Source organism: Taudactylus pleione, unplaced genomic scaffold (genome assembly GCF_031769625.1).
Source record: "Taudactylus pleione unplaced genomic scaffold, aTauple2 ptg000531l, whole genome shotgun sequence".
NCBI lineage: Eukaryota > Metazoa > Chordata > Amphibia > Anura > Myobatrachidae > Taudactylus > Taudactylus pleione.
This window is the reverse complement of record NW_028284933.1, coordinates 1,908,818-1,980,906: the sequence shown is the minus strand read 5'-3', so window position 1 is coordinate 1,980,906 and position 72,089 is coordinate 1,908,818.

Here is a 72,089-nt window from a genome sequence, read left to right as displayed (position 1 = left end):
AGTGTTCCTGTTCATATCTCTAAAATAAAACATACTGAACTAAGCTTTTCTTGATAGAACAGAGTTGATGTCTCTATCTGAATGAACAAATCATTTTACATTAAGTCGAAAGTTTTTGACAGAAGAGAAACTTTACATTTGGAACGGAAACATGTTAAGTAGCATGTACCTTATTTGTGATGACTGAATGGTACTTTGCCTTCAGTAGTTGCTTTACATAAATCATGCAGAGCTCCCAAGGGGATGTCACCACACACAGTATGTTCCACCAGTTCTGCAGACTTTCTCTGTCATCTATCATGCTCCTGCACAGGGTATAAAAATTACATTGTTATGAAAAGTCTGAGTTCCTTGACCCATACAGAATATAGGACAGAAATGGTAATATCAAAATATAATAGGTAATTGTTAATGTCACCAGTAACATTATGAAAAGTATGGTAACTGCATATTTTTTTTAAATTATAGGGTATTTTTACATTAAGGGTATTTTACAAAAAAATCAGTACAAAATCAGGATTTAGGGAACACTTGAAACACTGAGGGGTTTATTTATCAAGCAGTGAAAAGTGTGGAGAAGTGGACCAGTGAATAAGTTGCCCATAGCAACCAATCAGCACTTACCTATTATTTTATAGCATAGGCAAATGAAGGGGGGGGGGTTCTAGAAGTCTGGAAACCCCCCTCCCTACCCCACATCATGACCACAATAGAAATAGTAATATAATACAGGTTGAGTCTCCCATATCCAAAATGCTTGGGACCAAGGGTATTTTGAATATCGGAATATTCCGTATTTTGGAATATTTGCATAAAATAATGAAATATCTTGGAAATGGGACCCAAATCTAAACACAGTATGATTTTATGTTGTATATACACCTTATACACATAGCCTTAAGGTCATTTTATACTATATTTTTAATAATTTTGTGCATCAAAAAAAGTTTGTGTACATGCATGAAATTCACTTGTTTCATATATACCTTATACACACAGCCAGAAGGTTATTTTATACTATATTTTTAATAATTTGTGCTTTAAACTAGGGGTGAGCGGGTTCGGATTTCTGAAATCCGAACCCCCCCGAGCCCCCCCGATCCGAGTCCGATCCGAGTCAGGCTCGACTTTTCCCGCCTGACTCGGATCTGAAATCGAGGCAAAACGTCATCATCCCACCTTCCGAGTCTCGCGGGTTTTGGATCCTATATAAGGTACCCGCGTCAGCGCCATTTTCTCACTCGGCTGTGGACAGTGAAGAGGGAGGGTGGGAGTTAGGGCTGGCTGGGCTGTGTAGTGTAGTGTAGTGTAGTGCTGCTGTTGTCCACTACTTCAAAGTCCATAGGGGCTGGCTGTGTTGTGCTGTGCTGCTGTTGATAATAGGGGCTGTGTCCACTACTTCAAAGTCCATAGGTGCTGGCTGGACTGTGTTGTGCAGTCAGTTCTCCATAGGGGCTGTGTCCACTCCAAAGTCCTGTGCAGTGTCCCAGTCCAAAAGGGGTGCTGTAGTGTTGTCCAGGGGGTGCTCTGTCCATCAGGGGTGCTCCCCCCAAGTGCTAAAAAAATAATATATTTTCTGTGTTTGTGAATTGTGTGCGCAGTAGCCGCACGTGCATCAACAAAGTAGTGCCAAGCGTGCGCCTGTGTCATAAGTAAAGGGCCAGCAGGCTTGACCGTTAAAGGGTGCTGTAACCCCCAAAGTACACTCCAGTCCAAACCAAAAAAAAAATTATTTTCTGTGTTTGTGAATTGTGTGCGCAGTAGCCGCACGTGCATCAACAAAGTAGTGCCAAGCGTGCGCCTGTGTGATAAGTAAAGGGCCGGCTGGCTTGACTGTTAAAGGGTGCTGTAACCCCCAAAGTACACTCCAGTCCAAACCAAAAAAAAATATATTTTCTGTGTTTGTGAATTGTGTGCGCAGTAGCCGCACGTGCATCAACAAAGTAGTGCCAAGCGTGCGCCTGTGTCATAAGTAAAGGGCTGGCTGGCTTGACCGTTAAAAGTTGCTGTAACCCCCAAAGTACACTCCAGTCCAAACCAAAAAAAAAAATATTTTCTGTGTTTGTGAATTGTGTGCGCAGTAGCCGCACGTGCATCAACAAAGTAGTGCCAAGCGTGCGCCTGTGTCATAAGTAAAGGGCCGGCTGGCTTGACCATTAAAGGGTGCTGTAACCCCCAAAGTACACTCCAGTCCAAACCAAAAAAATATATATTTTCTGTGTTTGTGAATTGTGTGCGCAGTTGACGCACGTACATCAACAAAGTAGTGCCAAGCGTGCGCCTGTGTCATAAGTAAAGGGCTGGCTGGCTTGACCGTTAAAGGTTGCTGTAACCCCCAAAGTACACTCCAGTCCAAACCAAAAAAAAAAATATTTTCTGTGTTTGTGAATTGTGTGCGCAGTAGCCGCACGTGCATCAACAAAGTAGTGCCAAGCGTGCGCCTGTGTCATAAGTAAAGGGCCGGCTGGCTTGACCATTAAAGGGTGCTGTAACCCCCAAAGTACACTCCAGTCCAAACCAAAAAAATATATATTTTCTGTGTTTGTGAATTGTGTGCGCAGTTGACGCACGTACATCAACAAAGTAGTGCCAAGCGTGCGCCTGTGTCATAAGTAAAGGGCCGGCTGGCTTGACCGTTAAAGGGTGCTGTAAACCCCAAAGTACACTCCAGTCCAAACCAAAGAAAAATTATTTTCTGTGTTTGTGAATTGTGTGCGCAGTAGCCGCACGTGCATCAACAAAGTAGTGCCAAGTGTGCGCCTGTGTCATAAGTAAAGGGCCAGCTGGCTTGACCTTTAAAGGGTGCTGTAACCCCCAAAGTACACTCCAGTCCAAACCAAAAAAAAAATTATTTTCTGTGTTTGTGAATTGTGTGCGCAGTAGCCGCACGTGCATCAACAAAGTAGTGCCAAGCGTGCGCCTGTGTCATAAGTAAAGGGCCGGCTGGCTTGACCGTTAAAGGGTGCTGTAACCCCCAAAGTACACTCCAGTCCAAACCAAAAAAAAAATTATTTTCTGTGTTTGTGAATTGTGTGCGCAGTTGCCGCACTTGCATAAACAAAGTAGTGCCAAGCGTGCGCCTGTGTCATAAGTAAAGGGGCGGCTGGCTTGACCGTTAAAGGGTGCTGTAACCCCCAAAGTACACTCCAGTCCAAACCAAAAAATAAATTATTTTCTGTGTTTGTGAATTGTGTGCGCAGTAGCAGCACGTGCATAAACAAAGTAGTGCCAAGCGTGCGCCTGTGTCATAAGTAAAGGGCCGGCTGGCTTGACCGTTAAAGGGTGCTGTAACCCCCAAAGTACACTCCGGTCCAAACCAAAAAAAAAATTATTTTCTGTGTTTGTGAATTGTGTGCGCTGTTGATGCACGTGCATCAACAAAGTAGTGCCAAGAGTGCGCCTGTGTCATAAGTAAAGGGCTGACTGGCTTGACCGTTAAAGGGTGCTGTAACCCCCAAAGTACACTCCAGTCAAAACCAAAAAAAAATTATTTTCTGTGTTTGTGAATTGTGTGCGTAGTAGCAGCACGTGCATCAACAAAGTAGTGCCAAGCGTGCGCCTGTGTCATAAGTAAAGGGCCGGCTGGCTTGACCGTTAAAGGGTGCTGTAACCCCCAAAGTACACTCCAGTCCAAACCAAAAAAAAAATTATTTTCTGTGTTTGTGAATTGTGTGCGCAGTAGCCGCACGTGCATCAACAAAGTAGTGCCAAGCGTGCGCCTGTGTCATAAGTAAAGGGCCAGCTGGCTTGACCATTAAAGGGTGCTGTAACCCCCAAAGTACACTGCAGTCCAAACCAAAAAAAAAATATTTTCTGTGTTTGTGAATTGTGTGCGCAGTAGCGCACGTGCATCAACAACATAGTGCCAAGCGTGCGCCTGTGTCATAAGTAAAGGGCCGGCTGGCTTGACCATTAAAGGGTGCTGTAACCCCCAAAGTACACTCCAGTCCAAACCAAAAAAAAAATTATTTTCTGTGTTTGTGAATTGTGTGCGCAGTAGCCGCACGTGCATCAACAAAGTAGTGCCAAGCGTGCGCCTGTGTCATAAGTAAAGGGCCGGCTGGCTTGACCGTTAAAGGGTGCTGTAACCCCCAAAATACTCTCTAGTCCAAACCAAAAAAAAAATTATTTTCTGTGTTTGTGAATTGTGTGCGATGTTGACGCACGTGCATCATCAAAGTAGTGCCAAGCGTGCGCCTGTGTCATAAGTAAAGGGCCGGCTGGCTTGACCATTAAAGGGTGCTGTAACCCCCAAAGTACACTCCAGTCCAAACCAAAAAAAAATTATTTTCTGTGTTTGTGAATTGTGTGCGCAGTAGCCGCACGTGCATCAACAAAGTAGTGCCAAGCGTGCGCCTGTGTCATAAGTAAAGGGCCAGCTGGCTTGACCGTTAAAGGGTGCTGTAACCCCCAAAGTACACTCCAGTCCAAACCAAAAAAAAATTATTTTCTGTGTTTGTGAATTGTGTGCGCAGTTGCAGCACGTGCATCAACAAAGTAGTGCCAAGCGTGTGCCTGTGTCATAAGTAAAGGGCCGGCTGGCTTGACCGTTAAAGGGTGCTGTAACCCCCAAAGTACACTCCAGTCCAAACCAAAAAAAAAAGTATTTTCTGTGTTTGTGAATTGTGTGCGCAGTAGCCGCACGTGCATCAACAAAGTAGTGCCAAGCATGCGCCTGTGTCATAAGTAAAGGGCCGGCTGGCTTGACCGTTAAAGGGTGCTGTAACCCCCAAAGTACACTGCAGTCCAAACCAAAAAAAAAAATATTTTCTGTGTTTGTGAATTGTGTGCGCAGTAGCCGCACGTGCATCAACAAAGTAGTGCCAAGCGTGCGCCTGTGTCATAAGTAAAGGGCCGGCTGGCTTGACCGTTAAAGGGTGCTGTAACCCCCAAAGTACACTCCAGTCCAAACCAAAAAAAAAATTATTTTCTGTGTTTGTGAATTGTGTGCGCAGTAGCAGTACGTGCATCAACAAAGTAGTGCCAAGCGTGCGCCTGTGTCATAAGTAAAGTGCCGGCTGGCTTGACTGTTAAAGGGTGCTGTAACCCCCAAAGTAAACTCCAGTCCAAACCAAAAAAAAAATTATTTTCTGTGTTTGTGAATTGTGTGCGCAGTATCCGCACGTGCATCAACAAAGTAGTGCCAAGCGTGCGCCTGTGTCATAAGTAAAGGGCCGGCTGGCTTGACCGTTAAAGGGTGCTGTAACCCCCAAAGTACACTCCAGTCCAAACCAAAAAAAAAATTATTTTCTGTGTTTGTGAATTGTGTGCGCAGTAGCCACACGTGCATCAACAAAGTAGTGCCAAGCGTGCGCCTGTGTCATAAGTAAAGGTCCGGCTGGCTTGACTGTTAAAGGGTGCTGTAACCCCCAAAGTACACTCCAGTCCAAACCAAAAAAATTATATTTTTTGTGTGTTTGTGAATTGTGTGCGCAGTAGCTGCACGTGCATAAACAAAGTAGTGCCAAGGGTGCGCCAGTGTCATAAGTAAAGGGCCTGCTGGCTTGACCGTTAAAGGGTGCTGTAACCCCCAAAGTACACTCCAGTCCAAACCAAAAAAAAAATTATTTTCTGTGTTTGTGAACTGTATGCGCAGTAGCCGCACGTGCATCAACAAAGGAGCAGCGCCAAGCGTGCGCCTGTGTCCAATAAGTAAAGAGCCGGCTGGCTCATTTCTTAAAGGCTGGTGTAACCCACAAAGTGCACTACTCTCCAGCAAAAATAAAGAAATATTTTCTGTGTTTAGCCGCACGTATCTATCAAATCGATATAACATAAATGGAGGACCAAACTTTCTCCGATAAAAATAAAATAGAGAAAGATCAAGAACCACTTCCTCCTAGTGCTGAAGCTGCTGCCACTAGTCATGACATAGACGATAACATGCCATCAACGTCGTCTGTCAAGGCCGATGCCCAATGTCATAAAAGAGGGCACATACAATCCCAAATGACAAAGTTCAGGAAAATGACCTTGAAAAAAACATTTAAATCAGCTGAAGAGAAACGTAAACTTGCCAATATGCCATTTACGACACGGAGTGGCAAGGAACGGCTAAGGTCGATCCCTAGTATGTTCATGACTAGTGGTTCAGCTTCACATGACGATGGAAGCCCTCCTCCCACTAAAAAAATCAAAAGAGTTAAGCTGGCAAAAGCACAGTGAAGATCTGTGCTTTCTAAGAAGATATCACAAATCCCCAAGGAGAGTCCAAGTGTGGTGGCGGTTGCGATGCCTGACCTTCCCAGCACTGGACGGGAAGAGGTGGCTCTTTCCACCATTTGCACGCCCCCTGCAAGTGCTGAAAGGAGCACCCACAGTCCACTTGCTGATATGCAAATTGAAGATGTCATTGTTGAAGTACAACAGGATGAGGATACTGGTGTAGCTGGCGCTGAGGAGGAAGTTGGCGAGGAGGATTCTGATGGTGATGTGGTTTGTTTAAATCAGGCTCCGGGGGAGACAGTTGTTGTCCGTGGGATGAAAAAGCCCATCACGGTCATGCCTGGGCAGAAGACCAAACATTCCACCTCTTTGGTCTGGCAATATTTCTATCCAAATCCGGACAGCAACTGTCTTGCCATATGTACCTTATGTAAAGGTTAAATAAGTAGGGGTAGGGACGTTAACCACCTAGGAACATCCTCCCTTATACGGCACCTGCAGCGCGTTCATAATAAGTTACTGTCAAGTTCAGAAACTTTGGCTAAGACCGTAAGCAGTCCAGGGACACCTAAATCCCATTGTCCTGTTGTATCCAAGCGCCTGCAAACCACACCGTCAACTCCCTCCTCGTCAATTTCCTCCTTAGTCAGGATCGGAAGTAGTCCTGCAGGCCATGTCACTGGCATGACTGACTCTCCTATCCCGGATTCCTCCGGAGGATCCTGCATTGCTACGCCTCCTGCTGCCGCTGCTGCTGTTGCTGCTGCTGGGAGTCGTTCATCATCCCAGAGAGGAAGTAGGAACACCACTACTTTTACTAAACAATTGACCCTCCCACAGTCCTTAGCGAGGAGGATGAAGTACGACAGCAGTCATCCTGAAGCAAAACGTATAACTGAGGCCTTGACTGCTAAGTTGGTGTTAGACGTGCGTCCGGTATCCGCCATTAGTGCAGTGGGATTTAGACAATTGCTGGAGGTAGTGTGTCCCCGGTTCCAAATCCCGTCTAGATTCCACTTCACTAGGCAGGCGATACCGAGACTGTACAGAAACGTCAGAAAATGTGTCCTCAGTGTCCTGAAAAATGCCGTTGTACCCAATGTCCACTTAACCACGGACATGTGGACATGTGGAACAGGGCAGACTAAGGACAATATGACTGTGACAGCCCACTGGGTAGATGTATCACCTTACGCAGCAACAGCAGCAGCGTCACCAGTCGCAGCATCTCAGAAACGCCAGCTCGTTCCAAGGCAGGCTATGCTGTGTATCACCGGTTTCAGTAAGAGGCACACCGCCGACAACCTCTTAGAGAAACTGAGGGAAATCATCGCCCAGTGGCTTACCCCACTTAGACTCTCCTGGGGATTTGTGATATCTGACAACGCCACCAATATTGTGCGGGCATTACATCTGGGCAAATTCCAGCACGTCCCATGTTTTGCTCACACAATAAACTTGGTGGTGCAGAATTTTCTGAAAAGCGACAGGGGCGTGCAGGAGACGCTTTGGGTGGCCCGAAAAATTTCAGGCCACTTTCGCCATTCAGCGACTGCGTGCCGAAGACTGGAGCGCCAGCAAACACTCTTGAACCTGCTCCGCCATCACCTGAAGCAAGAGGTTGTGATGCGGTGGAACTCAACCCTCTATATGCTTCAGAGGATGGAGGAGCAGCAAAAGGCCATTCAAGCCTATACATCCACCTATGACATAGGCAAAGGAGGGGGTATGCACCTGACTCAAGCACAGTGGAGAATGATTTCCGTGTTGTGCAAGGTTCTCCAGCCCTTCGAACTTGCCACACGTGAAGTCAGTTCAGACACTGCCAGCTTGAGTCAGGTCATTCCCCTCATCAGGCTTTTGCAGAAGCAGCTGGAGAAAGTGAAGGAGGAGCTAAGACGGAGCGATTCCGCTCGGCATGTGGGACTTGTGGATGAAGCCCTTCATTCGCTTTGCCAGGATTCCAGGGTGGCCAATCTGTTGAAATCAGACCACTACATTTTGGCCACCGTGCTCGATCCTAGGTTTAAAGCCTATGTGGTGTCTCTCTTTCTGGCCGACACAAGCCTGCAGAGGTGCAAAGACCTGCTGGTGAACACACTGTCAGCTGAAGCGGAACGTGACACGTCAACAGCTCCTTCTTCATTTTCTCCCGCAACTGAGGCTGCCAGGAAAAAATGTAGGTATCCTAAGCAACCCGCTGGCGGTGATGCAGGGCAGGCAGGACCAAGTTTGGACATCTGGTCTGGACTGAAGGACCTGGCAACAATTTCTGACATGTCTACTGTCACTGCCTATGATACTGTCACCATTGACAGAATGGTGGAGGATTACATCGGTGACAGCATCCAAGTAGGCATGTCAGACAGTCCATACCTGTACTGGCAGGAAAAAGAGGCAATTTGGAGGCCCCTGTTCAAACTGGCTCTATTTTACCTGAGTTGCCCCCCCTCCAGTGTGTACTCCGAAAGAGTGTTTAGTACAGCCGGGAACCTTGTCAGCGAAAGGCGTAGGAGGTTGCTTCCACAGAATGTGGAGAAGATGATGTTCATCAAAATTATTAGCTCTTCCAGGGAGACCAGCCTCCAGAACGTACAGAGGGACCTGTGGTGGTGGATTCAAGTGGGGACGAGTTAATACTTTGTGAGGATGAGGATGTACACACTGAAGAGGGTGAGGAATCGGTGGATGAGGAGGATGAGGATGACATCTTGCCTCCGTAGAGCCAGTTTGTGCAGGGACACATTAATTGCCAGATTGTTTTGTGGGGGCCCAAACGAACCAATCATTTCAGCCACAGTTGTGTGGCAGACCCTGGAGCTGAAATGATTGGTTTGTTAAAGTGTGCATGTCCTGTTTATACAACATAAGGGTGGGTGAGAGGGCCCAAGGACAATTCCATCTTGCACCTCTTTTTTTTCTTTGCACTATGTACAGTTTGGGGCCTAGTTTTTCAAACTGCCATCCTGTCTGCCACTGCAGTATCACGCCTAGATGGGTCACGTGTTTGTGCCGCCCACTCATGTCGCTTAGCATAGTCATCCAGCTACCTCGGTGCAACCTTTTGGACATAAAAACACTATTGTGAGGTGTGAGGTGTTCAGAATAGACTGGAAATGAGTGGAAATTAAGGTTATTGAGGTTAATAATAGCATAGGGGCAGAAAAACCTACAAATTCTGTGATTTTAGCTGTTTTTATGCTTTTTGAAAAAAAAATACAGATCCAAAACACAAAACCCAGAACCCAAAACACGGAAGGGTGGTTTTGGCAAAACCAATCCAGATCCAAAACACGAAGAAAGATCCAGATCCAAAACCTAAACACAAAACACGAAAAGTGGCCGGTGCACACCCCTACTTTAAACAAAGTTTGTGTACATTGAACCATCAGAAATCAAAGGTTTCACTTTCTCAGTCATGCTAAAAATATTCCGTATTTCGGAAATTCCGTATTTCGGAATATTTGGATATGGGAGATTCAACCTGTAGAATGTTCTAGTGCTGCATGTTCTTCTCAGTATCACAAATTAAATAATTAGACCATCTGTGGATCTTTTAACATGTGTCAGCCAGTAATAAATACACCTGTGCACCAACTAGGAAATCTGGAACCTATTGTTATGTTAATGTCATCTAGTCATAAGGTAGTCTTTCCACGTGAGGCCATGCCCCTTATTGTGAGACCACATCCCTTACAGTGAGGCCACACCCCTTTTTTACGGCACTCGATTATTTGGAAACCCCACTTTCAAAATCCTGCGTTTGACACTGTATAGACTGTACTTGATAAATGCTAATTCAGAGCTGATTGGTTGCTATGGGCAACTTCTCCACTGGTTCACTCCTCCACACTTTTCACTGCTTGATAAATAGACCCCATAATCATTAACATACTGTGAAGTAAATTACATATTTTTTGTTGTTACTTCCACTATAGTGCCTCCTCTCTATGTGCTGGCTGCTGCCATGTCGGGGCAGGGGCAGAAACTTCTTACCTGTGAAGCTGATTGCTGTTGTTCTTCCATATTGGGAATGGGTTGGTATGTAGTACATCAGTAGATCAGAGACTAGGCAAAGTGAAGGTCAGGGGTAGATCTAACAGTGCACCAGACGGAAGCTTGATACCTGTGAAGCTGACTGCTGCTGTTCCTCCATGTTGGTAATGGTCTTGTTGTACATAAGTGGACCAGAGATTAGGCAAAGTGAAGGTCAGGGGTAGATCTAACAGTGCACCAGACGGAAGCTTCCTACCTGTGAAGCTGACTGCTGCTGTTCCTCCATGTTGGTAATGGTCTTGTTGTACATAAGTGGACCAGAGATTAGGCAAAGTGAAGGTTAGGGGTAGATCTAACAGTGCACCAGACGGAAGCTTGATACCTGTGAAGCTGACTGCTGCTGTTCCTCCATGTTGGTAATGGTCTTGTTGTACATAAGTGGACCAGAGATTAGGCAAAGTAAAAGTCAGAAGTAGATCTAACAGTGCACCAGACGGAAGCTTGTTACCTGTGAAGCTGACTGCTGCTGTTCCTCCATGTTGGTAATGGTCTTGTTGTACATAAGTGGACCAGAGATTAGGCAAAGTAAAGGTCAGAAGTAGATCTAACAGTGCACCAGACGGAAGCTTGTTACCTGTGAAGCTGACTGCTGCTGTTCCTCCATGTTGGTAATGGTATTGTTGTACATAAGTGGACCAGAGATTAGGCAAAGTAAAGTTCAGGAGTAGATCTAACAGGGCAAGTGAGAAATGATTTTGTGGTGAGGTTTGATAGCTATGAAGAGGCGGTGTGGTAGAGTGAAGTATATGTGTGAAAGAAGTTAATCATCTGGGTTTCAGGAGGTGACTCTGCCCCTCGTCTCACAGGTTGTAGTCTTCTTGCTTATTAAATGCCTGAGGGGTCTATTTACTAAACAGTGTTAGGAGACAGAGTGAAAAGTGATAAGAAAGGGATAAGGTGCCAGCCAATCAGCTCCCAACTGTCATCTCACAGGCTGTGTTTTAAAAATGACAGTTGGGAGCTGATTGGCTGGCACCTTATCACTTTCTTATCACTTTTCACTCTGTCTCCTAACACTGCTTAGTAAATAGACCCTTTAGTTTCAGTATGTAGATGGCTAGTGTAGATGAAGTATGCCTGCTTTATGCCATCTCATTGCAAAACCTGAATAGATGTTCCTTAATGCTGTGTTTTGCCATTGGGCCTGATTCAGAGATGGACTCTAATGCGATTGCAGCTGCAATTTTGTACTCAATGCAGCTGCAAAAATATGCTATTGTTTGCACAGATCACCCAAGTATAAAGATGCCCACTGCTGCCTTCTAACCTGCGTGCGATGACTCATACCTGCATAAATATCGGTAACATCGATGCACATCGGCGTCCATCTTACACTTGCAGAAGGTCTGACCTGCCACAGCCTAGGGCGCTCTTCTGACATGCAGAGCTGCATATCGACTCGCAGTGGCTGTGTAATGGCGTTTAAATGGACAGGCACATCTGCATTTCTCAGACTACCCCCCTATTACCACCCGCAAACGCTGACAACCTGTCACTCACTCTGCGATGGATTCCTTTGCGCATCTGTAATCGATATGCGATCACTGCACACGCGGAGTGCAGCTTATACGCATGCGCGATTGCAAACAATTGCTTGATTGTGTGCGTAATCGCCTTTGCATCCGTCTCTCAATCAGGCCCATAGTCATCAAATAAAACTCCTGTTTTGCACTTTAAATAATAACTTCAGACCATGCTGGGAATCAAATAACTACAAGTAAGTTAGAAGTAGGGATGTGCACCTGATCATTTTTGCCAGATTTGGATTTGGTTCTAATTCATCGTCCAGCTTTGAATTTGGATTTATCAAACTGCGGTGAATGGATTTGGATTTGGATTTGGATTTTTTACAAAAATTGACAAAAAAAGCTAAAATCACATAAATTGTAGAGAATTACTAGAGTATTATTAACCTCGATAACATAAATTTCCTGTCAATTTAGACCAACTCACAGCTTATAATATTGTTTTCACCATTATTGGCCAAAGGCTGCAGTGAGCTGACTGGTTACTAAGCGACAGAGCAGCGACACGGACACCACGGTTTAAAGCACATCTATGAAACATTGCCACAGAGCAGTGGCAGAAATAAAAGGTAGTGCAAGATGGAATTGTCCTTTGGCCTCCCACACACCCAGTGGGGTACGGCCAGCAGAATCACAGTACTTGTTTACAAAGCTTGCTACAGCCCAAGAAGTCACAGTGCACAATCTTATTCACATTTCACCACACATAGGAGCTCATTCAGAGCCACTTGCAAGCGCTGTGCGCTCGCAAGTGGGCCGATGTTTGCACAGTGCGCATGCGCCATGGCCGGCGTGCACGAGCCCCGCTTAGTGACTGAAGTTCAGTCTCTATGGGGCTCGCAACAAGATGGGGCGGCTGTCGATGGTGAGTGACCATCCAGTAGCAGTGCCCCCAGTATTATGCCCCCATTAGCAGTGCCCCCAGTAGTATGCCCCCCAGTAGCAGTGCCCCCCAGTAGTATGTCCCCCAGTAGTATGCCCCCGCATTAGCAGTGCCCCCAGTAGTATGCCCCCATTAATAGTGTGCCCCCATTAGCAGTGCCCCCATTAGTAGTGGTGCCCCAAGTAGTATGACCCCAGGAGCGCCCCCTTACACACACACACACAAATAAAAAAGAAAAAAAAACTTACCTGAATCCCCGCTCCTGCCGCCGTCCACTCTGCTCTATTACGCGCTGCGAAGGGAGCCAGAAGACGGAGCTCATGAGTGAGCTTCAACTGGCTCCCTCCATGCAGCAGCCAATTAGAGTCTGTGTGACTCTCATTGGCTGCTATAACAAACACACAGCTGCCGCTGGCGGCTGTGTGTTTGATCTGTGTAGGGCAGACCGCTATCACTGCATTCTGCCCTACACTAGTAACCGCGAGAATCCGATATCAGGATAACACCGTTCGGCCTCGAAGGGGGATCCGAGTCAGGCGGGGAACACCCGAACAGCGTTCGGTTGGACTCGAATCCTCAATGTTCGAATCAGTTCAGATTCTGTGGAAATCTCTAGTTAGAAGTGGTATTATTAAAAAGCTAGAATCTTGTTTGTAAGAATTTGTTTTTGTCAATATGGAGCTGTCACAAAGCGGCAGCTGCCAGTTTTCCCCAGCTGCGCTTTGTCTCACCTGTCCTGCAGGTTAGGGATATCCAGATTTGCCTGAGAGATATATTCAGCATACAAGCTGCCAGGGACAGATTGGGAACTAAATGTGGCCCTGGAAAAATTTCATGTGGGCGACACCAAATCAACTGTAGGTGGGACCAACATCAAAATAGGCGGGATTAGTGCATCACTGTACAGTACCTGGAGACATTGGTTATAAAAGAGGTGAGGGCATGAAAAGAGATAAATTCTTTTATGGGCACTCTTATTTGTATAATGTCAGATACAGAAAAATAACTGTGAATACCCTAAAGCATATATTCTATTAAGAATGAACTTTTATTAGTCATAGATAAAATACTGAGCAGTATAATGTTAAATGGTGACTTTAAGGTCCCCATGATTGTCTCACATATCTAGGGAAAACAATAGATACAACATCAAGTTATAATGTAGTCAGGGGTGTAATTTGCTGTTATCTTCAGCGGGATAAATCCCGGTGGGCTGATTGGTCTGTGGGGCCGCTTGTTATCTGTGGACTCACCGCCCAAATCACATTGCAGGCTGTCCCTGATTTGTTTTTGCATGACAGGCAGATTTCTTTTTAAGTCCCCACCCAGGGGAGGGTGCTCCACTGCTGCTTCCTATGCAAGACACCACGAAGGAGGAGGCAGCAAGTAAGTCATGGGGGGCGCCATGCCTGCCAGCCAGCCTGCCCAGGCACAACTCTGTCCCCTCCCCAGGCTGTGGAGTTAAACTGTAATTAAGTTCACAACCTGGAGAGGGAACAGAAGTGGAGACAATCGGGGCTGGATGGCTACCTGGGAGACTCAGGTTAATTCAACTAGAGGGGAAGCCAGGAGAGGAGACAAATGGGGCTGGGGGGCTATTCTTTATTTTAAAGCCTAGCTGATAATCTGTCTGTGAGGAGGGGGGCTATTCTGTGCTATGGGAAGATGACTTGGGTGTGGGGGAGATGGGCTATTCTGTGGTAAAGGGAGATGATCTGTGTGTGAAAAAGAGGGGCTATTCTGTGCCAGGGCAGGAGGACAATACTGGGGAAATGCAGAATGATGGCGCTGGGGAAACAAAGAACAATGGTGCTGGGAGATGCAGAATAATGGCACTGGGGAAGCACAGGATGATGGCACTGGGGAGACACAGGATGATGGCACCTAGCCGATGAAGATGGTACTAATTGACCAAACACATTTATTAATATAAAATTGTTTGATATGGGAAACTCCCATTTTTGTCCTGCCCCTAAACTTCTGTTACTGTATTATCTGGTTGAATCTTTGTTGCATATTGATGACATTGGCTTATTGCTATGCAAACAGGCGGCATCCAGACCATGTGCATTAATAGTGAATACTGACTGAAGACACTGTCAGTCCAGGGAGAATCAATTTCTTCAGAGGTTCCCCGCTGCAGAGAAATCATATACTGTATGAAAATACTCATTCATTGGCTTGCTGTGCTTATTCACTGGAGAGAGGAACTGGAGTTAAGGCTATCAGCTCCTGGAGCAGTGGACATGCCCCCAGCATGAGAAAATGGGGGATTGGCTTGCGGGCATGGCATTTCACATTAGGCCACACCCCTTGCTACTAGGCCCCACCCACTTTACTGGCTGCGGCGTGCATGCACATAGGGCCTCTTCCACACTTTTTCCAGGGCAACTTTAAATTCCCAATCCGCCCCTGAATGTAGTCATAGGGCCGTATGCAATTTGGCTGCGAAAAGTCTTTGTAAAAAAACGGGGATAACTTTTCACCATGTTTTACATGGCGAAAAAAAAAAGCAAAATTGGGATTTTGGGGTGCAGGCTAAAAAAAAATAGCCTGCACCCCTAGGATTGACCAATAAAAAAGATCTGTGTAAGAAAAAAAAAAAATCGATACACCCCCAAAAATAATGTTTAATTTTGGGGTGTAAAAATAAATAAATAGGGAACACAGGGCCTGATTCAGAGCCGGACACTATTTGTGCTCGCTCGTTCAGAAAAAGGGGACGGCTATTTAAATTGAGCGCTCGCTCTTTGCGGTCTGTTGACGCCTCTATTTCTGAGCGAGTGAACGAAACATGTGCTCGCTATTATGTAAAGACGCCCTCTGGCCGTTCGCATCATACGTAATCTCTGCTATTTATTAGATTAAATCAAGTACATCGAAAGGCGTCTGAACTGGTCGCAGTGCTTGTGGTTGGATTTTCCTACCGCAAATCATGCGAACAGTTCAGGCTAAGAGACAACCAACTGACGTGGCCGATGACGCTGCTTTGTTATTTATGCACCCCCTTAAAACGCCCGTTTTGACCATTTGGCACGCCGGCGTTCGGATCTCCACTCCCCGTTCTCAAGCACCTTCCCCTGTTACCACCCATAAATGCCTCATTCTGTCACTCAAATTAGCAGGCCCTCGCTGTTTTGCGAGTGCACGATATCCGACCGCAAGGACTGGTTGGCGCATGCGCATTACGACCAATACGCATGCGCAGATGTGCAAACATCGCTCGGAGCAAACGAGCAGCCGCTTACGAGCGGCTCTGAATCAGGCCCACAGTTCAAAAATAGCAAAATTGATTCCAGAGGGGTTCCCATAAATGCGGTAGGTGTCAATCACTGACAGTCTGCTACCTGTCTGTGAGCGGGATCACATACCCATTCTGCACAGACATTAGGAATTGTGACATTGTAACTTCCAGCGCAGTTTCCATCACCAGCGCTCCTGTCAACAGCTGCTCCAGTTCGTTTGTGGTGTCCAGCATTACGGTTCCATCCGAGTGTCTAGTTTTCTGGTTTAATCCTGGTTCAGCTTTTCCGGGTCAATCTCTGTGTCCAGTGCCAGACTATACCTCGCCAATCTACTCCTCTCGACTGCATGAGGAAGAGTTATATCAAACCCAATGTAATAATTCACATATATTTTAACCCCTTTTTCCAGCACTCCTTAATTAGTCTTACACACCTATACTTTACACTGCACTGTCACTCTTTTTCCATTTTTCGTGTGATGCCCTGGGGGGGTCCTGGGCTGGACGTTTTTCAGGGTGCACTGCACCCCGAATGTGAACCCCTTAGTATTAGGGACTGCTAGTGACAGAGAAGCCGTGACGTGGCCTAGCAGCTTCCCATGTATTTGCAAATGCATGCAACTAATATCTCTGATTTCTAAGACCAAATAGTTTTCATATATTGTTACAGGTACTATTCAGTGTGCTGAGGAACAATAGGGGGTTAAACCCCCCTCCTTTTTCTACTTAGTATGACCCCTCCCTTTCATGCACCTGATTAGTGCTGCTAGATTGATTGAGCAGCTGCCAGTTTTTGTTTGTTTGGTATGAGTGGCATGAAGGAGCCAGCATTAGTAGGGCATGCTGCTTCTAGTAGTGCTAGTTGGAGTTCCCAGGGGTGACTCCCAGGTAAGCTGGCTCTCAATGTGGATGCATTTATGTATGTGCCTTTATCAGGAGGCCTTACATTTGACAAAATTTATATGTGCCTTTATCATGAGGCCTTATAATTGGTATATTTTGCATTTGGGGTGAGCGTTCGGGCGTAAGGACCCCGGGGCTGGTCTGGCTGGGCCCCCTCATGGCATCACCACTTAATACACATAGTTGCTTTTTACATTACATATTATGTTTGTATTTTTTACATGTAATAATTCACATATATTTTAACCCCTTTTTCCAACACTCATTAATTAGTCTTACACAGCTATACTTTACAATGCACTGTCACTCTTTTTCCATTTTTCGTGTGATTCCCTGGGGGTGTCCTGGGCTGGATGTTTTTCAGGGTGCACTGCGCCCCGGATGCGAACCCCTTAGTGTTAGGGACTGCTAGTGACAGAGAAGCAGTGACGTGGCCTAACAGCTTCCCATGTATTTGCAAAAGCATGCAACTAATATCTCTGATTTCTTTGACCATACTATGACCATATAGTTTTCATATATTGTTGCAGGTACTATACAGTGTGCTGAGGAACAATAGGGGGTTAAACCCCCCTCCTTTTTCTACTTAGTATGACCCCTCCCTTTCATTCACCTGATTAGTGCTGCTAGATTGATTGAGCAGCTGCCATTTTTTGTATGTTTGGTATGAGTGGCATGAAGGAGCCAGCATTAGTAGGGCATGCTGGTTCTAGTAGTGTTAGTTGGAGTTCCCAGGGGTGACTCCCAGGTAAGCTGGCTCTCAATGTGGATGCATTTATGTATGTGCCTTTATCAGGAGGCCTTACATTTGGCAAAATTTATATGTGCCTTTATCATGAGGCCTTATAATTGGTATATTTTACATTTGGGGTGAGCGTTCTCGCGCAAGGACCCCGGGGCTGGTCTGGCTGGGCCCCCTCATGGCATCACCACTTAATACACATAGTTGCTTTTTACATTACATATTATGTTTGTATTTTTTACATGTAATAATTCACATATATTTTAACCCCTTTTTCCAACACTCATTAATTAGTCTTACACACCTATACTTTACACTGCACTGTCACTCTTTTTCCATTTTTCGTGTGATGCCCTGGGGGTGTCCTGGGCTGGACGTTTTTCGGGGTGCACTGTGCCCTGGATGTGAACCCCTTAGTGTTAGGGACTGCTAGTGACAGAGAAGCCGTGACGTGGCCTAGCAGCTTCCCATGTATTTGCAAATGCATGCAACTAATATATCTGATTTCTATGACCATATAGTTTTCATATATTGTTGCAGGTACTATTCAGTGTGCTGAAGAACAATAGGGGGTTAAACCCCCCTCCTTTTTCTACCAGGTCTGATATAGTGCAGGATACAGTTTTTGTTGGATACAGTGCGGGCCGGATACAGTGCGGGATACAGTGTGGATTGAATACAGTACAAGTTGGATACAGTGCGGTATACAGTGTGGGTTGGATGCAGTGCCGGTCAGATACAGTGCGGGTTGTATACAGTACAGGATGGATACAGTGCAGGTTGGTTACAGTGCGGGATACAGTGCGGGTCTGATATAGTGCAGGATACAGTGCGGGTTGTATACAGTGCAGATTCAGAGACAGACGCTAATGCAGTTTTCACGCATATTGAGTGATTGTTTGCCATTGGGCATGCGTATGCACCGCATTGCACGTGCACTGTGATAGCATTGCGATCACGCATGCACAGAGAAATTCATCTCTAAGTGAGTAACAGACTGCCAATATTTGGGGGTGATAATGGGTGGTGGTCTAAGAAATACAGACGTGCCTGTCGCCATTACATGGGCATGCCTAAGGTAGCCACTGCGAGTCCATATGCAGCTTTGCGTGTCAGAAGAGCTCCTAAAGCTGCGGCAAAGGTACTGTAAGATGGCCGCCAATGTGCATCGATGTTACCAATGTTTACGTAGGTATGCGTAGTCACACGCAGGTGAGAAGGCAGCAGTGGGCAATTTTATGCTCAGGTGATCTTTGCTAACATTAGCATATTTTTGCAAATGCGTTGCATATGGAAATGCAGTTGTGATCGCATTAGCGTCCATCTCTGAATCAAGTCCGCAGTGCGGTATACATTGTGGGTTGGAGGCAGTGCAGGTCGGATACATTGTGGGATACAGTGCGGGTCTGACATAGTGCAAGATATAGTGTGGGTTGGATACAGTGCAGGTTGGATTCAGGGCCTGATTCAGAGCCGGCTCCGTCGTGTGCATGCGCGAGACCCGGATAGCGATGGGCAAACCATCGCTCCGGGTTTCGTGCCAAAGGGGGCCGTGCTGTCGATGTTGAGTGGGTGGGCTGGGGGCGTAGCTTCCCCATGGGAACGCCTACCGTCTGGGGCCGGCCCCACTGACATCACAAGTGATGTCAGTGGGAGTGCTTTCGGCTCTGTTTGAGCCAAAAGCACTCTTGGGATTGTGGCAACGAGACCCTACCACAAGGGTCTCGTCACAAGCCTGATGGTCGTGATGTCTTGATCATCATGGCCGCTCACATAGCTGTGGGTGGTCACCCACAGCTATGCGAGCGGCCAGGAGGCCGTTCTGCAAAACCAGAGGGCCGGCCCTGATTCAGAGCGAGTGCACTGTCAGAGCATCCAGCTCTGAATCAGGCCCTCAGTGTGGTATACAGTGTGGGTTGGATAGAGTGCAGGTTGGATACACTGTGGGTTGGATAGAGTCCAGGTTGGATACAGTGTGGGTTGGGTAGAGTGCAGGTTGGATACAGTGTGGGTTGGATACAGTGCAGGTTACAGTGCAGGTCGTATACAATGTGTGTTGGATATATCAATAGTGCACTTACTGTGACAGTGGAGTTGGCAGTGTGGGGATGGCAGCAGTGTCCTCAGTGCGAGAATGCCAGTAGAATCCTCGGTGCACAGGTGCTGGTGGTGTCAGCAGTGTGGGAGTGTCAGTAGTGTCCTCAGTGTGGGAGTGCCAGCATTGTCGGCAGTGCAGGGGGGCTGATGGTGTCCTCAGTGTGGAGATGGCAGTGGGGGGGTGTTGACAGTGTCCTCAGTGCAGCGTGCTGGCAGTGTCAGTAGAGCGGGGGTGTCAGCAGTGTCCTCAGTGCAGAGGTGTTGGCAGTGTCAGCATTGCAGGGGTGCCAGCGGTGTACTCAATGTGGGGATTCCGGCAGTGTTGGCAGTGTGGGGGTGCTGATGGTGGTGTCCTCAGTACAGGGTTACAGTGGTGTCGGCAGAGCGGGGTGCAGGGTGCCAGTGGTGTTAGAGTGGAAGATGGGCGGTATCTAATCTTCCCTTTTGCCCATTGAAGTCTATTGGCAAACACTTTTTGGCTGAGAACCATGATAGATGGCTCTCTCAGCTAATAAGCATTAAGCTCATGAAATTGTGCTGACCCCTGTGTTATGGTTTTCGTTTAGGTTTTGGGTTGGTTTTGCCAAAACCTCCCCTCCATGTTTTGTTTTTCGTTTATGGTTTTGGATCTGGATTTTTTCTTAAAATAATCATATAAACAGCTAAAATCACTTAAAATGGTCTTTTCTTGATCCTACAGTATTATTAACCTCAATAACATTTATTTGCACTCATTTCCAGTAAATTTTGACCACCTCACAGCTCACTATATTGTTTTCATCCAATTTAGGCCCAAAATTTGCACCAAGCTAGCTGGCTGACTAAGCTAAGTGGCAGCAGAGGGCAGCAGAAAACATGGCAGTTCAACTTCCAACATGAAACATCAGGAAACAAATGTTGTTATTATTCAAGAAAGGCCTGAGGGAGTTGGAGTATGTATGTAGTTGAAGGCAGGGACAGGAAGAGTTTGGTAGTAAATTAAATTATTTTTTTTGATTCTGAAGTAAATTTATGATGGGGACAGGGAGGGGAGGGGGCATTTACAAATTTTTTTTTACTCATTTACATCAGTCCTTGCCCCAGAAGAATCCTTGAGCACCATGCCTGGTGCTGGGAGTGGATTTTATCATCCCAGAAGGGGACCAGTAAGGCTTCTAGTAATGCATTCCACATGAAAAAAACATTTCCCACCCTGTACAGGGACAAAAAAAAAATAGTTAGTTAGTGGCCTCAAAGTACCACTTAACAAGCACAGATATGTGGACAAGCGTAAGATCTATGATTTAAGGCATGGGTAGCCAACCCTTGTCCTCGAGAGCTACCAACAGAGCATATTTTCCAGGTTTCCTCACAGAATCACAAGTGTAATAATTAACTCCACCTGTGGATCTTTCCAAATATGTTACTGAGTAATGAATACACCCGCGCACCAGCTAGGTGGTCTGGAAAACGGGAACTGTTAGTAGCACTCAAGGACCGAGGTTGGCTACCCTTGATTTAAGACCTTATTTCGTGATGGTTTTTCATCCCAGAAGGGGACCAGAAAAAGTGATTTCCAAAAACAATTGACTATTAAATAATCCTTTGCAAACCTTCCGAAAAAGCATTTCCCAACCTGTACAGGGAAAACTTAGTTAGTGGACTTCAGTTCAGACTGCCACTGTTTCCACTGTACATTTAACCAGAGCAAATATTGTGGACAAGCGGAACAGAGTAGCAAATGCAGCATTTAAAATGTAAGTTTTAAGTCTTAAGATGTGTCTTTCTTGAGAATTCTTGAGTGCCATGCCTGATGCTGGGAGTGGATTTTCATCCCAGAAGGGATGAAAAATTTTTTTTTCTTCCCAACGGACACAGATCTGAAGAGATGTCAATGACTACTGACATGAAAAAGAGGCAATTTGGAGGCCCTTACGCAAAACTGCCTTTGCTTTACTTGAGCTGCCCACCTTCCAGCGTGTACTCAGAAAGAGTTTTCAGTAAACCCGGAACCTTGTCATTTGTCGACCTGAGACTACTTTCCCAAAATGTGGAAAAGATGATATCCATCAAAATGAACTACAAATTCTACGAGAGACCTTTACTGTCAATTACATGCAAAAATTATAGGCACCTGTAATGGTGGATTCCAATGGGTACAAATTAATATTGTGTGAAGAAGATTATGTATACATCAGCCCAGATTATACCATCTCCCAAGCCTATATCGTCATCCCATCCTGTGTTGTGTATAAATTACAGCTGCCCTTCCTGTTAGATTGGGGATTCATTGTCCACTTTAGTGGATGTGAGCTCCATTTTAGTCCATATCATCACCACACCCCCTACACATATATTTTTTGGGTGGCACTTGGGAGGGAGAACCCCTGAATGAGGCACCAGCCTCTTGATAAATGACACAGGCAGCACCCCTGACACACACACAAAAAAAACACTTTGATTGATTCATTCATTCATTATTTTTTGGGGGGCACTTGGGAGGGAGAGCCCCCGAACGAGGCACCAGCCTCTTGATAAATGACACAGGCAGCACAGCACCCCTGTGCACCTACATTGCTGATAAGTATGGCTAATCTGCACACACACACAGCAAATATTGTTGGGTGAAGAGCACCCCTGAAAGATGCAGCAGCCCCTTGATAAATGACTCAGACAGCACCCCTGTGCACCTACATTGCAGATAAGTGTGTCTAATGCCCACACACACAGAATGTAAGAGTTGTTTTTTTTTTCACACGGGGGGTGAGGAGCACCCCTTAACAAGACAGCAGCCCCTTGATAAATGACACAGGCAGCACCCCTGACACACACACAAAAAAAAACACTTTGATTCATTCATTCATTATTTTTTGGGGGGCACTTGGGAGGGAGAGCCCCCGAACGAGGCACCAGCCTCTTGATAAATGACACAGGCAGCACAGCACCCCTGTGCACCTACATTGCTGATAAGTGTGGCTAACGCACACACAAAAAATAGTTTTTATTTTTTTCACACAGGGGGTGAAGATAACACGCACACACAAAAAATTGTTTTTATTTTTTTCATACTGGGGGGGAAGCACCCCTGGATGAGACAGCCGCTCCTTGATAAATGAGACACAGGCAGCACAGCACTCCTGCTCACCTACGTTGCTGATAAGTGTGGCTAACATGCACACACAAAAAATTGTTTTTATATTTTTCACACTAGGGGTGTGGCTAACACGCACACACAAAAAATTGTGTTTTATTTTTTTCACACTGGGGGGGTGAAGCACCCCTAAATGAGGCAGCAGGCCCTTGATAAATTATACAGGCAGCACAGAACCCCTGTGCACCTACCTTTCTGATAAGTGTGGCTAATGTGCACACACACACACACACAGAAAAAAAAAATTCACACTGGGGGTGAAGAGCACCCCTGATGGAGAGAGCATCCCCTGGACAACACAGCGGCACAGTCAGCCAGCCCCTATGGACAACAGCCAGCCAGTATGGACAGGACAACAGCCAGCCAGCCCCTATATGGACAACAGCCAGCCCCTATGGACAACAGCCAGCCAGCCCCTATGGACAGGACAACAGCCAGCCCCTATGGACAACAGCCCGACCCTATGGACAACAGCCAGCCCCTTTGGAGTGGACAGGACAACAGCAAGCCAGCCCCTATGGACAACAGCCAGCCAGTATGGACAGGACAACAGCCAGCCAGCCCCTATATAGACAACAGCCAGCCCCTATGGACAACAGCCAGCCAGCCCCTATGGACAGGACAACAGCCAGCCCCTATGGACAACAGCCCGACCCTATGGACAACAGCCAGCCCCTATGGAGTGGACAGGACAACAGCAAGCCAGCCCCTATATATGGACAACAGCCAGCCCCGCACCCTATGGACATAACCAGCCAGCCCCTGAATGACAATGACAACCGTAGCCATCCACTGTGCACAGTGTCCGCAACAGCACATTAACAGCCCCCTCTCTCTTCACTGTCCACAGCCAGAATGAAAAGTGGTGGCGATTGTGGGACCTTTTATACAATCCTTACAATCCGCAACTTTTAGACAAGTATAATAGTAGATGTATCCTGCATTGCATAATTATGCCAGTTTTTATTTAGTAATAAAAGAGTAAATTGATGGTGGATAACCTGAATGTCATGTTTCAGCATACTTTGTTAAACAGTAAATCATTTTAGTTAAATATTTCAAAATGGATTTTTTTTTTAAATATTTAAAGAAAAATAGAACCAGCACAGCATTTTGCACACATGTCATAACTACTTGAATTATATAATAAATACCACCAACTGAACCAACAGCAAACATATAAGATAGATATACAGTGTTTTGACGCCCTTATAAATAAACAAATTAGACTTGGTCACAATGATATATATTTGCAGTGATCAATTATTGTAAATATGTTTGCCTATTTTCAAGTTCTTCGAACATCAGTGCGCTCTGAAACATATGAGTAACAATGTGCAGTAATAAGAGACACAACAGGAAACCCATTAAGGCTCAGCAGGGAGTAAAACTGACATAAACACATGCTGTATAATTATAATGTTAACTGAAAGATTCTATAATCAAATAGATTTTCTGTGTAGTTTTCCAAAAACAAAGACATTAACGGCTTCAAGTCTGGGCAATTAAATGTTTTGGAGAGAACAGAAACGTAAACGAATCAGCCAGTTTAGCGTATACATCCTTTATTTAAAATAACGCTTTTTAAAAAATGTTAAAGCACCATAGTAGCTGACTGTAACTGTATTGCTGGACTGGAATAATGAGATCCACCAGGTAAATTCAGGCAAGCAAAATAAAATACAGTACAATATATCTTTCTAGCATCTAGGTCAGTGTTGGTTAACCTTGACACTCCAGCTGTTATGGAACTACATAACCCAGCATGCACTGCTACAGTTTTGCTATTAGGGCATGCTAAAACTGTGGCAGGGCATGCTGGGATATATAGTTCCACAACAGCTGGAGTGTCAAGGTTAGCCAACACTGATCTAGGTTGTGACAGTGGCCAGAGGTGGCGCTGCAGCGCAGGCCACGATTCAAATAGGGGAGCCACACCAACTGTCAGTGAGTTCCAGCTGGAGATGTTTTGGTAGCTTAGGAAAGGGCAGTTGGTGTAGCTGCCCTATTTGAATTTTGGACTGTGCTGCAGCCCCACCGCTGCAGCCGCCACTGGTTGTGTACATACTACATGTCTGCATACAGTCGTAAAATCTGCAATCATTTATCATAAATCACACCTACAGTAAATCCATTGTTTGCTCCATTGGGGTATGTGTTTCTGCCTCTGCTACTGTACATCTGGGAATGCTGATAGTCTTGCATCTTGCAGCTTCACCATTTTATGTGGTGTTTTGCTGAGGTTCATACAGTTTGTTTTACGTGAAAAAACTAAGACAGAAATTTTACCAGCACTGCAACGGGTCAGCGAAAGAGACATGTATCCTACACAATATTAAAATGCAGAGGACTCATGGGCGGATTCGGTGCTGTGCGATATTCCCGTCGCGGCTACAACTCTTTACACAGCAGCTATGCAAAAATATGCAAATGTCACAGCCGCTGGGAGATGTACTAAGACGCCCACCTGAGGCTTGGCGAAACCAAGCCACTGCATAAAAAAGTCGCAGCATCAGTCAATCATCTGTTTTCTGAATAACCCTATGAATGCCCGAACTAAGTCGCCCGCACCAGTGAAGCTGTGTATGAAGACACAGTGGCTGGATCTGACACTTATAAAATGGGTGCAACACTCCCCAGTTTATCTAACCAACCCTCCGTTACCACCCTCAAATGGCCCAAAACAGCCAATCACTCTGCGTCTAAATCCTCTCTGTGAGCGACATAGTAGAGGCATCGGGATGCATAAGCTGTGTGACTTAGACGCAAGCACTGTAATAAAAACATTGGCCAACTGCATAACTGATCAGACCCTTGGTAACACACATTAACTAACTTACATACGGTAAACCAACAGGCATGTCCAGGTGTCTCTTGCTCTGGAGTTTCTACACTACATAAAAATAGCACCACTTTGGGTAATGTGTTTCTAAATTTAGAGCCAAATCACCTGGAGGCACTACAAGGATCAGCATTACCTCCAGCTACTGATCATATACATGCCTCTTGTCTATATTAACCCCTCCCTTACATGCACCTTTGATGGATGGGCCATTACTGTAATTTGAATATGAGCAACTTCCATTCTGTGTATATAATTGATTTTACAAATACAGGTTGACTCTCCCATATCCAAATATTCCGAAACACTGTTTTTTTTAGCATGACTGAGATAGTGATACCTTTGCATTTTGATGGTTCAATGTACAGATCTGCCCAGCTATTTTGTTGCTCATGGCGTGGCGTGAGTCGCGCCATGGACTTGTGGTGTGGTGTGCAGGCCTCTGAGTCGCGCCACATGGACTTGTGGAATACCGTGGTATTCTTCAACGAAGGATATGCTATGGCATGTAATACAGTGCTTAACCGCTGGGTGGCGAGTGCTCCACTTTTGTAATTGCATGTAATATAATGCTTAACCGCTGGGTGGCGAGTGCTCCACTGTACTGAATGTCTATCATATTCACAGCATTTGCATGAACGCACAACCCATACTGTATTTTTAATGTTGCATAATATACATATACAGTATATACTGTAGAACTGTACCGTACTGTACGTAACATCTTATAACAGGATGCAAATCACTGCACATAATGTATTGTACATATGGTACGGTGCAGTAACTGAATAGTAGAGAAGTTGCCGGAGTTGTTGTCATGGTATAACCGATACTGTAGAATAATTAGATGCACGCACAGCTTTCACTGATATGGGATGCATTACAGTATGACAATTTTTTTTTTTTTTTTAAATTAATAAACAGTAGCGGGAGGAGTGCACAAGGATGAGGCCACTCTCTGTGGTTCACTGTAGCTGTCGTGTGGGCTAGTGGTTAGGTGATCACTTTGGTAGAATTATGGTCCGGGGTTCGATCCCTGGAAAAGAATATACCGTACTGTATATTTTTTTTTTGTCACTGTCTGCTCTGGACACTATAGTGAAACTTATTTAATAGGCTATAGTGTTGTTTAAAAGGCTGCTTAAAAGTAAGACATTACAAACAGATTGTGTGTTTCAATAGTGCAAAACTTTCGTCAATGTCTGCGCTTTCGTCAATCGGATTTCATGCGCATGCCCAGTGGAGGGTTTACAATGGGATCTGTAGTGCCCAGAGAGGGCTCTGTACTGTACTGTATTTCACTGAATAGTGATTTCATACTGTGGCCTTGTGCACTATGGCTACGTCCCTTGGACTGTGTCTGAGAGTGGTTTCCGTCTGTGAGAGAGCGCTCTGTGTTCAAAGCTGACTGTGCATTTGATGCACAAAATAGCATTGCATCGCAAACTGATGACATTGGTGATGCTGCTCCAACCTTGCACACTAAGTACGGTAGTAGTGGGATCTGTATGAGAGAGAGCTCTCTGTATTACACGGTTGGCGCTATGGTGGCTGTCAGCCATCTGCGATGGATTAGAAATGGAGGGGGGTACAATGGGATCTGTGGCGCCAAGCCATACGCCATGTAGCGCTATGCTATCACTGAGCATGCGCAGTTGGCTGTATTACTGCAGTCGGTACAGTATTGTATTCTGTCGCATTTCCATCTCTGGTGGGCGCATGCCCAGTAGGAGGGTTGCAATGGGATTTCTGGCGCATGCCCAGTGGGCCGAGAGTCATACACAGTGCATCAGGTCCCTTCCCCCAAAGCAAGCCAAGAGCCTCACATTACCATAATAAAGGAAGCTTTGTTAATCCATTTACTGTAAGCAGTCAGCTCTGCCCTAGTGTCCTGAAAAATGCTACGAATTGTCACCATTGCCAAAGACACCATCCCCCGTCTGCTAGGACAACTAGTGTGCCGCTATGAATGTGCCTGTACTGAATATTCAAAACTGACGGTGCCGTACAATTTAGCACCGCAGAATAGTAATTTCATAACTGCAGAAACTGTTAGTGAATCTACTGTCTAGAATGTGAGACAGGCCTCTGCATCACATACTGTGCGCCCAGAAACCGCAAAACGCAAACATGCGACAACGCATATGTGGTCTCAGCCTTGTGCACTATGGCTACGTCCCTTGGACTGTGTCTGAGAGTGGTTTCCGTCTGAGAGAGAGTGCTCTGTGTTCAAAGCTGACTGTGCGTTTGATGCGCAAAATAGCATTGCATCGCAAACTGATGACATTGGTGATGCTGCACCAACCTTGCACACTAAGTACGGTAGCAGTGGGATCTGTATGAGAGAGAGCTCTCTGTATTACACGGTTGGTGCTATGGTGGCTGTCAGCCATCTGCGATGGATTAGAAATGGAGGGGGGTACAATGGGATCTGTGGCGCCAAGCCATACGCCATGTAGCGCTATGCTATCACTGAGCATGCGCAGTTGGCTGTATTACTGCAGTCGGTACAATATTGTATTCTGTTGCATTTCCAACTCTGGCGGGCGCATGCCCAGTAGGAGGGTTGCGATGGGATTTCTGGCGCATGCCCAGTGGGCCGAGAGTCATACACAGTGCATCAGGTCCCTTCCCCCAATGCAAGCCAAGAGCCTCACATTACAATAATAAAGGAAGCTTTGTTAATCCATTTACTGTAAGCAGTCAGCTCTGCCCTAGTGTCCTGAAAAATGCTATGAATTGTCACCATTGCCAAATACACCATACCCCATCTGCTAGGACAACTAGTTTGCCGCTATGAATGTGCCTGTACTGAATATTCAAAACTGACGGTGCCGTACAATTTAGCACCACAGAATAGTGATTTCATAACTGCAGAAACTGTTAGTGAATCTACTGTCTAGAATGTGAGACAGGACTCTGCATCACATACTGTGCGCCCAGAAACTGCAAAATGCAAACATGCGACACCCGCATATGCGGTCTCAGCCTTGTGCACTATGGCTACGTCCCTTGGACTGTGTCTGAGAGTGGTTTCCGTCTGTGAGAGAGCGCTCTGTGTTCAAAGCTGACTGTGCGTTTGATGCGCAAAATAGCGTTGCATCGCAAACTGATGACATTGGTGATGCTGCTCCAACCTTGCACACTAAGTACGGTAGTAGTGGGATCTGTATGAGAGAGAGCTCTCTGTATTACACGGTTGGCGCTATGGTGGCTGTCAGCCATCTGCGATGGATTAGAAATGGAGGGGGGTACAATGGGATCTGTGGCGCCAAGCCATACGCCATGTAGCGCTATGCTATCACTGAGCATGCGCAGTTGGCTGTATTACTGCAGTCAGTACAGTATTGTATTCTGTTGTATTTCCATCTTTGGCGGGCGCATGCCCAGTAGGAGGGTTGCGATGGGATTTCTGGCGCATGCCCAGTGGGCCGAGAGTCATACACAGTGCATCAGGTCCCTTCCCCCAAAGCAAGCCAAGAGCCTCACATTACCATAATAAAGGAAGCATTGTTAATCCATTTACTGTAAGCAGTCAGCTCTGCCCTAGTGTCCTGAAAAATGCTACGAATTGTCACCATTGCCAAAGACACCCTCCCCCGTCTGCTAGGACAACTAGTGTGCCGCTATGAATGTGCCTGTACTGAATATTCAAAACTGACGGTGCCGTACAATTTAGCACCACAGAATAGTGATTTCATAACTGCTATCACTGAGCATGCACAGTTGGCTGTATTACTGCAGTCGGTACAGTATTTGTACTCTACTGTAATGCTGTTGCATTTCCATCTCTGGTGGGTGCATGCCCAGTAGGAGGACGCCGTGCGTCGTGCGTCGTGCGAAGTACGACGTGCATCACTGGCTAGTCAAAATGGCTTCTATGAGGGCAAGATGCTACTCGTCCGGCGAGCTCTTTGTGTTGGTTAAGTGGCGGGACCAAGCGTTCGCCACTAACCAAGACAAAGAGCTCGCCTACAAAAGTGCAAGCCGTGAGATCCACAGGCTATACGGCCTACGCCGCAATGTTCGCTCACTGCAGCGCAGGTGGTCGGACCTGCTGAGGAGGGATAGGCCTCGCCTACAGCGCATCCGGAGGCATATAAGGCGAAGTAAGTACAGTATTGCTGTATAATCACATGAATTACAGTATACTGTACAATAACGAATACAGTACAATGCACGACTCTGACATACTCTACATTACTGTACACTGCACTGTAGGGTGTTGGATAGTACAGTATCTGACGATGACTGACAGTTGTTAACACATACTGACATGACTGGCAGACATTTGATTGACAGGCTGATTAAATCTACAGTACTGTATATGGACTAAAGGGTTACACACTATTGGTCGACATGGCTTGTTTGATTAATAAACCTACAGTAACAAAAGGCAAGTTGATTGATCCACCATTCTAATCTCTGTCGACCAAATCTATGTTAACCTACAGTACTGTACACACTATTTTTCTGTGCTGGCCCTGCCCCCTTTAAGTCTGACATTATTACTGTACGTCATGCACACATTCAGGGGTCTCCAATCAGCTCCCATCTGTCATCTCACAGGCTGTGATTGAAAAATGAAATTTGGGAGCTGATTGGCTGGTATCTTTTCACTTCTCACTCTGTGCCCCATTTACAAACGAACGGAAATACAAGGGGGAAATTTTGTTTGGTATCACTGTGATACAAACGAAAATTCCACTGGTACTGTATTTATTCATACCGTACATACCCCTACGGCAAGGTCTCGCAAAGTCCTCAGCGGGGTCCTCCGCTGGGTTCGGGCTCCAGTGTCATGCGCATGTGCCATCTTGTACAGCTCGTGGGGTGGCGACAGTGCCACCCACATAGCCTACAGTATGTGTGACGTTGCACCACTTGGTCATACAGTACTTTACTGGACTGTATATTTTTTTATATACAGGACAATACAGTACCATACTGTTTTATGTTGGGCCCAATGCCAGCTTCACAGACTACAGTAGTTTTTGTACTACAGTATACTGTATTGGTTTGTATTTTAATCAATAGCTAATTCCCTAAGGCCATCTACAGTACTGTACCGTAATCCCTCTCCAATTTGGAATAGAGGTCTGAACTCTTGTTTTCAAATTCTCCTTAATGACGACATGTATTTTTCCCCACAGGGCAAGAAGCCCCCCCTGGCCCGGCAGCGCCACCACCGCCGACACCACCACCACCACCACCACCACCGGAAGCAGCCGGGCCCAGTGGGGTGAATTTTCGGAGTAAGTACAGTACACACTACTCTACACTGTTCTCTTTCTCTCTCTCTCTCTCTCTCTCTCTCTCTCTCTCATTTGTGTGTTTGTTTTTGGTGTTATGGAGACTCTGGACAAAATTTGTACAGTTTATTTGTTTAAAAATGGTTTTGAGGGAAACTGACAGTACAGTGTTCTTTTTCCACAGTCCTACCTCCACGACCACCAGCACCACCACCTTCTGCAGCCTCCTCAAATGACAGTGGTAATGATTTCAACAGTTACAGTATGGACACAATAGTGTCATGCTACTGCCTTTTTGATTTTTTGTATAATATATTTTTTCTTATACTGTACACACAGACAGAGACATCATTGATGAGGAGGCTGCAGGAAGCCCCCTGCCCTGTAAGTACAGTACACCACATTGTTTTCTACAGCACTGTAGATCTCTCCTTTTCTTCCCTTGTCAGTCTCTCTCTACCTACGGTATCTCTTTCTCTCTCTCTCTCTTTATCCCTCTCTCTCTTTCTCAGTGTCTCTCTTTTCTGTACTAGTGTAATAGTAACATTATTTTTATTCAACAGTATCACCAACGGAAGCCTACAGTCCTGGCCCCAGTGGCCTCATCTGGCCTCGTAAGTACACTACACCACATTTTTTTCTACAGTACTGTATCTCTCTCTCTCTCTTTATCTCACTTTCTCTCCCTCTGTTTTTCTCTCTTTCTTTTTCTCTCTCTCTCTCTCTCTTTATCTCTCTCTGTTTCTCTCTCTCCCTCTTTCTTTCTCTTTATCTTTCTCTCTCTTTAATTTTCCTCTCTCTCTTTTTCGCTCTCTTTACGTTTTTCTCTTTCTTTTTCTCTCTCTCTCTCTTTCTCTCCCTGTCTCCCTCTGTTTCTCTCTCTCTCTCTCTCTCTCTCTCTTAAAACATCTCCAACGTCTTCTCCTTACACAATAACTGTTTCTGTCCTTGTGTATTTTAGTTGAAGACATTGAAGTGCCTCAGCCCTCCCCAGGGCAAGAGGAGGACCCAGACTCCCCTCCCCAGCCAAGTAAGTACTGTATACAGTTTTATACTATAGGATATTTTTTATTAATACTGTAATACAGTACAGTATATACTGTTGTAATGTTACAGTTGAGTATGTATCTCTCTCTCTCTGTCTCTCTCTCCTGTTTCTCTCTCTTTCTTTCTTTCTTTCTCTCCCTCCCTCTCTCTCCCCCCCCTCTTTCCCCCCCTCTCTCTCTCTCTTTTTCTCTATCTTTTTTCTCTCTCTTTCTCTCTCTCTTTCTCTCCCTCCCTCTCTTTCTTTCTTTCCCTCCCTCTCTTTCTCTCATTCTTTCTCCATTTCTCTCTTTCTCTATCCCTCTCTCCCCCTCTATCTTTCTATTTCTCTCTCTCTCTCTCTTTTCAAATACACCAATTAGCGGCCAGATTTTCTGCGGGAAGGAATTCTTTTGTCTCTGGTAGCATAAAAGAGCGTCTCAGACTGCACTAGCTATCCACACTGTGAATCTGCTACTTAACTGTACGGACTTGCTGCACGGATTGTCTCATCGGCACATACTGTATCAACAGTACGAACCCTTGAGCTACTACTACTACTACTACTACTACTACTACTACTACTACTACTACTACTACTACTACCTGTAACGCTGCCTGACTTCTAAGTCACTGTTGTTGCTGCTCATTGCTGTACCCTGAGCTTCTACAGGTGTTTCCTACAGTATCAACCCGCTGGTACTGTAAGTATGGGAGCTTGCTAGGTTCACGGTCATTTTGCAGTTTGCTGTGTTAGACACTGATTTGCGCAGCGACTTTTCAATGCATATACGGTAACGTTTTGTTTTGCTCGGCGACCATTTTAGTTTCAGTCGCAATATTGCTGTGTTTATTGTCCTGTTTGTCTCCTTCATACGGTAGATGCATATTTGCGTATTTAGGGGCATACTGTATGAAAGCTTGATGTGAGATTAAATTGGGAAATATATATCACAAATTAGCTCAAAACTATCATTTATTAAACACAGCCTGCAAAATGAAATTTACTAGCTGGTTATACTGTACATGTTATGGCTGATGTACAGTAAGAATGTAATAACCCCCTGTGTTTAAGATACTGAACATTACATTACTGTATGTACTGTATACTGTACTCAGTCTGTATACTCAGCAACAGTACTGTAACGTATTTCTCTTGTTCTTTACACAGATTTTGTCGTCAAACATGGCAAAAATCAGCAAAGCCATCAGCAAGATAATTGCAAGCATGAAAAAAGAACACAAAACAACACGACAGATCCAGGCCTGGCTGAAAGAGTGTGGTGTTCTTGTTAGTTTACAGACTGTGCGCTATCATGCATTTGAGAGAACGCGGACCAGATATAGATTTCCTTCTAAATGCACATGGTAGGTACTTTACATCAACCTTTTTTTATTACAGTATACTGTATGTTGCTAGATTGGTACTGTATTGTGTTCCAATTTCAACACTAACTGTCCAATAATTGCTATATGCTCTGTATGTGTTCTACCGTAGGAGCGTCAAAAAGATTGTGCACAAATTGACTTGTGAGGATGATGAGCGTACAGCTTTACAAATCAAACGTATTCTAAAAGCAGAATGTGACCTGGACATCTCCTGTTCCAGCATCAAACGGATGCGTAAGGAACTGGGATGGACTTTTGGCCCTACAAGGTACTGTACATACTGTAAAATATATATACTGTATATTAATAATGCACTGATTTTACATGACAGTAAACTAAAACTTGTTTTTATTTCACAGGATAAATCCCATGTTAAGGGATGTTAATAAAGTAAAGAGAGTTGAACAAGCACGATGGTGGATAGATAGTGGAGAGAATTTTAATGACGTCATTTTCACAGATGAAACTTCGGTTTCTCTCGAGAGGTTCTCAAGACTGTCCTTCCAACACCGTGCACATCTCTCACTTAAACCACGTCCGAAGCATCCGTTAAAAGTCCATGTATGGGGAGGTATATCTCGTTGGGGTGCAGGACCGATCTATATTTTTGAAGGTGCAGTACAGTAATGCTTGTTCTAAAAATTATTTACAGTCCTGTACAGTGTATGCTTGTTACTGACAATTTCTCATCTCTTTAGGCATCATGGATAAGACCTTCTTCCAAGAAAAAATAGTAGATTGCTGTATGGTGCCATTTGTGAGAAAAAGCTTCCCATCAGGACATCGATTATTCCAGGATAATGATCCCAAACATTCGGCTTCAGCAAAATTCATGGAAGAGAGAGGGATAAATTGGGAACGCACACCACCAGAGTGAGTATTGTCCTATAGTACTGTATTAACTGTTTATTGTACCAAAAAGTATGTACAGTACCAAGCAGTAATTATTCTAGTACACTTTTTACTAAAGTACAGTATTGTGACTGAATATTTTTTTTTTACTTACCTGTAGGTCACCGGACATGAATCCCATTGAAATGGTCTGGGCCCAGTTGAAGAGGTTCATCAGGTCTGATGTGAAACCAACAACTAAACAGGAACTTTTGGATGGGATAATGAAGTTTTGGAGAACAGTATTGACACGTGCCCAGTGTAACAATTGTATTGATCATCTCCATAGAGTCTTACCAGTTGTCATCGAAAGAAACGGTCAAGCAACTGCTATGTAGCTTATACTGTACTGTATATAATTTGTAATGTGGAGGAGGGGTTTAACTTCCTCTTTTCAGTTTGTGATCCGGACTGCTAAGTACTGTACACTGTGTCCATACTGTACTGTATGTACAGTATTGTGGTTGTGCTTTCTGTCCCTACATTATACAGTAGTCTTCTAATTTATTTTATAAGCTCTATGTCTACAATAACTTTCCCTTACTGTACCTTATGTACTGTACTTCATACTTTTCCTCTTTTCCTTACACCTACTGTACATTGACCCCTGTTCCAAGGCACACATTGGCATCGTCACAGATTGTGCTGCAGCTGCCACTTTCTGCTACTGCGCTTGATGTTGCCGTTTGTAATTCAGATGTTTCAAGTTTTCAGGTTCCTTTAGTTCATATACAGTACAGTAGTAGTGGCTGCTACAACATCCACATCCATAGTTGCAGACATACAGTAGTGGGTGCACCGTGAATTGAGAGACAGGCTTCTACTGTACATTTACTGTATGGTTAGAGTGGCGGTCTCTTCGACATCAGGATAAGGTGAGATTTTTGGTAATGTTAGTGCTCTGTTATCGTATTCACACAGCTGGTGTTCACCTCCATCTGGGGCACCCAAATACTGTCTTGTTTCATGTATTTTTTTTTTTATAGTTATATTATGGGCTGTGGGCCTAGGGGCACTGCTTACAGTATTTCACCACCAGGCTTAATTACAGTATAATACAAATTACTGTAGTTATTAATAAAATTGTTAGTCTGGTTAGTTAGGGCATACATTAATGTGGAGAAGTTGATTAGTGTGACACTGTTAGAGCAGGGAAGGGCCCTGCACAGTGGATTCTCTCTCCTACAGTACAGGGTGTGTGGGATCAAGCAGGATGAAGAACAAGAGCATCTCTGGTGAGAACCTGTGTGTCTGTCTTTTACTGTCTGTTTGTCTCTGCCTTTTCTCCTTTCTACAGGGCATACAGTGGACCTTGCACTCTGATGCACAGTAGAGTCTGCACCTGGTATAGGTGAAACTCTGAATCTGAGGCCAAAAGTGCCAGTGATGATTTTAAATTAAAAGCCAACTCTTTTTGTGTAGTCCTCAGTCCCCCAGTAGGGCGTATCGGTCGGCATTGAGGAAGGACTGTTCTCACGTCATCTCTTTCCTCCTACTGTAGGTACTGTACAGTAGTCATGTCCGTGTCCAGCTTGGAACTCCAGGACATGCCAGCGGCAGAAGAGATAAGCGTGTGACAGTAGAGGACTACAGGAGTGGAAAGCAAAACAAGTTCCCCCGCCCCCCCCCCTGTAAAGCATGTTACTGTAGGTTAAATAAAAATTGTCATTAATTTATACAATTGGTGTTTGTACTGTATGTAATTCAGTCTTTAAGTGCGCCTGAGACCCAACACGTGCATCTGTCATTAAAAAGGTACTGTACAAAAAGTCAATAACACACAGATGCAGGGGTGTATCGTCCTATTTGCGAGGATTTCACTCACCAGGGGCGCGCCGGCCGATGGGGGTTGACGCCCACAGTAATATACTGTACAGTATCCCTGTTGCCCATCACAGTGATTTCACAGCTGCCCGGCACTTACAGTAGAATACAGTACAGTAGACATACAGTACTGTATACACTGAGGGACGTTTTCAATTTTGGGGAGGTCTATTTACTGTTTTTAGCCGGTCTCGTCTTTTCACTCCAAGGGGGTCTATTTACTGTACTAAGCAGTGTTAGACAGTGAGAAGTGATAAAAAAGTTATAAGGTGTCAGTCAATCAGCTCCCAACTGTCATTTTTCAAACACAGCCTGTGAGATGACAGTTGGGAGAACATTGGTTGGCACTTTTTCACCCATTCGAGCAAAAACACGGGATTGGCTAAAAACAGTTTGGGAGATTACGTCATTTTGCCAGGCGTGAAATTATCGCTGTATTCAATTTGAAAGCTTTTCTGCCTACTATAGGCGGGAAGTCAATGCAATGTACAGTAAGACAGTATGTAAAAAAGTTTCACCTACTGTATGAATAGCAGGCGGAAAAATTTGGTAAATTGGGGTGCAATGTTGCGGGAAGCCTTCAACGTCCTCTAAAGGTACTGTAAACTGCGTAACTTTTTAAAAAAAAAGTCAGAACACACTAAAAATTCACTTTCATTTTGGGGGGCGGAAGAAAAAAAATTGGGGGGAAAAAGTGAAACTTGTAGGGGTAAATTTACTAAGATGGGAGTTCTATTTAAGAAGTTACTGTACTGTATGTTGCCCATAGCATCCAATCAGATTCTACTGTACTTAGCATTTATCTACAGTAGCACCTTCTAGAAGATACTGTACAGTAATACCTGGAATCAGATTGGTTGCTATGGGCAACATCATTTAATAGCACTACCATCTTAGTACATTTACCCCCTAATATATAAAATGTACTGAGTTTAGTAAAAAAAAAAAAGCGCTAAATGGGTATACAGTAGATCTTGGCATGCGCCTGAGATACGATGACGTACAGTATTGTAGGAAACACTCAAGCCAGGTGCAAACTTGGTATTGCAGGCGGCTGTAGTGTAATGGTAAATAATCAAACCAATACATTACGCTGCCTGTACAACCCTTTTGCGGGTTCGAAGCTTGAAAGGTTACACTTTTTATTTTTTATTAACAAGGTTAGACTTTTTGGTCAAAGTACTGTGGCATAGAAATACCAGAATTTCTGGATAATGTACTGTATTAGTGAAGATTTAAAACAAAATAAAATTACCGTATACAGTATGTACTTTAAAGGTCTCGAACCAGCGGGACAAGAAAATGGTAGATGTAGTAGGGCTAGGCATTAGCCCCCAAGACTACTGCATCTACTGTACTGTAGTTCCTAGAGTCAGGGAATCACTACAATGTCTACCGTATTGTACTTACAACTACAGTTATAAGTACCGTATAATACAGACAACTGGGCATGCGCAGTGCTATGAGACTCAATACACCACAGTGTAGCGCGCAACAACACGGTATACTGTATGGCGTACCGTATGGAGCAACAAACTACAGTACTGTAGCTGGGCACATATACAGTACAATAGATTGATTTTTGCAAGGGTTGGATAACAAGACTGAACTACAGTACTATAGTGAACATTAAAAAAATAAATTAAATTATAAAGGTCTCGAACATAAGGAGAGAAGTGTAAGCAAGACGGATCACCTAAGCCCTTGCTCACAAGTCTCTCCTAGTCCTCTACAGTACTTTATGTGACATTTACAGTACCATACGATGAAGTACAGTACTCAGGCGTCTGTAGCGTAGAGGTAAGAAATCGAACTTCTACATTGCAGACATCTGTACAACCCGGGTTCGAAACCAGGAAGCTTAATAATGAAGCTTTTCATTATTATTAGACAGTCAAGGTTACACTTTTTATTTTTAATATTATTATTACACAGTCAGTGTAATAATAACACACTTTCACTGTGTGTGAATCATGACCTGGTACTGTACAGTATGATATTCCATACTGTACGCCATGGCGTACAGTACATAGCCATAGCGCTACAAGGGTATGGCTATGGCACAGCACCACTGGCAATGCATTGCAACCCCGCCACTGGGCACAAGCCAGAGATCCTATTTGTACCGTAACCCATCAGAACTGGCTATAAGTTACCACAACGCAAATTGTGCTGACATTGACGCAATTTTGCGGTTTAAACGCCGAGTCAGTTTGTACTATAGAGACCCCTCTCTTATACACAGTCAACTATCAGTTACTAAACATATTAAATTACTAATGTTACCAAGTCTAAGACAGCATTTTCATTGACGCAAGTTTGCGCTCTGCATCTGCCCTACAAACTGCTGTTAGTCCACTACTGTAGCACCTTATGTACTGTAGTAATGAATTTACTATTGTGTATACTGTGCGGTACTGTAAGTCTCGGACAGTGCAGAATGGCACTAGTGTGAAAATTCAACAGTACTGTTAGCAATACAGACAACTGGGCATGCGCCATAAAATAGCGCTACTTAATGTATGGCTTGGCTCCACTGGACATGGGGCACACATTCCATTGTGATTAAAATCCGACCACTGGGCACACGCAGACATTGTCGCAATTTTGCGGTTTAAACGCGCAGTCAGTTTGATATACAGAAACCAGTCTCTTTAACAGGGCCCATTGCCACTTGATGGTCATAATAAATCGCGTTCATGTCAGCGCCGGCATTGACGCAAGTTTGCGTTCTAAGGTACAGTACTGTATGTACAATAATAAAAATCCTAGTTTTGCTGTTTGACTCCCGAAGCACTGGGCAGACATGCGCTCCACATGTACTGTATTGAATACTGAATATTTTAAGTGAAGATTTTAAACATAAATTAAAAAAACATACTGTATTTTCAAGGTCTCGAACCCACGGAACAAGAAGAGAGGAGAAGCAGTGAGACTAGGCATTAGACCGCTAGGCCACATGCTTCACCCATTACTAGAGTTCTGTAGTTTGTAAAGTCTAATGTCTAAGCTTCAGTCAAACAATCATCGGCCGGTGATACAGAACATACCGTACGGTACATTGGAAAGTGACACCTGGTGGGCAAAATGTTGTATTACACATAATGAAATCACACGCATGCGCTATGTAGTTTAGGAAAAGTGACACCTGGTGGGCAAAATGTTGTATTACACTTAATGAAATCAGACGCATGCGCTATGTAGTTTAGGAAAAGTGACATCTGGTGGGCAAAATGTTGTATTACACGTAATGACTTTTTTCACTAATAAACTTTCTTTGTGGCGCGACTCATGGCGTGGTGTGTGGCATGCCATGCGTGGCGTGAGAGATAGCGCTGTGATGCCACGTTATAGCTGGGCACATCAGTACAGTTGTGCCTTAAACAAAGTTTGTGTATACTGTACACAAACTTTGTTTAAGGCACAACTATATTTAAAATATTGTATAACATTACCTTCAGGCCATGTATACAGTGGCGTCACAAGGGGGGTGTGGACTGCACCCGTTTGTCACCCACTGAGGGGTGACACCAAAGTGCAGACTCCTCCTCAGTGACAGGTGCTGGGTGCTGAACTGTAGAATTACGTGCAGCACTCGTCTCCTGTCACCGTAAGGGAGCCAACATTACAAGTGCACTGATCCCCGGAGGCTGCCTGCACCTCTTGGACCCCCGGAGAGACTAAAACCAGGATTCGGGTGTGTGGCCATGCCCCCACCCATGAGGTCACATCCCCTTTATCACAAGGCCACGTCCCCTATTTCCCAGTGCGCAGCAATGCCGTGCACTCTACATAGCTACCGGTTGCATGAAAAGGTAGGGACGCCACTGCCTGTGTATAAGTGTATATGCAAATGAATTTCATGTATGTACACAAACTTTGTATGAGCAACAAAATGATTTAAAATATTGTATAGAATGACCTGCAGGCTGTGTGTATAAGGTGTATATAACATATAAAGGCATTATGTCGTTAGATTTGGATTCCATTCCCAAGATGTCTCATTATGGTATGCACATATTCCAAAATACGGAATATTCCGATATCCAAATTACCCCTGGTCCCAAGCATATTGGCTATGGGAGACTCAACCTGTACAAGAAACAGAGCAATCACAATGGTGAAAAACAAATATGCCTTATGTCATATATAGTATGCTATTTCCCATCTAGTGTTCTAGAGAGTCAAGGCAGGTGAATTTATTATAGCATAAGGGATGGCTCTAGTCTAGTGACATATTTAGCCCATTGTTCCAGGAAGGAGCAATTAATGCAGAAAAATTACAGCATTTAATGTAAAATCTGCAAAATTGTGCTCCTACAGTATGTGGATTAGAAGAGAAGCATTTTAATTGCCACCTAAACTAAAATGGTTAGATCTACCCTAGGTAGAGACTGTTAACAAATTACATTAGTCATATTTAATAACTATTTGCATGATCACAGATAATATCCAATGACCTCCTATTTTTCTGCACATATGTTATAACTTATTTTGACTGCATGAATACTGTCACCGCTGAGATAGATGAAAGATACTGATACTAAGATTTGCTGTCACAGAATTTAGGTGGAAGAAGGATGATTGTACAAAAACAAAACACTCTTATTAATAAACACACAGATAGGAAGTCACTGGCAGGGGATTATTAGCACAGAGCACCGTATAAATAAAATACATGACAACACATTTGAGGTACAAGAGGCAGGCTACTGAAATAAATGATGCAGCCTTAAGCTCTGGCAGACAGAAACACAGAAAAAAGAAGAGAAGAGCTCACAGTATAAGCAGAAATTCATGGCATGATAGAGAATAAATGATACATGTCAAAGGGCAGGCAGTGGGAGTATATTCAGGGGGATATGGCATGTTATATCCAAAGGTACCAAGTGCAGATGCATAAGGTCTACATGGTCAAACTGTCGGCAGGTAGCATGTCGGCCTAGCATGTCAACAATTACCTTGTTGACATATATGATGTCTACATGGATGGCATGTCGACATGATAGAATGTCAGGAAACATTATTTAAAAGAAAAAGTTGGCACTATTGTATATAGTGTTATAGTCATGCAGCAACCTTGGGTATAAAGGCACGTAGAGCCTGTATATACTGTATATATAACACTACGATCCGGAGTATTTGGCTACTCATGTATAAGACAGAGTTACCATCTGGCTGATTTCCCAAAAAAACGGTGTGTGAGTAACCATATAAGAACATATAAACCTTTGTGTTATATATATATATATATATATATATAAAGGCAGCACAATGGCAATGGCAACTCTGGCGGACTTGGCAATAATACAACACCACACACAGGTCCAGTGGTCAACGTTTCGGATTTTACTCCATCTTCAGGACAATGTAAAGGCAAATGAAATATGCAATACATGTATAAATACTAAAGTGAACATTCACCATAGCGAATCCCGCACGATCAGCGCCGCCGCCGGGCCCAGTTCTCCAACACATCCGGATCCTCATCACATCTGGGACACGTGATGGTAGTCCGTCTGCTGAAAACCGGAAGTGGAGTCATGGTAACCCAGCAACCTCAGCGTCATCTCGTTGCTATGGAAACACACACAAATAGACAGTGAAAAAACAAACATACATATAAATACATCAAAAGATCTATTGTGTAAAAAGACATCCTCTAATGGTTAAATCAGCGAACATTAATAATAAAGCCAGCATAAGATAAAGCACAGGGCCAAAGGCGACTATAGAGACAACTAATTAAATCCCAAAAAGGGTGAAAACAAATCAGTGGATGCGCAGGCTCATACAGATGATCTGAAAGTAGAGCTAACAGAGACCTATATACACCAATATGAAGAGAGTCTCTGTATGAAATGTAGCAATCTGAGGATTATATCAAAAAAACATATCAAACCCCTTGATCTAACCGTATCCAATCGCCAAATCCATTGTGTTTCAAGTTGCAATAGTTTTTTCCCCCGATCACCACCTCTGCAGTTTTCTTGACCTTGATCTATAATAATATATCTTAAAGATGCAAGACTGTGTTTGGCAGCTGCAAAATGTTTTGCGACAGGTTGGTCTATATCTTTATTATTCAAAGCAGCTCGAATGGCGGAACGGTGCTGTCCCATCCGTTCTTTGAAAGATCTAATGGTCTTCCCAATGTAGTATAAGCCGCATGGGCACTTAATGAGATACACTATAAAGGTACTGGTACATGTAAGCGGATAGTGTATAGTATATTTACGGCCCGAATGCGGTTGAGAAAAATGCCTAGATTGGATCATAAAACTGCAAGTGGTGCAGCCTACGCACTTATAGCACCCACCGGGCTTCGTCCGAGTATTAGAGGATCTCTGTTTTGAGATGTCGGTGTGTACTAACCAGTCTCTAATGTTTCTTCCTCAGGTATAGCAAGACATAATGTTCATATGCTTTAGCTGTTTCAAATCCTTATCATGTTGAATAATAGGCCATAGTTGTTTAGTCGTATCCATGATGATGTTATCAGCTGTACTGAACTTATGTGTCCAAAAAATTCTATCCTCCATTTTCTTCTCCCTCTTAGAGGAGCTAGATTTTAATAAAGTATCATTACGTGAAATACTAGACACTTTCATCTTAGCCTCATTGAGTAAGGAATTAGAGTATCCTCTTTCTTGAAACTTGGTTACCATATTATCCATAGCAACGTCCAAATCATTCGGATTGCTGGTAATTCTTTTGGTTCTCAATAGTTGTGAGAATGGCAGACCTCTGATGAGTGATGGTGGATGGTGGCTTTGAGCTAACAACAAAGTATTGTGATCTGTTTCTTTCTGAAATATTTTAGTGCTCATCCCGTCATTGTCCACAAAGATATCCACATCAAGAAAGTGGACATTAGATTGACTCATTTGATAGGTAAACTTGATGGGACACTCTTCATTGGCATTGATATTTTGAAGATGAGACACAAATTCTTCTTTTGTACCAGTCCAAAATAACAACACGTCATCAATATAGCTTGAGTAAAAGTAGATCTTATGGCCCATAAAGGAATTAATAAATAGCCGTCGTTCAACAGAAAACATGTAGGAATTAGCGTATGAGGGTGCGACGTTCGAACCCATCGCACACCCCGTACGCTGTAGGTAAAATGTACCACTGAATAGAAAGAAATTCCTAGTTAGTGTCAATGATAACAACTCTATGAAGAAGTTGATGTCTGGTCCCTCATATACCTCAGAGGTGTTAATCAATTCCTTAGTAGCTAGCAAACCCTCATTGTGCGGGATAATGGTATATAAGCTTGTAATATCCAGTGAGCACATCCAAATATTGGGGGGTAACGTATTCAAATTGGCCAGCTTTAACAAGAGGGAGGTAGTATCATGTAAATATGTAGGTTCGTTCTGGACACATGGCTGTAAAAAGAAGTCCAAAAAACACGATATCGGACTGTACAACGAATTCTGTGCCGATACGATCGGTCGTCCAGGGGGCTGGGTTGGATTTTTGTGGATTTTAGGAAGACAATATAGGTTAGGTACCAATGGAAAATCCGTCTTCAGATACCCAGCTACCTCATTAGTGATGATTTTATTCTCCACAGCTAAATCAATAATGGAATCTAATTCCCATTTATACAATAAGGAGGGATCATGTGGCAGTTGTTCATATATCATAGGATTGGACAATTGTGAATATACCTCTTTTCTGTAGTCCTCCAAATCCCAGACCACTATACCAACTCCTTTGTCTGCAGGAAGAAACATAATTTCGTCCTCTGTTCTCAAAGTTTTAAGGCAACCAATTCATATTTAGTCAAGTTGGAGTACTTCATACAATTGGATGAATTCTGTTTCTCATTGATGCATACTTGTGAATCCAGTGCTCTAATAAAGCTTGCTAATGATACATTGTTGGATATTGGGTCGAAAGTCGACTTTTTCTTAAAAGAACTATATTTCAATTCAACTGATTGATGCACTGTTTCTTTATTGGAATAAAAATCCCTGAGCTTCAATTGACGATTTAGACGTGCTAAATCGATTTTCCACTGATATTCATTAAATCTGTTCGTTGGAACATAAGACAAGCCTTTATTAAGCAAAGAGATTTCTACTGGAGATAAAGATCGTTTAGAAATATTAAAGATTAAACTTTCTTGGCACGTCCTCTTGATTTTACCACGGAGGCACTGTTTCCCTCTTCTGATTGGTCGCCATTTCTTCCGCGTCTGGTGCGGGTCTTTACCCCTAAAGGGGGCTTGTTACTAATTTTGACTGAGGGTCCCACTTTTGCTCTCGATTCTCCCGCAGAGGAGTATGAATCACTTGTTGTTTCAATATCTAAGTTGTTACTTCTCCATGGTTTGCGGTACTTTGTAAATTTACTCCTCTCGCCGGTAGATCCAGTAAGCCAAGTATAAACCTTCTGTTCAGAGTAATCTCTATTTACTATCTCAAATTTATTCTTTTTAAAAGCAACTAGCTCTTTTTTATATGTAGCTATCGATTGCTCTAATTTCTCCAGCCAATTACATGATGTATCTTTAAGAAAACTTTCTTTATGTAGAGCTTCCAATTGGATGATCTTAGACTTTATATTAGTCAGTTCTCGTGCTGATTCTTCTATGACAAGAGTCATTAAATCAAATGAGCAATTGTTTAAATCGCTACCCATCTCTGACAAAAATCGTTGTTATACCGTCCAATTGTTGGAACATTTTTAATCCTAAATCCACGTGGGATCTTTTTTTCTCTATAGTATTTGGAGAGGGTAACGCCATGCAATAAATAGTCTACTTCTTTTTTACGCATTTTAATGAGATTATTAAAAAGCTCATCCAAAGTGTCAGTACCCGCCTCATCATGTAATCTTTCTTTAAATAAACGTGATTCAATTTCGCTATCGGAGAATCTCAGTCTTTCACCCAACGGGAGATGAATATGTCCACAAGCCTCACTATCCACTGATGATGTATTAGGTTCCGTCATGTCACCAACTTAATTAGAGATGCTTGAAAAAGAAAAAAGTGGATTTAAAAAGCAACGGCTACACCTTCTGTCCCTTCAACAAGGGCAAGTAGCAGTGGTACAATCTTTAGATATAAGCAGTATCCTGGAGGCACTCACAAATGGCAGGTGAGTAATATAAATGTCGAGGGGGTGCACAAGCTAAAGTGTAGGACTTATCTGGCTAAGTCCCACACAAAATGCACAAATCCTGGAAAGCCGGCACTCCCCAATCACAACAGGAATGGCCGCAGGTGCTCCACTCCAATAAGGTATAGAAAGGCAGCACAATGATTGGCACTCTGGTGGACTTGGCAATAGTACAACACCACACACAGGTCCAGTGGTCAACGTTTTGGATTTTACTCCGTCTTCAGGACAATGTAACGGCAAATGAACTATGCAATACATGTATAAATACTAAAGTGAACACGCACCATAGCAAATCCTGCACGATCAGGGCCGCCGCCGGGCCCAGTTCTCCAACACTTCCGAATCCTCATCACATTCGGGACACGTGATTGTAGTCAGTCTGCCGAAAACCAGAAGTGGAGTCATGGTAACCCTGCACCGCAGCGTCATCTCGTTGCTATGGAAACACATACAAATAGACAGTGAAAAATCAAACATACATATAAATACATCAAAAGATCTATTGTGTAAAAAGACATCCTCTAATGGTTAAATCAGCGAACATTAATAATAAAGCCAGCATAAGATAAAGCACAGGGCCAAAGGAGACTATAGAGACAACTAATTAAATCCCAAAAAGGGTGAAAACAAATCAGTGGATGTGCAGGCTCATACAGTCTTGTACAGTCCGATATCATGTTTTTTGGACTTCTTTTTACAGCCATGTGTCCAGAACGAACCTACATATTTACGTGATACTACCTCCCTCTTGTTAAAGCTGGCCAATTTGAATACGTTACCCCCCAATATTTGGATGTGCTCACTGGATATTACAAGCTTATATTAGGGATGAGCGGGTTCGGTTCCCTGAGAACCGAACCCACCCGAACTTCGGGGATCCGGGGCGATCCGAGCCCAAGCTCAGATCTCCCTGTCTGCCCCGGATCCCTCTCCCGAGGCAAAACCTCGAGATCTACTGTCGGATCTCGAGGTTTTGCCTCGAGCGGCCATTTTAAAAAAAATGTCTTTGCCTTTAATGGGCAAAGTGCTGATTGGCTAACAGAGCCGTCTGTCATGGCTCTCAGCCAATCAGCATTATGGTGCTCATTTGCATGTAGCACGGACTCGTGAGATCCGTGCTACATGCATCTGTGTGATTGACAGTGACACAGAGCACAGATGGGTCAGTGAGACCCATCTGTGCTGCTGTGTATTTCAATGACACAGATGCACGCACGGACCAGGAGATCCGTGCTACTTGCATCTGTGTCATTGACACAGAGCACTGACAGGTCTGTGAGACCCGTCTGTGCTGCTGTGGTAAAAAAAAAAAAAAACCTGTATAAAAAAAGAAAAAAATGGCGTCCCCCCCCCAAAAAAGAGCAACCAGCCCCGGGCATTAGTGACCCAGTGCTGGGTGTGCTTAAATACAGGGGACAAATGACGTAGGGGTCCCCTGTACTTAAGCTCAACCAGCACCGGGCTAGTCAGAACCAGCACTGGTTGCCAAAATACGGAGGACAAACGACGTAGGGGTCCCCCGTATTCTGCGCAACCAGCTCTGGGGTCTGATCCGGTCCTGGTTCTGGAAATACAGGGGAAAAAAATTAGTAGGGTTCCCCTGTATGTTCCAGAACCAGCACTGGACTTTTTCTAGTGGGGGGCTGATGCCAAAGCCAGGAGAGCCCTTTCACTGGGCCCCCCAGCCGCAGCATCAGCCCTGACCGCTAGTCAGCCCAGGCCGGGGATCCCTGGAGAGCTAGGAACCCCCCAATAAAGGGGTCACCCTCTCCAGGGCACCCCAGGCCCAGGCTGATAGCCTGGGGCTATCCCCGCCACCCCTGGTGGCGGTGGGTGGCGGGTTGATTGTGTGGTGTGGTGTAAATAAAGAATATCAAACATTGTCTTTACAAGTAGAACTGCAAGTCCCAGCTAGCCTGCCCCGCATGCTGGTACTTGGAGAACCACAACTACCAGCATGCAGGGCATTAAGGGCCCACTAGTACCTGTAGTTCACCTGTAAAAAAATGTTTAAAAAAAATGCAGGACACACACACCGTGACAGTATAAGTTTATTAAACATACATACACACACACACACACACATGTACTCATACTCACCTATGCATACCTGTAGCATCGGTCCACTTGTCCGGTAAAGTATCCATAGGGGACCTGTGAAAAAAAACATACTCACCATCTCCTATGCGAGGTTCTGTCCTCTTCGTTCCAAAGTAGGCTTCCCCGGACTTGGCAAAAAAAAAAAAAAAATGAAAACGCGATCCACGAACTTAGTGGATCGCGAGAGAGCTTAGCGGTGGGGTATCACCATGGAAACCCCGCTGCTAAGCGTTCATTGGCTGAGAGAGGCCATCTCCCTTCTCTCTCAGCCAATGAACGGCTCCCTCCATTGTAGTCAATGGTGGGAGCCGCAAGGTTATTAAAGTTTACCCTGCGGTTCCCACCATTGACTACAATGGAGGGAGCCGTTCATTGGCTGAGAGACGGGAGATGACCTCTCTCAGCCAATGAACGCTTAGTTTCCATGGTGATACCCCGCCGCTAAGCTCTCATTCGGGACGTACCGTTCTATAGAACGGTACTAAGTTCGTGGAACGAAGAGGACAGAACCTCGCATAGGAGATGGTTAGTATGTTTTTTTTCACAGGTCCCCTAGGGATACTTTACCAGACAAGAGGACCGATGCTACAGGGTTACATAGGTGAGTATGAGTACGTGTGTGTGTGTGTGTATGTTTGTTTAATAAACTTATACTGTCACAGTGTGTGTTCTGTGTTTTTTTTAAACATTTTTTTACAGGTGAACTACAGGTACTAGTGGGCCCTTAATGCCCTGCATGCTGGTAGTTGTGGTTCTCCAAGTACCAGCATGCGGGGCAGGCTAGCTGGGACTTGCAGTTCTATTTGTAAAGACAATGTTTGATATTCTTTATTTACACCACACCACACAATCAACCCGCCACCCACCGCTACCAGGGGTGGCGGGGATAGCCCCGGGCTATCAACCTGGGCCTGGGGTGCCCTGGAGAGGGTGACCCCTTTATTGGGGGGGTCCCCAGCTCTCCAGGGATCCCCGGCCTGGGCTGACTAGCGGTCAGGGCTGATGCTGCCTCTGGGGGGCCCGGTGAAAGGGCTCCCCTGGCTTTGGCATCAGCCCCCCGCTAGAAAAAGTCCAGTGCTGGTTCTGGAACATACAGGGGAACCCTACTAATTTTTTTCCCCTGTATTTCCAGAACCAGGACCGGATCAGAGCCCAGAGTTGGTTGCGCAGAATACGGGGGACCCCTACGTCGTTTGTCCCCCGTATTTTGGCAACCAGCGCTGGTTCTGACTAGCCCGATGCTGGTTGTGCTTAAGTACAGGGGATCCCTACGTCGTTTGTCCCCTGTATTTAAGCACACCCAGCACTGGGTTACTAATGCATGGGGCTGGTTGCTCTTTTTTGGGGTGTGCACGCAATTTTTTTCTTTTTTTACACAGGTTTTTTATTTTTTTTTTACCACAGCAGCACAGACGGGTCTCACAGACCTGTCATTGCTCTGTTCCAATCACACAGATGCATGTAGCACGGATCTCCCGGGTTCATGCTACATGCAAATGGGCACCATAATGCTGATTGGCTTCCTGTCTGCCACTGCAGTGCCACTCCTAGATGGGCCACATGTTTGTGCAGCCCACTTTTGTCGCTTAGCATAGTCATCCAGCTACCTCGGTGCAACCTTTTGGCCTAAAAACAATATTGTGAGGTGTGAGGTGTGCAGAATAGAGTGGAAATGAGTGGAAATTAATGTTATTGGGGTTATTAATAGCTTAGGAACAAAAAAAGGCCCATTTTATGTGATTTTAGTGGTTTTTTTTATTTGTTAAGAAAAAATCCAGATCCAAAACACAAAACCCAGAACCCAAAACACGGAAGGGTGGTTTTGGCAAAACCAATCCAGATCCAAAACACGAAGAAAGATCCAAATCCAAAACCAAAACACAAAACACGAAAAGTGGCTGGTGCACACCCCTAGCTTATATCCCAGTATCCCGCACAATGAGGGTTTGCTAGCTACTAAGGAATTGATTAACACCTCTGAGGTATATGAGGGACCAGACATCAACTTCTTCATAGAGTTGTTATCATTGACACTAACTAGGAATTTCTTTCTATTCAATGGTACATTTTACCTACAGCGTATGGGGTGTGCGATGGGTTCGAACGTCGCACCCTCGTACGCTAATTCCTACATGTTTTCTGTTGAACAACAGCTATTTATGAATTCCTCTATGGGCCATAAGATCTACTTTTACTCACGCTATATTGATGACGTGTTGTTATTTTGGACTGGTACAAAAGAAGAATTTGAGTCTCATCTTCAAAATATCAATGCCAATGAAGAGTGTCCCATCAAGTTTACCTATCAAATGAGTCAATCTAATGTCTACTTTCTTGATGTGGATATCTTTTTGGACAATGATGGGATTAGCACTAAAATATTTCAGAAAGAAACAGATCGCAATACTTTGTTGTTAGCTCAAAGCCACCATCCACCATCACTCATCAGAGGTCTGCCATTCTCACAACTGTTGAGAACCAAAAGAATTACTAGCAATCCAAATGATTTGGACGTTGCTATGGATAATATGGTAACCAAGTTTCAAGAAAGAGGATACTCTAATTCCTTACTCAATGAGGCTAAGATGAAAGTGTCTAGTATTTCACGTAATGATACTTTATTAAAATCTAGCTCCTCTAAGAGGGAGAAGAAAATGGAGGATAGAATTTTTTGGACACATAAGTTCAATACAGCTGATTACATCATCATGGATACGACTAAACAACTATGGCCTATTATTCAACACGATAAGGATTTGAAACAGCTAAAGCATATGAACATTATGTCTTGCTATACCCAAGGAAGAAACATTAGAGACTGGTTAGTACGCACCGACATCTCAAAACGGAGATCCTCTAATACTCGGACGAAGCTCGGTGGGTGCTATAAGTGCGTAGGCTGCACCACTTGCAGTTTTATGATCCAATCTAGGCATTTTTCTCACCCGCATTCGGGCCGTAAATATACTATACACTATCCGCTTACATGTACCAGTACCTTTATAGTGTATCTCATTAAGTGCCCATGCGGCTTATACTACATTGGGAAGACCATTAGATCTTTCAAAAAACAGATGGGACAGCACCGTTCCGCCATTCGAGCTGCTTTGAATAATAAAGATATAGACCAACCTGTCGCAAAACATTTTGCAGCTGCCAAACACAGTCTTGCATCTTTAAGATATATTATTATAGATCAAGTTCAAGAAAACTCCAGAGGTGGTGATCGGGGGAAAAAACTATTGCAACTTGAAACACAATGGATTTGGCGATTGGATACGGCCAGACCAAGGGGTTTGAATGAACAATTGTCGTTTAATATTTTTTTTTTATATAATCCTCAGATTGCTACATTTCATACAGAGACTCTCTTCATATTGGTGTATATAGGTCTCTGTTAGCTCTACTTTCAGATCATCTGTATGAGCCTGCGCATCCACTGATTTGTTTTCACCCTTTTTGGGATTTAATTAGTTGTCTCTATAGTCGCCTTTGGCGCTGTGCTTTATCTTATGCTGGCTTTATTATTAATGTTCGCTGATTTAACCATTAGAGGATGTCTTTTTACACAATAGATCTTTTGATGTATTTATATGTATGTTTGTTTTTTCACTGTCTATTTGTATGTGTTTCCATAGCAACGAGATGACGCTGAGGTGCAGGGTTACCATGACTCCACTTCCGGCTTTCGGCAGACGGACGACAATCACGTGTCCCGGAGGTGACGAGGATCCGGAAGTGTTGGAGAACTGGGCCCGGCGGCGGCGCTGATCATGCGGGATTCGCTATGGTGAGTGTTCACTTTAGTATTTATACATGTATTGCATATTTCATTTGCCTTTACATTGTCCTGAAGACGGAGTAAAATCCGAAACATTGACCGCTGGACCTGTGTGTGGTGTTTTATTATTGCCAAGCCCGCCAGAGTGCCATTGCCATTGTGCTGCCTTTCTATACCTTATTGGAGTGGAGCACCTGCGGCCATTCCTGTTGTGATTGGGGAGTGCCGGCTTTCCAGGATTTGTATATATATATATATATATATATATATATATATATATATATACATATATAAATATATATATATATATATATATATATGTGCGACTGCATGAGATCAATTCTATATGGCTGCTTATTAATCAGTGACTGTTGCTTTTGCATTATCCTGTTGAGTTTGCTGCTACTGTACATATACAATTATGCATTCTAGATGGCTATTCACTAACCAATGACTGCTGCTTCGCTCATTAACCATTCCACTTGGCTACCCATATATGCATTCTTGCTTCTAAAAGACTTTTTATACGAGAGACTGCTATTCCCAGCGATATCCCATGATTGTGAATGCACACTAGTAATAGGCACAATTTAGGTAAGTCCTACAAATTATATACTGTAGTGCAACTTTGGGTTGATTTTTGGGGTGTGGGTCCCCTGGATTGCTTTGGTTGGTCAGGGCATCGCATTATAACACATTTTTCCTTTTTTGCACATTTTATCACTTTGACTGTTTGTTTATTATATTTGTATTTTCACTTCTCCATCCTAAATATGCAGCCGTAGCTGCTCTTACCTATCTTACTTTACACTTCACCTTTCTCATTAGAGCGATGCCCTGGGGTGGCTCGGCTGAGCTGGTTTGGGGGTGTCCTGTGCTCTGGATTTGAACCCTAGTATATTAGGGACCTACCCTACAGAGGTTACCTGGATATGGTGGGTAGGCCCATAACCTTGGCCATGATTATGCTAAAAACCTATATTTTTTTATTGCAAATTTCAATGCATAATGTATTTATATATAATTAGTAATTTGGAGTTGTGCACCTGTGATTTGTCTTTTTTTATATCCCATGATTATATCACCTGGAATATGATGAGCTACATCATATTATATATACATTTTTTTACTTATACAGTATGTGTTTCTAAGTCCTGTGGTTTTCCACAGGATTTTTTCTGAGGATATCATTGTTTTATCATTCTTAGGTGACAGCCTTTGGCTGGTTTCATATGTTTATGACTTACTAAATTTAGATACTGTGATAAAATAAAGATTTCGGGCTGGATGTAATAGAGATCGAGTCTGCCGAAGGTGCGGGATGCAGACTGATCTTGATCGTTTTTTTAAAGTTGCAGTCATTTACAAGGCAAAGAAGAACTGGCTTTGCCTTGTACATTACTCTGGCAGACTCGATCTCTATTACATCCCGCCCTTCATATTTTTTATATATATACAGCAATTTTCAACAGTGCACTAACTATTTCCATTGTGCATGATAGAATGTCTACTTAACAACATTAGAGGCCCAGTGGTCACTTACCTGGTCTAGACAGCTGCAGCAGCTCCAATTTGGCTTTCAGATCCCCATTGGGCAGTCCTCCGCTGGAGCAGTAGTTAAGGTGAGTATATTAACCCTAAGATGAACCCGTTGCCACTAACATTTACCCTCGACCTAGTACCTAACTCTAACATCCACCCCACAGCCTAACTCTAACTTTCTTCCACAGCCTAACCCTAACATTTCCCCTTGACGCCCACAGCCTAACTCTACCCCCCCACTCCCACACACACTGCCTAACCCAAACTCTCTTGGCAGTGTCTATCCATTGGCACTTTCAGAATGATGACATTTCAGTTTCATTTATTTGCTATTTTCCTTTTAGTTGCTTTTGTTCAAATGGTCATTTAAAGTTAAATTATTTATTTTTGCATTATTATTTTTTGTGTAAATTGGATTTTGTTTTTAGAAGAGTGAGAATACCCTCCCCCCAGTCCCTGCTAGCGGAGAGCATAGGGAAGGAGGCCAGGCTGCTCGAATGCCAGTACCTGTGGCTGATTCCATTGACAGTAGAAATATCAGGACCATAGCAGGGCGGGAAGGCACCCTGTGCTGGTCCCACCCCAAACATGTGACATCATGATGTCACAATAAGGTTGTGGAGCCCAGGCAATAGCTGAGTATGGGCAGCTCTGTAGCAGGTTTGTTGCCAGGAGCAAGGATAAGTTGAGTACTAAGAATGCTCAAGGTGATGCCTTTCTAGGCTACATAGTGCCATTCCTTAGGTTCTGTGCATTGACACCACTGGCCCACCCTTACTTATGGCCCTGAGTGCTATTAGAACATATGATGTTTTGTTACAATTCCTGCAGGAGGGTCAGGTTATGGCATGTAAAATTTGCTTTCCAGACCTAGCAAGTAGTTCCAATTATGAGGGTAACAGTTTCAGTATGGAGTTCAATGTCCAATTCAGTTAGCGATTCTAGAACAGTGCAGAGTTCTCCAATGCTCTTGCTGGTGATTATGAACCTATTCTCATCACACTACCAGAATTCGCAGGGAGATAAGTGATTGCATCATGGCCACATATCCTGCCCAATTCCAAGACTTGTAGCCGAGGCAACACTGGTAGTATCAAAGAGTCTTTGGCGCTGATGCAGAATGAGTAGTGTGCCAGTTTGCTTAGCGTATATTGCTTCAAGTACCAGAATGCACTTGCAGTCATGAGTATGCTGCCCAAGCAGTTGATAGCAACCAGAAAGTATTATTTTTTAGCACTAGCAAGATCCATTGTGATGATGATAATGATCAGCAGGGATCTTGTACCAGGAGGTGATCACCCACAACAGATTCGCTAAAAGACAACTGGAACTGCCAGAGAAACTGAAACACTTCACTATATAGAAAACAAAACTTAACTGTAAACGAAACACATAGGAAAAAGAAATAATTCTTAACTTATTGTGTTCTGCCACTATGTTTTTTTTTACAGGAAAATGGCAAAAAAATATTGGGGGCATTCATATATTGTTTTGCTGGGGGTTTGAAATGTCACACATTATGAAACTGTTTCGACCTCCAAAAATAAAAACTTTTTTTTTCACTTCAATTAACAAATAATGCCCCTTTAGTATAATTTGTAAAAAAAATGTTGTTCTCATTAAAATGAAACATTCATTTGCCCTCTGTTAATAAAATATTTCCCCTTCAGAGAATTATTAATGATAATTGCCTCTTTATTCAATAGATTATGATTGCCCTCATTCTAAGGCCGGGCACACATTAAGCGATATTTTGGATAATATGATGTTTTCAGGCAAATTTAATGACATATCACATTGCTTAGTTTGTACGCTCCATTGCGTGTTCACGTGCGCCATCATTTAGGTCGTCCTATCTGATGTGTTGCACGCCTGATGGGTCAACCGACCTGTTGATGGCATGCAGGTGAATGCGGGATGGAAGGGTATACGTCTTGTGGTCATACACCAGATTATGCGGTGTGTACGGCCGCCTGATATATCTTTCCATCAGGTGTCGGGTTAGCTAGGATACACGTCATTCTGATGTGTACCCAGCCCATGTGTTTTGTGGTTCATGTGTTTCTGATTGATCAAACAGCATGCTTTGGGCTGTATTTAATTAGCCTTGACTTGAGATAAAGTGAATGGTGATAAGGTACAAGCCAATCAGCTTCTAACTGCCATGTCACAGGATGTGTTTGAGAAATGTTAGTTAGGAGCTGGTTGGTTGGTACCTTATCACCGTTCACTTTATCTCCTTCCCAAGCTTAGAAAATGACTCCATTATGTGCAATCTCAACTGTAGGAAACATCTCCTTTTTGGGGGACAGCGGTTTTCTTGATGAATTTCATAGTTTATATTCTTCACATGGGAACATGTTAGAATGTTGATGTTTTTGTGACATCTTTAAAACTGGTGCCATTCCAGTTGGGTTTGGGTAGTTTTTTACTGTAGTAAAACTGAGGCTTACAAAGTTGCAGGGAAAACCACCAAAAGATAGCCCATAATCTTTGCTGTAAACCAGAGGTTCCAAAAAGCGGTCCTCAAGGCTCCACAACAGTTCATGTTTTGGAAATATCCATGGTTGAGCACAGGTGGTTAAATCAAATTGACTGAGGTACTAATTAAGTCACCTGTGGTCACTGGTCAAGCATGGATTTCCTTAAAACCTGAACTGTTAGGGTGCCTTGAGGACCGCGTTTGGGAACCTCTGTTGTAAACATAAAAATAACACATGTCAAATATCAGAATGGTGAATTCAATTCACACAATTCAAACTCAGCTTTATTTTTCAAATAACAGAATTGCTTGTTTATTTTGCTATACTTAGGATTTTTTTTTCTATTTTACTGGTATCTATCAAAAACTGCACCTGTATTCCCTGAGTGAGAAAATCATATCTCTATATATTACACTGTTCATACAGAATATCATTTGTGTGAATTCAAGGAGAAGATCTGAGAAAGGCAAACTAGATTAGCAAAACCCTTGATAACAGCTTTGGACTTGCTGACATCTTGCAGACTCTGAAGAATGACATGCAAATGAGATAGGCAATAAACATGTGCCCCAAAGCAGTTTACTGTAGCTCTAGAGAAAATAGCAGCAATCAACACTGATAAAGCATAATGCATGAAAGCAAACAAAATAAATGACAACTCTTTAAGATCTCTGCAAAATAATTGAGAAAAAAATATCTGACTAAATGTAACACATTGTCTTAGTTCTATTTCTAAACATTACAGAATATACATCTCACACAAACATATTATTATTATTATTATTATTATTATTATTATTATTATTATTATTATTATTATTTTCACCATTTTGCATCTACTATTAGGAGGAATGTGCTATATAAATAACATTATTATTATTATTATTATTATTATTATTATTATTATTATTATTATTATTATTATTTTCACCATTTTGCTTCTACTATTAGGAGACAAGTGCTATATAAATAACATTATTATTATTATTATTATTATTATTATTATTATTATTATTTTCACCATTTTGCTTCTACTATTAGGAGACAAGTGCTATATAAATAACATTATTATTATTATTATTATTATTATTATTATTATTATTTTCACCATTTTGCTTCTACTATTAGGAGACAAGTGCTATATAAATAACATTATTATTATTATTATTATTATTATTATTATTATTATTATTATTATTATCATCTATACTTTTTCCAAACAGGGCCCCAACATTCCAGGATCCAGACCAGCAGCAAACGAGTTTAAGTCAGCATCAGGTAGAGAAAACTGACCTGATATTGTTGGGATAGTCTTGAGTTTAGTTGACTGTCCCACTCAGTCAGGTCTTTGTCCGTACTGCATGTGCACTTGGCAATTACATCCTTCTGCACATTGCTCTACTTCTGAAAAACAGCTGTGTGTACTTATGATAGTACATGCAGCACTGCTTATGGATTTTAGGAAATTAGAGAGTGGCCAATCATTGTCTAAAATGATACGCCCATCACTTGTATGACTGGCATGCTCTTCGATACCTAAAACCACCTTTTATGGATGGGCAATTCCTCATGGGCCAGTGGTGTTTGCTTGCCGCCCAGGCACAATCTGCCCCTGATTTGTGGAGCTTATGCAGAGTTAGGAGCAAGGCAAAAACAAAATAGGTGCAATTTGCTACTTGGAAAAAACAAGGGGTGCAGTTTTTTTTTTGCAAACAGGGAGAATATTTTATTTTTGTACGTAGCACACAAATGCTAGGCAACATTGCTTTTGCACTGACATTTAGAATTAAATTAGGAAATGCTTTTTCCTTTTCCAAATATTTCTACCCATTTAAAATGTTCCACCCTGCAAAATGTTTGTGCATCACATTAATTTCAATGGCATATGTTTTGTTCCTTCCAGTTGGACCTTTGAATTAAATTACATTTCTAAAAAATGTAATATTGTTAAACATGTTAGTTTAAACTGATATAGACTGTACATATGCAAAATGAAAGCCATATATACAGTATATGTACAATAACTGTCAAATGGTATTTGGAACAAAACGTTTTATTATACAAGGTAATGTACAATATTGCATGTAGGCAAAACCATTTTGAGCTATGTGGAGGGGGACAGGCACCAGTTGACACAAGATTAAAATATATGTTTATAGTTGGAAGGGGAATGCATCCTACCTCAAATCTAAATCATAGTATAAAAATAAAGTTGTCCAATATTGGCTGTCACATGCAAAATCAAACAATATTTTTCTAAACAAATAATAAAATTTGTATTTACACTGTTTACTGTGTATCAAAACATGGTTTGTCCAAGTGCAAATCTGAACATATTTGATGGATTTGTTCCTAACTCTAAATGAAACCCACAGTATTGAATGACATAGCAAAATTCAAACTCTAAATGGTACTTTGTAACTCTTCCTGGACAAAAAGGGCTTGTTCCTCCAGAGAGACTAGGAGGTAATTTTATTATGGTTTCAGTTGGGTCGAGTTTTCTTTTTAATCTCGATTTGCATTGCCGAATCTCATGAGATTTTCCCATTTTTCATCTTGCAAATTTACTAAGAAGTGAGTTTAGCTGAAAGTGAGTTTTCTGCTGGTGAAGCAGATTGAGATATTTCCTCAGAGTAGCAAGTTTAGATGAGATTAATCACCTGAGATCACAGTATTTTCTCTCTGCAAAACTCTCCCGAGCTAGCAGCCTGCTCATATCATTGATATATGTGAAGGCTGCTTGTGTCTTATACTTGTTAAAAAAGGGTTAAATCTTAAAAAAAAATTACGTAGGGTCCCCCCCAAAAGCATAACCAGCCCCGGACTGGTCAGCCAGTCCTGGTTCCAAAATTGACAGGGAACAAAATGAGTAGGGTTCCCCCGTAGTTTAGCAACCAGCACCTGGCTGCAGGACCAGTGCTGGTTTTAAATATAGGGGGGGAAAAATTGCATAGGGATCCCCTTAGATTTAAAACCAGCACCGGACCCAAACCGACCGGGGTGTAATGCCACAGCCAGGAGACCCTATTACCGGGTCTTGATGGCCAAAGAATTCTCACCCCAAGCTGGTCAGGCCAAGTTGGGGATCTCAGTGGAGGTAGGGACCCCCAAAAAAGGGGTCCCCCTCTCCCAAAACCCCATGCTTGGTCTGAAGCCCAGGGCTCTTCCCCGCACCCCTGGGCTGTGGGCACGGGGTTAATAAAGTGTAAAATAGTATTAAACTATTTCTCTATTTACTCTTCCAGTGAAAATTGGTGAGTTCAAAACCTGTATGATTTTGTTATTTTGTTATTTAAATGGTGTGGTCACATAATATCTCAGGCACTGCAGATGGTTGAGTGCCATGGATTAAAGCCTATTGTTTATATAAAACTTTATGGTCACACATTCTCTTGCCTCTTGCACCCCATTTTCCCATATGTATTCCCCAGGTGCTCATTAATTGATATGCTTGGGGGAGGTTCTGTCTCTTTAAGTCAATGAGCTAGCAACCCTAAACCCATAAAGATAAAAATGTTTGAGTATAAAATCTGTGTGATACCTGGTGGTAAGTGATGCAGAGAAATTAATTTTTTTGAGAGTCAGTGCAGGGACTGGCCAGAAGAGGAAACTTTGGCGCAGTCGGCTGGCTTGACAAGTTATTGCAATTTTTTGGAACCAACATTCCCTGAATTTAAATGAAATACAATTTGGAGTGAAAATTATGTGAGAGCATATATATATGTTCGTCTCTCATCCCCGCACATTACTTGTTCCCATGCACGGTTACTGGACTTTTTTCTGGCTGCACCCACCCTGTGGAATGCCCTCCCATGCACAATAAGACTTTCCACTAGTTTCCAAACTTTCAAGCGTTCTCTGAAAACTCACCTCTTCAGACAAGCTTATCAGATTCCAGGACTGCCCACCTAATATTTTATAGCTCCCTATCTAACTCTCTTCCTATAGTAAACACCTATCACATCTTCTCTGTCTTCAATTTAACATCCTCCTAACCCTGGGCCAACTTTCCAGTGTGATTGGATTATACAGTCAACCAAGAACTTCTGCAATCGGGCTGGACCAATTTGCAATATGTAACACCTATCCTTGTGTATCAACACCTATTTCCCTATAGATTGTAAGCTTGCAAGCAGGGCCCTCTTACCCTTATGTATGTATGTATGTATGTATGTCTTTTACAACCCAGTATAATGTTAATTCAAATTGTAAAGCGCGACGGAATTTGTTGTATGTATGTATGTCTTTTACAACCCAGTATAATGTTAATTCAAATTGTAAAGCGCGACGGAATTTGTTGCGCTATATAAGAAACTGTTAATAAATAATAAATAAATATGTTACCATATTATCAATAATCATGGCCAGGCATAGTCTTGATAAAGATGTCTCAATCAGTGAACATAGGGCCTGATACAGCAAGGAACGCACAGGAGAGAGCCGATGTTTTAGCTCTGTGCATGCGAATGCATTGCAGTGCGTGTGCACTAACTAGCTATTGCGAAGGGTATGGCATGTGCAAAGGCAATGCAGACCCAGAGAAAAGCGATTGACAGGTAGTGCCATTTTGTGGGTGTGAACAGGCAAACACAGGCGTGTCTGCGTTTGGACAGCGTTTTAGGGGTATGTATAATTAAGCCCTTGTGGCGATGGTCATAGCCTGAGGTCTAGTTGCACGCAGGAAGTGGCACACATCCTGCGTGGAGTCAGGTCAACCACTAATATCCTAATGTGTTCGATGGTTCTCGATGTTACCGATGTTTCCGCTGTCTTGCCTGGTATAATAGAAAGCACGTTAAGGAAAGTGGGAGGTATTGTGTTTTGCTAGTCGTCTGCTTATTCTGTGTGTGTGTATGCATTTATTAACATATATTCGCAGTGGACAGATGCATGCGTCTGCATCCGTGCGTTCCTTGCTGAATCAGGTCCATAGACTAAAACACAGTGTATCTAAAATAAGAGAAAAATGGTGGCTCCAAAAGCATATTATCCTTTAAATATGGTTATATAGACTCCACTAAATTCATGTATTCTTCCATTAGAAGAAAATAAGCATATTTGGGAGTTTTGTTGTTTTGCTCAGGTTTGTCCACCATATATTGTAGTATGGTATTTTCTCAATTTTAAAGCCATTTAACATATAGATGTGTGCTGATCACAGTTTAGGTCCAACATTTGCACCAAGCTAGCTGGCTGACTAAGCTATATGGCAGCAGTGGGTGGCACAAACACATGGCAGTTCAACTTCCAACATGGCCCATGAGGAAATAAATGTTTTTATTATTCAAGAAGTCTGAGGGAGTTGGAGTATGTATGTAGTTGAAGGCAGGGACAGGAAGGGTTGATTGGTATAAATTTAATTTCATTTACTGATTCCTAAGTAAATTTACGAGGGAGAAGGAAGGGGAGGAGGGAAGGCATTTACAAAAAAATATTATACTCATTCACATCAGTCCTTGCCACAGATAAATCCTTGAGCACCATGTCTGCTGTTGGGAGTTGATTTTCATCCCAGAAGGGGACAGGAAGACTTTTAGCAGTGCTTTCCAAAACAATTGACTGTTAAATAATCCTTTGCAAAGATTCCACTTGAAAAGCATTCCCAACCTGTACAAGGACATTAAAAAAACATAGTTAATGGCCTCCAAACTGCCATTGTACCCACTGTCCACTTAACCAGCAAAGATGGACAAGTGGAACAGAGCAAATGCAAGATTTCAGATTTAAGGTCTTACGTTGTGTCTTTCTTGAGAATCCTGCACCTGCTTCTGCTGCTAGGAGTTGATTTTCATCCCAGAAGGGGACCAAGAAGAGTGCTTACCCAAAATAATTGACTGTTTAATAATCCTTTGTAAAGATTCCACTTGAATTTTTTCCCAACCTGTACAGGGACATTAAAAAAAACATAGTTAGTGACCTTCAAACTGCCATTGTATCCACTGTCCACTTAACCGGCACAGATTGACAAGTGGAACAGAGCAAGTGCAAGATTTCAGATTTAAGGTTTAAGTCTTACGTTGTGTCTTTCTTGAGAATTCTTGAGTGCCATGCCTGCTGCTGGGAGTGGATTTTCATCCCAGAAGGGGTGAAGACATTGTTTCTTCTTCCCAATTGATACATATCAGAAGAGATGTAAAGAGCTAAAATGTTCCAATGTAGGTAATCCACAGTACATGAAAAGGATAAGAAAAGTACAATAGGGTAATACAGTCACTTCCTGGGTACACTCCACCGCAAGGTAGTGTAACAAAAAAAGAAGAAAGGTGAATGGGGATCCAGTCCCAGCTTCAGATCTTACTCCCTTGATGAAATCTCACCCATCAATGAGGGGAAAGGTGATACAGTGAATTTCTTACACGTATGCTTACTTCTGCGTTTTTCACTAACAGTGTCACAATATTTTTTACCAATACACAGTGTTTTCCACTTACAGTGTGACAATATTTTTTACGAATACACTGCATTTTCCACTTACAGTATGGCAATATATTTTATGAATACACTGCGTTTCCACTTATTTTAACAATATTTTTTCAATATGTTTTACGAATACACTGCGTTTCCACTTAGTGTCACAAGATTTTTTATGAGTACACTGCATTTTCCACTAACAGTGTCACAATATTTTTATGAATACACTGCATTTCCACTTAGAGTGACAATATTTTTTACGAATACACTGCATTTCCACTTACAGTGTGACAATATTTTTTAGGAATTTGCTGCATTTTCCACTTACAGTGTGACAATATTTTTTATGAATACACAGTGTTTCCACTTACAGTGTGATAATATTTTTTACGAATACACTGTGTTTTCCACTAACGGTGTCACTAAATTTTTTATGAATACACTGCGTTTCCACTTAGTGTGACAATATTTTTTACAAATTAACTGCAATTTCCACTTACAGTGTGACAATATTTTTTACAAATACACTGCAATTTCCACTTACAGTGTGACTATATTTTTTATGAATACACTGCGTTTTCCACTTACAGTGTGACAATATTTTTTACAAATACAACCCTGCAGCCCATGCCCCTGGATGGACACAAAAACCTCTGGATGGACAAAGCAGCCCCTGCCCTGGATGGACACAGTAGCCCCTGCCCTGGTGGGACACAGAAACCCCTACCCTGGATGAACACAGCAGCCCCTGGATGGACACAGAAACCCCTGGATGGACACAACAGCCCCTGCCCTGGAAGGACACAGCAGCCCCACAGCCCCTGCCCTGGAAGGACACAGCAGCCCCTGCCCTGGATGGACACAGCAGCCCCTGCCCTGGATGGACACAGCAGCCCCTGCCCCTGGTTGGAAACAGCAGCCCCTGCCCTGGATGAAGCAGCAGCCCGTGGATGGAAACAGCAGCCCCTCGTGGATGAAACACAGTCCTGACCGCCACGGGACTCAGCAAGCAAATGGCGCCGCTAACAGTGGGGGAGGGACTTTTATACAATCCAAAAACCTGCAAGAATCCGACACAGTGGGTTGATGACATTTTTTGCCTCGCTTTGAGATCCGAGTCAGGCGGGAAAACCTGAACCGGACTCGGATCTCACCTTGGAACTGGAAATTCAGAGAACCGGATCCGCTCATCTCTACTTTAAAATAAATATAGGAAAAACAATGTGCATGCACCTAGTTAATTTTCAATGACGCAACATGTATTAATCCATATTTAAAAATACATACATTAAAAATAAAAAGTGCTGTCGAAGTTGAATAATTGCAATCGACCGCAATTCAACTGTTATCAGACGATTTTGTTTTCCACTGCCTGATTTGTGTTGGTACAATACACGATGTAACATTGCGTGCGCACGCACCCAGTGTGCGCACGTATCCACACATTCGCACAGCACTAAATAGTGATTAATATACAACACTCTCACACTGACAAACACAATATTCATGCAGGGTTTAGTCAGTAACAAGAAACAGCTTCTGTATACATGTCTGAGAAATGTAATGAAAAAACAATACACCAGGATACTGTGAGTGTTTTACATATAAATTGGGAAGCCCCACATAGACAAGTATGGCTGTGTCAATTGAAATATAACCCAGACATTGATATGCACAATTGAATTTGTCTGAATTAACAATGGTCAAAGGTTTTGCTTACAAGACGCAGTGGCAATGACAATCAGCTGTGGGTCCCCACCCTGCTTGAAAGTGAACCTAGCTGCTTGTAACACCTTGCATTATAGTTTTAAAAATATGTTAGAAAGGTATAATATATATATATATATATATATATATATATAATCCATCATAAATAGACTTACATGCATAAACACCACACATTACGCACAGTTGTGCTGTTTATCATAAGCACTCTACAAATAAACGCACCACGCATATTAGCAACTTTATGCAATATTCTCTTACACTTACACATACACAAATTACATAAAAGGTTCTGCAGTAATGAAGGTTATTACCCAAAGTGTTATTTATATTTGCAATGATGTGAAGTGCATGTTATATGATATTTATGGTTTAGTACATAAGTAGATCATGTTTGGTGCCATTCTGATCCGCTGTGAATTTGCAGATCTCCAGTTCTATCGGTGGGGAAATCGCTACAAGCATCTGCAAGTTATGAACTATAGGGAATTAGGTGTTAGAATGTACAATGTATGAAGTGTTCATTGCTTAGTTATGCAGCAGGAAAAAGTACACAAAGAGCCACTGGGAGGCTGAACTTCTCAAGTACAAACAGACCAATGAACTATGTCGTAGCAGAAGACCAAAGAAGAAGAACCAATGAAATAATACGAGCTCATGTCCATTGTATTACCAATTCCTGAAAGAGTATGTATGTGCGCTCTCTGACCCCAGTCTTGAGTCTTCTTGCTGTGCTGTTGACGGAGGTTTCTTGCTGATGCCGGTATCTGGGCCAAGAGCACGTGCGTATATAACAACTGTACCTTGGGTCTGTATGATTTATTTGCACTAATTGTCTTTAGATCACATCGTGTAACTATCTGTACTTTTCTTGAATAATAATTTTTGTGCGTTGGACCACAAGTGCCAAAGTCTGAGAGCATTTATTGGGGTGTGCGACTGGTCATAGCGCTACTTAGAGCCATCTATGTTTAGAGGTTTATAGGCAGGATTGTCTAGAGGTTTATAGGCAGGATTGTACCAAGGTTTAATCAGGATATAACAGCGCTTACTGTATGTCTGTGCTCCAGAAACCATCTGGAGTATAAGTGAGGTCCACCATGTTGGGTTACTGACAATCCACAGGAGTTCCAACAAACTCAGAATGGGAGGCCATGTTTCGTCTGGATGACTTCATCAAAGGATTAAAATATAAGCAGAGGTGCCAAAACATCTTATTGCAATCAAATATACACTGTATTTATAGCATAATAACTGTCCCAAATAAGCAGACTGCAGCAACTGGAATATATTGCAGATGCAGTTTCTAAAGGAAAAAAATGAGTACATGAAAGTCAATTATATAAAGCACTAAAGTAACTTTTTTGTCTTAATATACACTATTAATATTTAATAATAGAATGAGTGCAAAGTGCTTGAAAGCCCTGTAGCATGTTGCTGTGAGAAATTGTCGGGTCTGTACTTTTGCACAATATCTTTTAGTTTCCCGTAAATGGAAGAGCTGAGTCAACCAACTTTTATTTCTTACTGTGTTGAAGATGACGGTGAATAAAATTGGGAAAACCAATGTCTTTATGCATAAGACAGCATGGGATTCAAACTTAGAGCTGTAATCAGTTGTTCTTGGAAGTCATATTGGTGACTTATCCCCGGTTCGGGAATCCAGTGCTGGGATATTGTCACCCGGCATGCCAACGGTTGGCATTTTAACTACATCCCGTCATATTTAACCTTGGTTTTCATCAGTGACACCTAATGTAAATTATCCATTGTTAAAGTAACTGTATTTAAATACAGCACATGAACATGATATAGGGGTCTATTTACTAAGTAGTGTTAGGAGACAGAGTGAAAAGTGATAAGAAAGTGATAAGGTGCCAGCCAATCAGCTCCCAACTGTCATTTTTCAAACACAGCCTGTGAGATGACAATTGGGAGCTGATTGGCTGGCCCCTTATCACTTTTCACTCTGTCTCCTAACACTGCTTACTAAATAGACCCCATAGACTGAAATTTGCTTCAAGCACAACTCCTATGTGGTAAAGTATGTGTGAATAAAAACATAATGAAAATGCTGTATGTTTAATTCATTTCATTAGCCCTACAGTGCATCTGTACTGTATAGTGGTGTAAATTTATCCCAGATGCCCGGAGGCAAGTTATAATTTGATGCCCCCCTTCACAGCTGCTGACACTGTAATGTAGCAGTGCGCATGCAGACAGGCCATAGATAGACAGAGGCAGCAGCTGATGGTGTGACATGGAGCTCTCCACTAGTGTATGCTGGCTTCTCAGGTGCCAGGAAGGGGTAGCTATGTATTGGGCACCCGTGACGGTACACTCCGTGTACATAGTTACAGCCCTAATTGGGGTGAATGTGTTGTGGACAATGGAGAGGGTGCCCCTTCAGAGCTGGAGCCCGGCAGCAGGCGCCTCCATTGTCTCCCATAGTTCTGCCCCTGGTACTGTACATGCAGCCTGAGTTATTACCCTTGCTCAAAGAGCCATTGTAGACAATGAGCCTGATTCAGATTTGTACACAAACCCAGTGGTTTACATACAAAGCCGATGTTTGGGGGTCTGCGGACGTGCAGAACGGGTGCTGCATGATCATTCGTAATCCCACCTTAGTCACAGCATGATTGACATGCTGCGGCATATGGGGGCAGAGCGGGGGCTGAGATGGTACCTTTTTACAAATTGGGGGCATGTCACCCCCATTGTGTAGGCATGAGAACCCAGGGTCTGCATTGTAGGATGCAGACTTCCTGGATTCAGCAGATCAGTTCCGACGCCCAGTCTGAATAAGCTTCAGCTTATGCAGACTGGCCAAGGGCTGCAACAATCGCCACTGACGGTCGCAATGGCGATCCAGTGCTGCGTCTTCGGATGCTGCACTCAGATCGTAGATGCATGCATTTTAGTTGTACAGTATTGCACGGCTGCTTTTCTTGCTGCTTGGAATCAGACTCTAATCAATGCAATAATGGCTGATGTATACAGGTAACACTTAATAAAATGATTGTGGTGCAAACATTTTCCCGAAGAATCCATCTTCTTTAGAAAAATATGACCAAGTGGTAGTTGTTGTTGCCTTTTAATTTTTTTACATTGAGAAAAATTTGAATAATAAAATATGAGAACACTCTCTCATTGCGTAATAATGCAGCCAAATCTACAAAGATAATCAATTTCCATCAGGAGCAAAATGAGTCACCGAATGATCAATAAATTGGAGGCAGACTATTGTTTTCTCTCTACCTACAAAAAGTGTAGTCTTAAAAGTTCAAAATGAGAATTAAGATTTGCAATAAAAGGAGGGGAAAAAAAATCACATTTTCTTTTATTAAACCAGAAAAAATATTTGAAGAAAGCCCTGTATATAACAATAAAAGACATATTTACATCCCCAGAGGGAGGTAAAAATGATGTTGCTCTAAGATTCTTCAAAAATATACTACTTGATGTCCTCAAAGTGCTGACTGCTTTTCCTCTATTGAAAACTCATTGCTCTCCAGGGATGGAATGTCAGACAACAGACAAAGCCACAAATATGTTATGTGAAGTATATTTTTTAGTGCAAGGCTATTTTAATGATAAAATAACTATTTAAAACTATCTTAAAATTATATTATAATACATTATGAACTGGATTAAAACACATGCAAATTACTCTCTGGTTTTATGCGTAAGAGTAATATTATAAAGTTTATGGCTTCAGGGAGTAATACAGTATCTCCAACTTTATCTTGAAGTACAACTGTCATCTTTCTATAGTCTAAAGTTTTTGTTCTAGACAATTTCCTGTCCTTCAAAAGAATCCTATATTGTATGAACATGAAGAGGAATACATTTGAATCCAACAGATATAAGAAAATGTAAGAATTCATTAAAGGACTAATAGCCACAACAGAATTAATATTTGGGATGTATTGAAATCCTAAATTACTTAAAATTATTACATTCTTTTTTTCGATCATTTCTGAAGTGCTAATCAGTCAAGCAAGGAGGAATAATAAACAGCAGCAGTCAAGGTCTGTCAGCTTCTTTTGGACATTAATTTATTGATATTGAAGATAGAAAAGTAGAATTTATTGGGGAAAATTTTATTTATTACTAGTATTTATATCTATTAATAATCCAAACCATAAGCCATCATTATCCATTATCATTTCACTTGAAAATTAAAAACAAATAAAATGTTCCTATATTTTAGTGAATATTGTAAATGTTTTTATAAATGTTTTTTAAAATGTATTTTTTTCCTCTCCAAACACTTGTTTAGATCTTTTAATTACATTTGGAGAGTTCATGGTTGTAATTTTGGACAATATGGAAAACAAAACATTTGACAATCATGGTAAAACCGTCAGTAGAGTAAGATAGATCCCAGTGATGTAAGTCGCAGGGCATTTGGATTGCAATTTGCTTAGCACTGAATTGTTGCTGGAAACAGGGTTATGTTGTATTCATATTATCAAACCATAACATGCTGTTTTTCCTTCTATAATTTAGTGGGGTGTTTTATTTATACTCTTTCTTTTTTATTCTTTTTTTTGAAAAATGTATCAAGACTCAGGGCTTCAGTCTTAGTATCAAATATTTATATGACCAAATCCCCATATATGTTTTCATATATAATACTAACCCGCTGCTCCATGCTTCTTCCTCACTGTCTACACCATCTGTGTCACCCCTGTCTGCCTGCCCCTCCCCTTTAGAATGTAAGCTCTCACGAGCAGGAACCCTCTCCCCTTAAGGGTTTCTTCTTCCCTCACTTATACGATTGTCTACTCCTAACTCCCCACAAGGGCACCTAACACTTGGTTGCTGAGGCCCTGCTGCTCATTTACTGTTATGATCGCTATTGCAGCAATGTTTATAAAGTATGTCCTTGTCCTGCACTGTATTGTACTGTAAGTCGCTGTTTTCTTGTTTGTTATTTGTTTATGTACCGTGAAAGGCGCTGCGGAACCCTTGTGGCACCATATAAATAACGGATAATAATAATAAATAATAATATTAATACGGAGAGGGTACATTTGTTTTACCTATCTGCTACTCTCAGCACCTGTCATAATTATGATGGTTGGCACTTATGGTTAATCATCAGACTCATAACAATAGATATTAAAGTTAAGTTCATATTATTTATTTAAAATGCATTAGTCAGGAGATTAAATGAAAATATAGACAGTCGAAATTTCGACATTGATGATATAATCATGTCTTTATTTTCCATGTTGACATTTTGACCAAATCAAAATATAGACAGTCAAAATGTAAACATTGACAACACAGGTCATTGTACATACTGTAACCTGCAGCCAAACTATAGGTACTGTACACTGACTGTAGGTGAACATGCTTTGCTTGTCATTTATTTAAGGCAACTAAGCAAGGGATTAGCGCTGCCGTGCTTGTTATTTATTTGTCTCTAATATGAAGGGGATCAGCGGCCATTGCAATTACGGCTGTGTAAATTAATGTATGCTGGTGTGGAACTACACATGCCAGCATGCCCTGCCACAGTTTCAGCAGACCCTAAAAGCAATTATGAGGCAGGGCATCCTGGCCTGTGTGGTTCCACTGCACCTCTCAGTGGGACACTATCTGTTGGAATCATAGCATTATGCTAGAGAACTTACAATCACTCTGGTTGCAATTAGTAACTCTTATGATAATACTGTGAAATGCTAGTTGCAATCAGACTGTAAGCTATTATGTCAACAGTTTCATTGCAATCAGCATATGACGGGTAGTATCATCTGAGAGGTAATTGCATTCAGTCTGACATGACAGGCTCACTGTTTACTGGTTGCCATTAAATATTATTTTAGCTATGTCGATGACATTTTTTGACTGTAAACATTATGACTGTCGACATTTTAACTGTGTCTACATTTTGGTTGTCGACCTTATGATTTGAATATATTTTAACTGGGTCTATATTTAGACTGTCGATATTTTTACCCTGTTGACATTTTGACAGTTGACTTCTATTTCTTTCAATGCCAACATTTTGACTGACGACCTTATGGCCATCTAGGAAATGGACATCAGACTGCACACCTTGAACATATATATACATAATTGGAGGTGCTACCTGTGGAGACAATTGATATATACACAAGAAGAACAAATACAGGTGCTAAACTCCAAATTAACTGATTGTATATAAATAAATACATTTTTGCAGTGAATAGAGGTATTTGGCATAATCTTGGCCAAGGTTATGGGCCTACCCACCACATCCATTTAACCTCTTTCGGGTAGGTCCCTAACATACTAGGGTTGAAATCCAGAGTGCAGGACACCTCCAAACTGGCCCAGCTAAGCCGCGCCAAGGCATCGCCATAGTAAGAAAAGTGCAGTGTAAAAGAGATAGTTAGGTGTAGGTGTCCTGCGCTCTGGATTTGAACCCTAGTATGTTAGGGACCTACCTGACAGAAGTTACACAGATGTGGTGGGTAGGACCATAACCTTGGCCAAGATTATGCCAAAAACCTCTATTCACTGCAAAAACGTAATTATTTATATACAATCAGTTAATTTGGAGTTGAGCACCTGTATTTCTTCTTTTTGACCTTATGGCCATGCCAACCTTTTGATGATCGACATTTTGGCCATGTCGACATTGACAGTTCAAAACATATTGCTTAAGCCCTCTGCTTAGACCTCTTTCTAGATACTATTTTGGACCCTGTTCACATGGACTGTGTCTGAAGCTACTTGCCCCCATCATTCCAGGGAAATAGGTGAAGAGACAGATATATGGGGAGGAGTGAGAAATGGGGGAAGTTGGAGAGACTTGGGAAAAGATAGCGGGAGAGAGATGGAGGAAAAAACTCCAGTACCACCATGCACAATAGCTAGTGGCTAGGTGACTGAAGGGTCCATGAAACTCAGTAATATATAAGTGAGGTGACCTAAAATGTGTATATATATATATATATAATATATATATATATATATATTATATATAACTAGTGAGACCAGATCCCCTTCATCAAGAAAGGGGAAACCAACCTCTGAAGTCAGCACACCAAATGAGCAGTCAATGAAAAAAAACATGTATTAGTGAAATACAGCCAAATTACATCGTGAAAAGAATACACTTGCATGTCACATCTGCAATGCAGTAGAATTTCAACAATGCCTGGTGACCTAATGCAAAATGCTGGGTGAAGCGCTTCAGTTTAGGCACCCCTTGTTGCTCACTTAAGTGTGTGCAGTTCTTTTCCGGAATTTGATATATAATATATATATATATATATATTGTGATAGAAGCCCTGTAGAATGCTGGGATGGCATATATGTGTGTCCCAGATTCCTTTCATATGTGTTTTAAAAAAAACCAGGAAACATCTGTTATTTCAAACAGACCAGAAGTGTCGGCTTTTGGTAACAGCCGGATAATGGGTCCTGGGGGTGTGGATGTGAGAAGAGAGGGAGGGCTCCATCCACAGGCCATTCCAGGTGTTGGGCCTTTCAGGCTGATTAGTGGTTGCACCTCTAAGTGGCTCAGATAAGCTGTGTCAGGTTTTGGTTCAGTATTTCACATATGCTAGGGGGAGAACAGACACTGAGGTTTGTTCAGAGACAATGTGATGTTTGAAAGTGCTGTGCTTGTGTTTGTGGTAAGGCAGTAGACCCTGCCACTTGTAGAGAGGGAATAACCTGTCTAGTTAGTGCCCAGATGGGCTAGGATTTATTTTTATGATTTGATTATTTTGTTGTTTATATTACACAATAAAACTGTATCCGACCAGCCTGCATGAAAACCCTGGACTGGCATACTTTTTCCTGGCTGCTGTGAGTAAGGAGGTGTCCATCTACCCCAGGAGAGGGACCCCCTATCCCGACTATATCACTATATATATTTTATATTAGGGATGAGCGGGTTCGGTTCTCAGAGAACCAAACCCACCTGAATTTTGGGGATCCGGGGCAATCCAAGCCAAGCTCAGATCTCCCTGCCTGCCCTGGATCCCTCACCCGAGGCAAAACCTTGCGATCCTGCTGTCGGGTCACGAGGTCTTGTATTGAGTGGGCTTAACGCTGATTGGCTGAGAGAGCCGTCTGTCATTACTCTCAGCCAATCAGCATTAAGCCCCTTTAAAATGCACACAGGAAGCAAAAGAAGATGGCACCCACCATCCCCCGTTTCCTGACACCGCCATCACCCCCTGCTGCTGACACTGCTGGCACCCCCACTGGCAGCATCCCCTGCTGTCAACACCACCACTCCCGACACTGCTGGCACCCCTGCACTGCTGCCCCATGTGCTGAGGACACCGTCAGCGACCCCCACACTGCCGATACTGCTAGCAGTCCCACACTGAGGACACCACCAGAACCCCTACACTGCACTGAGGACACCGCTGGCACCCCTGCTCTGCCAACACCACCGGCACCCTGCATTGAGAACACCCCTGCATTGCCTGCACAGTCAGAAAACCTGCACTAAAGACACCACTGGCATTGCTGACAACGCCGGTACCCTTCACTGAGGACACTGCCAGCACCGCAGCACTGCCATTCCATGTACTGAGGACTCCGTCAGCAACCCCTGCACTGCCGACACAGACAGCAAACCTGCACTGAAGACACTGCTTGTACCCCCGCTCTGCGGACACCGCTGATTTCCTGCACTGAGGCCACTGCCAGCACCGCAGCACTGCCATTCCATATACTGAGGACACTGTCAGCAACCCCGCTCTGCCCACACTGCTGTCACAGTAAGTGCACTATTGGTGTATCCAACCCAGACTGTATAACACACTGTGGACCTCATTCAGAGGCAGTCGTTAGTTGCAAGCGGTCACCTTGAATCAGGGCGGCTGCTTGCATCCTGAACGACCGCCTCCTTGTCGATCGCTAAGCTCTAGCAACTGACATGGGTGATGGTCGCGATGGTCAATTCCATCGCAACCA